This window comes from Sorghum bicolor, chromosome 10 (assembly GCF_000003195.3).
Source record: "Sorghum bicolor cultivar BTx623 chromosome 10, Sorghum_bicolor_NCBIv3, whole genome shotgun sequence".
NCBI lineage: Eukaryota > Viridiplantae > Streptophyta > Magnoliopsida > Poales > Poaceae > Sorghum > Sorghum bicolor.
In genome coordinates, this window is record NC_012879.2 from 15,544,617 (window position 1) to 15,616,705 (window position 72,089).

At 41.6% G+C, this 72,089-nt stretch overlaps 1 protein-coding gene and 1 long non-coding RNA gene across 33 annotated transcripts; one reads left to right on the forward strand and one right to left on the reverse strand.

The window, feature by feature from the left end:
• On the forward strand, positions 13,304–40,236 carry LOC8072832 (proteasome activator subunit 4). 2 transcript variants are annotated; one of them, XM_021449043.1, is made up of 35 exons: positions 13,304–13,768; positions 15,503–15,605; positions 15,701–15,813; positions 15,901–16,023; positions 20,201–20,302; positions 20,394–20,559; positions 21,809–21,925; positions 24,188–24,255; positions 24,340–24,441; positions 24,531–24,747; positions 24,891–25,118; positions 25,201–25,328; positions 25,428–25,545; positions 25,642–25,857; positions 25,940–26,089; positions 26,201–26,277; positions 26,388–26,605; positions 26,808–27,021; positions 27,381–27,460; positions 27,530–27,647; positions 27,726–27,896; positions 28,135–28,303; positions 28,387–28,430; positions 28,617–28,659; positions 28,767–28,912; positions 34,423–34,517; positions 34,655–35,553; positions 37,564–37,845; positions 37,939–38,034; positions 38,266–38,444; positions 38,955–39,036; positions 39,213–39,334; positions 39,442–39,528; positions 39,697–39,850; positions 39,939–40,236. In XM_021449043.1, exons 1-35 carry the CDS (start codon positions 13,608–13,610, stop codon positions 39,978–39,980), a joined length of 5,430 nt encoding a protein of 1,809 aa, XP_021304718.1. In that variant the 5' UTR covers positions 13,304–13,607; the 3' UTR covers positions 39,981–40,236. The 2 variants fall into 2 exon arrangements, with proteins under 2 accessions (XP_021304718.1, XP_002436925.2); XM_002436880.2 differs by having other exon boundaries at positions 26,805–27,021; positions 39,939–40,159.
• LOC110430880 lies at positions 36,491–53,109 on the reverse strand. Of its 31 annotated transcripts, none has more exons than XR_002448312.1 (8): positions 52,816–53,109; positions 52,607–52,733; positions 45,937–52,383; positions 45,404–45,489; positions 45,259–45,295; positions 45,090–45,159; positions 43,200–45,002; positions 36,495–36,822 (listed from the first exon to the last, which is right to left on the reverse strand). It is a non-coding gene; the product is annotated as an uncharacterized LOC110430880 (long non-coding RNA). The 31 variants fall into 31 exon arrangements; XR_002448309.1 differs by having other exon boundaries at positions 45,259–45,304; XR_002448294.1 differs by lacking the exon at positions 36,495–36,822 and adding exons at positions 40,378–40,920; positions 42,152–42,421; positions 42,502–42,670 and having other exon boundaries at positions 45,090–45,489.

The following is a 72,089-nucleotide window of genomic DNA, read 5'->3' on the forward strand; positions in this document are numbered from 1 at the left end:
GGATTCTTTTCTTTGTTTATTTGATAATTAAATTTGATACTTAAGGACCGTCAACAATGGCCTGGTAATGTAGCTACATGCAAGAAGGTTAATCCTGAGACTGAGCATACAGTGTATAAAAATATTGAAGACTGGAATGAGAGGAAAAAGAAGCAGAAATAGGAGTATGTGGAAGGGCACCCATATGGGCCAGAACCTGGAGAAGAAGATGTTGTTGAAGTCTCCAATACCAATATAGCTGCATCAAACAAAGGGAAAAAAAGACCTGCTGCAACTCCTAGTCTTGGCAAGTACTTCAAGCCTAGAACTGGACCAGGGGATCAACCAACAATTAGGAGTGTTCTTCAAGGAGAAGCGGTCAAAGAGAAGACAAATATGTGTGTGGCAAGATGGTTTTTTGATGCTTCTATTCCATTTAATGCAACCAATTCTGTTTTTTATCAATCAATGTTTAATGTCGTGGCTACATTTGGTTCTAGATACAAGGCACCAAGTATGAGGCAGTTGTGTGGTCCTTATCTTGCAAAATGTGTTGAAGAGACTAGAAAGTTTGTGGATGAATTCCGCAAAATTTGGAGGGAAACGGGTTGCACTATTATGGCTGATGGATGGACTGACAGAAAGAGAAGGACCCTCATCAACTTCTTGGTTTACTGTCCCAAAGGTATTGTCTTTCTTAAGTCAATTGATGCCACTGATAGTTCCAAAACTGGAGATTTTTTGTTCAGATTGTTCAAAGATGTAGTTAATCATGTTGGGCCTCAAAATGTAGTTTATTTTATCATTGATAATGCATCAAACATGGTTGCTGCTGGTAGAATGTTACAAGATGAGTTCCCATCTATTTATTGGTCCCCTTGTGCTGCCCATTGTGTGAATTTGATATTGTCAGACTTTGGTAAGGAGGATTTAGTAAAGAGTACTGTAGCTCATGCATCAACTATTACAAAGTATGTCTACAACCATTGCTACCCATTGTATCTAATGAGAAAGTTCACTAAAGGTCATGAGATTCTCCGCCCAGCTCAAACTCGTTTTGCTACTAATTTTATTGCATTGCAAAGCATATATAAGCACAAGAATGTGTTGCAAGCAATGGTTGTCTCCACTGAGTGGATAAATTATTCATACTATAAGGAACCACAAGCCAAAAAGTTCACCAAAGCTGTGCTAGATCAAAAATTTTGGAAAGATTGTGCTGTTGTTTGTCAATTATCAGAACCAATAGTTCGAGTGCTGAGAATAGTGGACAGCGATGAGTGCCCTGGGCTACCTATTTGGAGCATTCCATTCTGCAAGAGAGGAAATCATGAAAAGATTTTAGAGAAAAAAAGAGTTAGTAAAGTGTTTCTTGCAATTCATGGATGCACGGTGGGATAAGCACTTCGATAAAAATCTACATGCTGCTGGATTTTGGTTCAATCCTAATAACCAGTACGATCCTGATCTTATGGCCAAGTACAACTTCACCACTTCTGGAGTTCTTGATGTCATAGAGAAATATGCTGGCAAAGATATTGCCCTTAGAAGTGCTTTGACAAAAGAAATGAAAATTTTCAGAAATGGAGAAGGTGATTTTGGGCGTGCAACTGCTAAAAATGATCGCCATCTCATGCTTGCTGGTAAGTCAGCTATTGTAGCTCATTTCACTCACGCTTATTTTTGTTTCTTCACACATTTCAGCAGTAGTAAATTTTATTTTTTTTCACATAGATGAGTGGTGGCAAATTTATGGCTGTAGTGCACCAAATTTACAGAAGCTTGCTCTACGTGTGTTGAGCCAAACTTGTAGTACATTTGGATGTGAGAGGAGCTGGAGCTATTTTGAACATTTGCACTCTAAGAAAAGAAATAGGTTAGAGCATCAAAGGCTAAATGATATTGTGTATGTGCATTGTAATCTAAGACTGCAACAAAGGTAACCTTTCTCTTGTTCCTTACCCTCATTATCATTTTTGTTAACTGTTTGCATTTGCATAAATAATACATATTTGTGAATTCAAAAATTAGGTCCAAGTCGTCTACTAGAAATTATGACCCAATAATGTTTGAAGAGATTGGAAATGGAAATGAAGTTTGGATTTTAGAAGACAATCCACCTTGCCTTAACTCTGAAGAGCTAGAAGCGTTTCGCACTAAATTGGATGAGCTGACTATACATGAACCTGATGGTAATGCCTCTTCTATCTTCTCTCTCATGAGTTCTGAAATCATTTCAGCATATATATAAGTTTTTACTCATATACCATCACATCTAAATTGATAAACGAAATTTCAGATTTCGAGCTTAACTTGGATATGCTGGAGACTGATGCCCTTGATGAAAGTGATGAGATTATGGAGGACCATAGGCATGAAGATGCATATGATTATGGTGGAATTGCAATTGAAGTTGGAGGAGCAGATGCAGAACCTCAAGTTGATTACGATCCATTAATTTTTTATTGAGTGTCATGCTTCATGTGTTTCTATCTTATTATCACGCACTTGTTATTTGAATTTGTGAACTTGTGGCTGTGGGCTATAGCCTATGAAGGTGATTGCAAGACTATGTCTATGTCTGATGTGTGACGGTGTGAGACAGTGAGATCTTATGTCCAGTGTATGTTGGCATGTTGCTATGAATTTTATATTTAGTGTATGTTGCTATGAAGTATAAACTATTAAATTATCTTGTTCTATCTGTGATCTGTCAATTATATATAAATATATATAATTATATATCATATGTATATGCACCGGTTCAAACTATTTGTGGCCGGTTCGATTAATCGGTTCAATTAAATTGAACCGGCGGTTTAATTAGTTTTTAATGGTTGGACCAATGAACCATTGAACCGACGGCCTCGCCGGTTCGATCTTCGATCCGATTCGAAAAACTTTGGCTACAGCCACCTTACTGATTTTATTTCTTTGCCTTGAGTGCTAGATCTTTGACTTTCATGCCCTCTAACTGGCTTACAACTCACCAAGCTTTCTTCTTTTATTTGCCTCTTCTCTTTGCATGTCAAAGGTCAAAAATCTTCTAAGCACACCATTTGGAGTGAAGTGCTCAAATTTCTTGTCTCTAATTAGAATTACTACAGTCTCATTTCTTGGTGAGTAAGCTTCTAGCATAATCTTCACCACCTTGTGATCATCAAGCTTGTCACCACCACAGTCTCTAATCTTCCCAACTAGCACCATCAACCTATCAAACATTTCTTGTGGCCCTTCTTCATCAATTATCACAAACCTATTTAGCTTGGCCATCAACAAGTCAATCTTTGCTCTTCTCGCTTTGTCAACCCCTTCATGTGCAAGGTGCAAAGTGTTCCAAATCTATTTTGCAACATCAACATTTATCACACGGTTGTACTCATTTCCATCCAAGGCACTAAGAAGAATATTTATAGCTCAACCATTGAGATGGACAGTTGCTAGCTCATCATTGGTTGGACAGTCTCTGTCATCGGGTTGCTGAAATCCACTACACACAATCTCACAAAGACCATGATGAAGAGCAATAAGGTAGGCCCTCATCAAATGCTTCCACTTGGCAAAGTTAGTCCCATCAAAATGAGGTAACTTCCCATTGGGCACGTTGATGTAGGACTTCTTATCATGGTTAGTCAAATAAGAATAATATTGATGGTAGATAAGTGTCAATTTTAACCATTAATGAAACATGAAAAAGGACCTAAACAAAATTACCACTTAGATATAGGGGGTTTACTGACATAATTCCACGAGTTTTGGTGAATGCCTCTTTCTACAGGGTGTCTGCTAAAAAGAACTAAGAAAGGCCCACATATCAGGTTTACATAGAGGAAAAGGGGCTACACAAAACTCTTATGGATTCTAGAAGGTACGAGAAGACTCTAGAAACAAACGGGAGGTGAATCTAGCCCAAAAGCTGGGTAGCTGCCCAAGGATGGTGGCGGGCGCCCCATCTAGGTAACCAATCAAGCTCTATCTCATGGATCATGCCTCCACTGGTTTCATCTGATGGTTGTGGTCCTTCCTAGAGGGCTATATAAGTAGGGCCCATGTCCCCTAGAGGAGGAATCCCTTGAAGCCCTAATTCATATTTCTAGTGAGGATCAACCGAGAGGGGTCCCTTGAATGGATCTTTCTCCTAAGGTACATACAAGAGATTAGCTTTGTAGTCTCTTTACGAGATTAGAGTTATTCTTCTAGATTGAGAGAGTTAGAGTGGAGGTAGAGTTGGAGGAAGCTCGGCCTGTTGGTGTCTCCTCTCCGACTTGTACCTAGGAGATCAAGTCTCCCTAACCCGAGGCTTGGTTCTAGGATTCTTTAGCAGTTTAGCTTCTAATACTAGTAAGCATGTTGTTATTGTTGTTCTATGGTTTGTGAGTTTACTTTATTCTCTTCCAGTTGAGGTAGCATAAGCATGGTGCTTAGGCTAGGAATACTCGTAGCTATCCCCTGTCTGGCCGGATTGGTGTGTAGTAGCGTGGGACGTGACAATCCTGTTGTTACCTTCAAAGCCTTCTCCCATCAAAAGGTTTGGTAGGACCTAAGCCATGGTTAAGCATCCTCTATGGTTTCTTTTTTCCAATGGTATGTCCCCATAGACCAATACTATCATAGCTTACCATAGGTTGGAACTAGACTGTCGTCTCTAATCGCTTATATCTTCGCTACCTTGTAATGCGGCTTAGGGGTTAAGTATAGATTTAGGTTAGTCGTCGCACGCTTTGTCCTTGTAGATAAAACAAATATGATACTCTAGAAATATCTCCCATGTGAAGTGCTCATTGATATCTGCACTTATGGATTATTTCTCTTTAATTCTTATATATGCGTAACTAATACCAACAAATAGTTAAAGGATACAACAGAGTATTTCTTTTTGCTGCTACTACCTTTGTCCTTGTTCTAGCTCTTCTTGTCCTTCTTTGAGACATTATATGAAGCATCAGCATCACCATCATCCGAGCTAGATGATAGTTCACTTGATGATGCATCATATGTCTTCTTTTTCCTCCTTCTTGGTCCTTACTTCCCTTCTCTTGGCTCGCTCTTCTCTTTTGCATCTTCTATCTTCTTTTCTCCTCTTCTTGGCCTCAACCTCGTCTGGTTTTGCCCTTGTCGAGGTTCCTCCGACTTTCATACTTCATGCGGCAAATCATATGCGAAGCAACCTTGCTCTAATACCACTTGTAGGATCTGTGATAGTCTAGGATAGCCTAGAGGGGATGAATAGGCCTGTCAACTTAAAACTTCAACTTTTATCAGTTTCACCAGGCAAGGGTGGCACTGCCGGCCTACCAGGGCGGCACTGTTGGCCTACTAGGGCGGCACTACCGGCCTACCATAGAGAGTAATAAAAATATATTCAAAAAGTACTTCAAGAAATTTAGATCAAATAAATTTCCTAGCTTCCTGCAAGTTAGTATTCACTAGAATAACTACCAACACCTACAGGAGTACCACCATGAGGTAGATCGGGCTCAAACCCTAAAAGCAACTCAACAATACAAGTAAGCAATATGTAAATCAGCACACAAGGATTTATTCATGGTTCAGTGGTCACCACAACAAGGCTGCGCTTACTCCATGTTGTTGAGGTGCCCATACTAGGACCGACTTGCCACAAAGGCTTGTTCTTCCCTCATTCTCCAACAAGAGTGTTATCTCTTGAGGAATGGGTGATTTTTTAGCTGCAAGATGAACTTACAAACTTCCCTTGGCTACCACACAAGTTGGTGAGCTCTATGGCAACGTCTAGCCAGCAAGGAGCAAGCTCCAAGAGTAACAAATCCTAGAGCCGCTGGTCAAACATAAAACAAATGCTCTTAGACTTTGGGGATCAATAGATCTGCTCTCCAATCAAAGTTTGTTGTCTTTTCTCTCAAGAAATGATGGTGGAAATCAAGGATTTGCTTGAGAGCTTGAGGAGCAACAATGGAGGGGGGAGAGAGGTGAGCACTGGTGTCCTGTAATGGTTAGGATGAAGGAAGACGAAGTGAATGGTTTAGGTGACCGTTACGGTCAAGTGAGAAGGGTATTTATACCCTGGTCTTCCAATGGTCATATTAAAGGTGGCACTGCCACCCTAGCTAGACCAGCTAGAAAAAAGAGTGAAGAATATGCTAGTTTGGCTAAGGGTTGAGGATGTAGATGACGATTTGAGCATCTAGTTCATCATTTGATCAACATACCTAGAGTCTCTATTAATAGTATGGCTTTTCCTATACTCAAATTCAAACAAAAACAAACTTAAACATCCAAGGAGCTTAGGAAAGCCTTCCTTACAGATTAGGGGCTTCCGACCTATTCAACATCCTTCTTTCATGATTCCCTGCTTGTCATCTCAGTAAATCTCATTAGTCCTCTAACTCGGTGGTCATCAACACCAAAACCCACAATAGGCTTGATTACACTTACAAGTAGTGATGAAGAGCAACAAATAGTTGAAGAAAATAATGACTTGGAAGACATTGACAAGGATGAAGAAAACCATGGATGATTCCTTAGAATTTGATTATGATAATTATTGAATCCTTATTTTTAATATGTACATTAGTATCTTAATGTTTAGCTTTCATGTCAAACTAGAAATATGTCTTCCCAATCTAAGATATGGTGCATCCTTGTTTAACTGATGATTTACTTCATTTATTTTACTTTTGTATCACCTAATTTAATCAGTGCCTACTCATTCTGTTTTATAAATATTTTATGCAACATACTTATTGCCATGTATGAAGCAGGATGAGTGGCCGCTTGAAGCATAGACCTGTGTCATCGTCAAGGTCAGTGTGTTTCACGTCAGCTGCTACAAGAGAAAATAATGGATTGTCTTTAGAAGTCAACAAGCTATTGAGAAAAAAAATACTCGATCAAAGACTGATAGCGGTGAAAGACTTCTAGAAAGAGAAAGACCCACGATCAAGGTTGTTGGAGAGTAAGTAACATTGTAGCATCTTTAATTTGCATAATTATATGTCCATATTATATCTATCACTTGTGTATTAACATAGACTATTGTCTCAGTGTTTTGTGTTCAAGTGTTCATTGTTTAGATTAATTTTTAGCGAGTACAGTTTGCCCATGATACAGAACAAAAGGTCATGTCATTAGTGCACTAGTTTGCTTGTAGATAGTTGGATCACCAACATATTTATTTAAAGAGCTTGCAAAGACTAAATAAGAATGTTGTATTTTTAACTGTTTACATTTCTAAAAGGTAGGAGTTTTTAGTACTGACTAGTTTCATGATGTTTCACTTTTGACATTTACTTATGTATTTTATATATTTTATCCCTATACGATGATGTTGTTTAATCTAATTGGCACTGGGAAGTGCATTCTTATCAAAGTTCTCGCAAACCCCCAACTGTAATTGACACTCTAGTTCTTGAGATGTATCCTAATTTTGTTGATACAATAAATAGGATGAAGCCAGTGCTAACATGGGAAGATTTCAAGAAGACTACCATAGCTAGGGTATCAACTAGTAAGAGAGTATTGGAAGAGTTCTGGGTATGTGTTACATGTACATAATAACTACAACTTACTAACTAGCTTTGCTATTGTTTAAAAGTTATCTCAACTGCAACTTACTATAAATAATATGATTGGATAGTGGCATTTCAAGTGTCTTCTAGAAGATAGAGCTGAGGCAGATGTTGTCTTGGAGTTAAAATTTAAAAACATGGTGCCTAAGATATTGAGTGAAGAGAAGCGGGCTATCACAAAGAAACTATATAAGGATGGTAACATGCCTCTAGAAGATGTAGATGAATATAGAAATCGTTGGCCAACAAAAGAAGCACTTATATCTGCTAAACCAAGAGACTTTACACCAATGAAGGTTGGGCTTTGCTATGTGAGCACTGGAGTACATCAAAATTTAGGAAGTCATCCTTAAAGGCAAAGCAAAATCGCCTAGCTAGAGATAATAACGTATACCATTGCAGTGGCTCAAGAAGTTTGCTAGCAACACGCTAATGGCTGGTAAGAACCCAAACCAGAAAGTTGTGACTTCATAAACTACTAATGTACAATGTTCAATACATATCAAAGCATACTTATACTTTAATTATAGGCACTAAAAACTGGTATTGACCCTGAAATTAGTGGCGCCTGGATGCATAATCATGAATTGAATCTAGGGACAAATGATGGTAGGTTGTGCAACCAGAATGCTGCTAATAAATGGGTAAGTGTTGGATTATTAAGCTAGTAGCTCTTGTAGTTGTTTTGTTACTTATCCTCAGCTTTTCAATGTTTTTTGGAAAAGGCACAATATGAGGAAGGAATGGAAAAAAAGTATGGCATGAATTAGAAAATTGAGCATCCTGGATTATATGCAAGTGTCATTTATGAGTGTGCAGGTAGAATGCCACATGGTAAGCTAGGAATTTGTGATGGAGCAATTAGTATTGCTGAGAAGGAAGAAATCAAGACAAGGAAAATAAGTGCAAAATCATATGTTTCTCCTAAAGAGAAGTGACTTGAAAGGGAAAATCTATAGTTACAAAAAATATAGCAACCTTGAACATGTTGTGTGGGTAATGATCATTGGAATAAATATATGCATAGGACAAATAAATTCCTTTGGCTAACCATGGAGTTTTAACAGGCACTTGTTGCTAAATAAGGAATAGACTTTGATGCATTAGCTCAGGAAACTACAACTAACTTGGTAAGTTTACCTGCTACCTCACATAACACAAATTCTTACAATGAACTCAAGCATCACTCTAGTTGATTCAGATTTAAATTTTATTTTTCCCACCTCAATTCATTACAAAACTAACCTTCAAAGTATAAACTAATATATGTATGACATGCAGTCTACATCTAAATCTAAGGTTGCATTCACTAGAGAGCACTAGAAAATTGTTCCTAATGCATCTGATCATGTAAGTATTAAGTGTGTTCCAGATGTGTTCATGCCATACCTTAAATTATTGCAAAATCTATCTTATATATATTTAAGATGGTTCATATGTATGCTAATAAAAATAATTTTATAACTTCTGCAGGATAACATTAGTGGAGAGGTAGTGGTGAGGAAAATATTGGTGGAGCATATTATAGTGGTGAGGAAAATGAAGATGACATCTATGATTATGATGATGAAGGATATCATTCCCAAGATGATGGCCAAAATTACGAAAACAATGGTGAATACTTTTTCGATGATGATGCTTCATGGTGATGGGAAGAGATTATATGCAACATATGCAATGTGGCACTTTTAAGTAGTTTTTCTTATGCCTTGTGAATAGCAGAGCAATATCTTAGTCAAGTATTTTAATTTGAACATTAATTTATGTAATGTCGAAGAATGTTCTTAGAAACTCTACCTTTCAATATTAAAGAGTTGGTTATAAAATGTCATGAATTGTGAATGTTCAACATTTGTAATTGATCTTCCTAGTTACATATATTAATTATTTATGGCTATAAAAAATATCCCAAGCAATATCGGATGATGGATTATAATAAAATACCTTCATCTCTATATTCCCGATGGTTTAATAGTTTTAGGCAATGGGAAACCAAACCTTCACATATAGATTCTACCAAGAGTATTTAATTCTTGACGGTTAATAAACACCGTTTCTAATATGTTTCCCGATCGGTTAAAAAACTCCCATGCAACAAATCCCTAACTGGATATGTTTCCCAATGGGTTAAAAAAATCTGCCAAGCAACAAACACCGACCGGATATGTTTCCTGATGGGTTTAAAAAACTGTCAAGCAACAAATCCCCAACCGGAAAACTCTCGACATGTTAGACCAAAGGCTGAATGGCCTGTTTACCAACTGATTTCCAAGTGTTAACCATCGGAAACATACAGTCGGCCATACAATGACTGACTACCGGTCGGTACAAGTGGAAATGTCCGACCATGGATGCTCGATGGGAGCTTCCCGATGGTATACACTCGGCAATTGTACTTCCCAACGGTACAGATTAATGGTTGATGTATTTTTAAAAGGGTTTTCTCTCAACTTTCAAACCATTACTTGTCTCTAGCAACTCATGCAATATTAGATCGCTCAAGTAGTAGTTAGATTACTGATATACAGATAAGTTTGCTCCTCTTTATAGTATAACTGTCTATCATAAACCTAGTCAAACACTTTTCTACCCAATCGTAGACCAGAAAAATAAAACACCCTACAAATATACATTTGCCTCGCACATTCCATTTTATCTCTTTCATCGGTGATGATACACAATCATCCAACCTCCATCTTCATTAGATGATGAACAATGATCATCCGTTAAGTAGCCAACCATGCTACCTTTGGTTATTGTCCATGGCATGAAGTTCTTCATCATCCACTGTCAAGCCACTTGATCATAAACTCGAATCATCATGTTGGCTTGACCTCTCTTGAACGATATGACCGACTTCACAGCTTCATGTCACCTTATTGGTTCATTAATCGCAGCTTCACTTGCTACTCACTATTGCCTCGGTCCATCGGTGCCAAGCTCTCTACTCACGCTTCATCCCTTTGATGGTCCATCACACCCAAGCCTCTAGCTTGTCCTTCACACTTGCAACCCGATCCATCCCTTCACACTTGCAACCCGCTCCGTCATAACCAAGTCATGCCTCTTAATCTTATCCACCTAGCCACATGACTCCATATTATGTCTTATGTAATGAGCTCCTTCGTCTCACTAGTTAAGCACTACCAACATGTCCAAGCCATCTCTCCACCAATAGCTTAACGTGTTGCTCACACTAGTGTATCTGTGGACTAAATACTTATGTATCTTAACATACACCACACTAGTCCACCCAAAGGTTGTCACTTGATTACTAAAAGCAAACTAGGACTTTCAGAAGTAGGTGCCAAGGTTGATAGTGATGTCATGGACTTAAGTTAATGGATACCGCATCCTAAGGCTCAAGAGCCTCATGCAAGATATGTCCTCTAGTAGGATTTTGCACTTCAATGTACCTAGCTGTGGATCCAAGATAAAAATCCACCTATGACGAACTTTTGTACTATTAATTCATTGAATTTATTTAGGCATGTGCATTGCCATCCCATCCAAGGCACATGTTCTCCTACGAGAAGGCGCCATTTATGAATCTAGGTGAGGAGGGAAATTCAGTTCATACCAAAGAGATTGATAAAAGGGAAATGAAGAGATAGTAGGAAGAGAACCTTATTCTTTTTTTGAAAAGATACACATTCAATTAGGGTGTGTATGGTTTGAGGTAGATGTGGGATGAGTTGAATCTATCCCAGTTTTATAGGTTGAGTTGAACTCATCTCATATATTGGTTGGGAATGTTGGATCCGTTCCAATTTTTAAATGAAAGGTTGATCGATGAATTTTTTGGTCTTTAAGTGACGTTATCAATTGAAATTAATCAATTTAACTGAATTTCTTTGTTATACTTATACTATGTCTATTTACCTATTTATTAAAACTATATATTTGCCATTAATCGATTTAGTTGACTTTAAATTATTTGACAACAAATTTGGTTAAAATTCCGTTCAAACCAAAATTATTCATAACTAATTTAGGCCTTGTTTAGTTCAATCCAAAAATCATTTTTTTAAAAATTATCCGTCACATCAAATCTTGCGGAACATGTATAAAGTATTAAATATAGTCGAAAATAAAAACTATTTGGATGGTAAATCGTGAGATGTTTTTTTGAGTCTATTAATCTATAATTGAACAATAATTACCAAATAAAAATGAAAATGCTACAGTAATAAGAACCAAAATTTTTGAGAACTAAACCAGGCCTTTTAACTTAGGCAACGTATCCTATGCAAACTGGGTATGCTGTGCAAACTTGTAAACTATCGATCTGGATCCCAGGATAGTCATCTGATGGCGGTAGAGAAAGATGGGATCTTTTTACAGAATAGCACCCGCCAGCCAACAACTAATTTTTGTTTTTTCCATCTACCCCCTCCCTCCGTCTGGAGAACGGACGCCGCCTGGGCTCCGTCACGCGCGATCGATCGAGGGGAAGGATCGCTAGGGCACGCGTCAAGGGGAAGGTCTCCGTCTGCCTGCCCCGCACGGCGCCGGCGGCGACACGGCCAGGGCCGGCGGGCGCATGCGCGTGCCGTCGCTGCGGAAGGTGAGGTCTGTGCGGCCAGCGAGAACAAGCACCGCCTGAGTAGAAGTACTTCACAAATCTGGTAAAGAAGCCACTCATGAATGGCGCTTGAAATATATTTACATCTGTACAATCTCAATTTGATTGTGCGTGATGGATGGATCTTGCTTCTTTGTACAATGACTCTAGTATGATTTATATATGATCTCCACTCCTAGAGAAACTATATATGAGTGTATGATTATTGTACGAAGGTCCAATTCACATGCCTCTGCTACCGGCTAATACAGTACAGGACGCCGGTGATGTGAGTTCGATTCGATCTGATAAAACAAGACGAAGGATCCCGCCCGACAGCCGGCGCCGTGACGATGAACGACTCCACCCCGCCGCACTCTGGTATGCTGTCCGGTCCTCGTAATCGGCCGCCGGCGGAGCACGAACTCGCTATCGGAGACGGAGAGACGCGGGGAGGCGATCACAGGCCCTCGCGCGATCGGAGACGGAGAGACGCGAGAAGACGGAACGGAACGGAGGGTTACAGAGGGAGGGGGATTTTGGAAAAAGTTTACGATTACCACAAGCTAGGTGGGAGTTAAAATGTAAAATTACCCCACCTCTATGTACAGCCATCGGATGACGATCCTAGGATCTAGATCGTCAGTTTACAAGTTTACACGGGATGTCTGGTTTGCATAGGATCCGTTGCCTTTAACTTAGGCCTTGTTTAGTTCCGAAAAATGAAAAGTTTTCGGTACTGTAGCACTTTCGTTTGTTTGTGACAAATATTATCCAATTATGGACTAACTATGATCAAAAGATTCGTCTCGTGATTTACAGCTAAACTGTGTAATTAGTTTTTGTTTTCGTCTATATTTAATATTTTATACATGTGCCATAAGATTCGATGTGACGGGGAATCTTTGAAAATTTTTTGGTTTTCAGGTGAACTGAACAAGACCTTAAATGTGTATATGGCATGCCGACGTCTATCTTCCACGGCCTGGACGGCTGGACCCGCAGCGGCACATGGCCTGAATCTGTTCGCGCACATGCATCATCCTCACATCCAAAGAATCAGAGAACCTCGTGATCCGTACGGCTCCAGGCCCAAGAGTAACCGTTTTGTCAGCCTCACACTCCCCACCCAGTCCACGGTGCACCGAGACCACCTCTCGCCCTCCCTTTCCCCCGGCCGGACCGGCACCCCTCCCCCCGCCCCATACCCGCGCCCGTGCGTCAGCGATAACAGCACCGGCGTGGTCGTGTGGAGCATCGGCCGCCCCAGCCCCAGTCTCCCTCCCTCTCTCGGGTCATCGTCGTCGTCTACACGGCGGCACCCCTCGTCTTGGAGGCGAAGAAAGAAAGCGGCCACCTATAAGTACCCCGCGCCGCCCAACTGCCCAAGCCTCCCCAACTAAACCCCCCAAAACCTACCACCGCCCATCCATTTTCGCCTTGGCTCGACCCGCGACTCAGAGGGCATCCACGGCGGCAGCGGCAGTGCGAGAGGGGGTCCGAGGGAGGATTGAAGGATGCACCTCTACAACGCGTGGCTGCCGCCACCGGTGGCGACCGCGGCGCGTGGGGAGGCAGCTGCGTTCGCGGGCGCTGTGCGGACCGCCGCCGACGCGTGGCTGCCCGGAGACCCCGACTCCGCCTACGCCACACTCAAGTGGATCTCCGTGTTCGACCTGTAATTTCTCCCTCGAACTCTCACCCCTTCCGCGGCTGCGGTTTGATTGCTTTGTGGTCTCGTTTATACTTCGGTGTGCTGGTTCGTGTGGGCGACGGCCTGCTGCTCGATTGGTGCTTCCTCGACTGCTGTTGCCTAACTTGAGTTAGCAATCCGGTTTATCGAGTAGCGGATTTCGCTTTTAGTCTTGTCAATGTCGGTCTGAGTCCTGGTTTTTGCTTGATGCGATCGCGATCGCGTTTGAGTAGGGGAATTTTGAGTTGCGGCAATCACTATCTGAACTTCCTATTTTCCGTGTTCTTTTGGTGTGCAATTTCAAATTTAGGTATTCTGCAAGCACTTTTTCGGTTTTGTACTCCAAGTCTCTGCTGAATTTTCTGAACTACGGATCACATTGAAAATTAGAACAGCAAATAAGTAATTCCAGAGCACTGCTTCTTTTGGGGTGCGATTTTGATCAGAATTAGAAATTCAGATTATTACAATTGTCAGAAGTATGTCTAACTGTCCTTAGATTTACTATACTGTCAGATGCGCAGCTGTATGTTTGATGTATACAATTGGATTTTGGCAAATTTTTTTCATAAAATGTTATACTGTCAAATGCACAACTGTGTGTTTGCTGAATGCAAATGCCATGCAATCGATTGTGCTTTTTTTTTTGAAATGCCACTCTGAATAATTTCATTAGTAAAATGCCATTACAAAAATGATCATATGCCTCTTTCGCTGTATTTTTGCTATTTCACCCAACTTTCCCGCTGACAAAACTTGAACTGATCACAACATCCTGGTTCCTTTTCCAATCCTACTGAATATGATTCAGCTCTATGGTTCTATTGCAAAAGCTGATATCTGTACCGAGTGACTCCAACTATAGCTGAAAATGGTCGCAATTCAGAATTAAGCCGAAACATGCTTAACATAGACCCAGAAGTCTATGGCATGTTATCCAAATAGGCAAATACTTGTACTTCTGATTTGGCTACCTCTTCTGCTATCTGCTTTTTGAGCAACTGAGCATAGACCTCCACTCCTAGTGAAAACAATGTTAGTGGCGATGCTTTAGAGTGCAAACACTTGTGCATTGTTCCTTGATTGAAATTGTATGATAGGGAGAGTGGCAGCAGCCCAATTCAAGTGACCTGGCAGCAGGCATATTTGTCAAGGCACTGCATACAGTCAGAAGTTGGCTGAATGGAGATGGAGTCAGTAGATGCATCATGCATGTCGCACACAGCATTGATTGCTTCTTCCTGTGGTATTGGTTGCTGGAATTAGAGAAGGTGCCTAAGGGCGTTGTGAATGTTCATCATTAAGAAAAACTGAAAAAAGAACATTGGATTTAAAGATGGAAATACACCCAAAATAGCACATTATGACTTTCCACCTTTTCAGTTGTGGTTTCTTGATCAGATTTGTTTACTACATTTTGCAACAATGCTTTGAGTGTGTTTGTTTTTGAAAAACTCTCTTGAATTTCTGATAATTGATTGGTTAATTTTTTTTAATGTACTGAGTATCTTACGCGAACCCCTCCTTGGGTTCTAACAAAAAGAACTCAGATTCACATGAGCGATTGATGGATCTGATTCAAAGGGATGCAGTCATTTCTAGACTATTTAGGGGATTGTTTGCAAACATTTACATATGTAGACTTAAAATACTTTGTAAATAATGTGGTTTCTTGAGTTTGGGGATTATTAATGTCGGTGTTCTTTTCAATGCATTTAGTTTTATTAAAGCGAAGAGTGACATTGCTCCTGAGGATGTACAGGCTCTTGTAAAGCTTGGACTGGAGATATTTCATGCATCACATAACAAGTTTGTTGTCCAGGTAATGCTCAGTAGTTAATGATTTGTACATGGATAGTTCAGATCTGTTTGGTCTTTGGTCATGTATTCTTTTCTTGGTAAATGGATGATAATCAGATTAAGTGGGGAGGTCTGCTCATCAGGCTTTTAAGAAAGCATGGGAAGAGGCTTTCACTTGATGTGCAATGGAGACCACTTTATGATACGTTGATAAGGACTCATTTCAAGAGGTAAAATGTGACACTATAGTAATATACCCATTTCTGACAATGAAGAAAGTGACAGAAATATCTAAGTGAATGTCATGTCGCTTTCAGAAACATGGGGCCTGAGGGCTGGAAAGTAAGGAAGCAACACTTTGAGACTGTCACCTCTTTAGTGCGTGCATCCAGGAATTTCTTTCCTGAGGGTGTGGCAGCTGAAATTTGGTCAGAATTCAGGTTTGGCATATTCAGCATGAGTCTTTACTTACATTCCATCTCATTCATGCTTTTCTAACTGCTTTGCTGGTTTATTATTTCTTTTAATAACCTGTGTTGTCCACCCTCCCTAAGCCCGTATAGTGTTTGCCTGTTGGGCCAGATAGAATCACAAATGATATGCTTCACATGTATTCATTTGACTTCTACTCCCTCCATCCCAAATTGTAAGTCATTCCAAGAATCTTGGAGAGTCAAACTTTTCTAAGTTTGACCAAATTTATATTATAAAATAATAATTGTTATGGTACTAACTAAGTATCATTAGATTCTTTCTTAATTATATTTTCATAGTATACTCACTTTACATTACAAATCTTAGTATTTTTCTCTATAATTTTGGTCAAACATGAAAATGCTTTGACTCTCCAAGATTCTTGGAATGACTTACAATTTGGGATGGAGGGAGTATTTGAGTAAGTAGCCAATACAAGCAAGGTTTGTGATAAGGTATCTAATTACCTGTTGTGCTATATGTAAATGCCTGTAGCAATCATCATTAAGTATTCTCATTGGTACTTAGCATTAGTGTCAAACCCCGTAAGTCCAAGTTTTCCCTTCTGCTGCTAGTCATATAATACTTCTGTCTCCAAAAGAATGCAATTCTGGATCTGGTCTAAGCCAGTCAAAACTTTTTTAAGTTTGACTTTGTTTATTGAAAATAGTATCATCAGTTATGATTCCAAATAGGTATACTATGAAAATATATTCCATGATGCATCTAATAATACCTACTTGATATCATAAATATTAGTGTGATTTTGTAAAAAAAAAACAGGTCAAGTTGAAGATGGTTTTACTTTAGCATTGTAGCTATAATTGAATTCTTTCTCGGACGGAGGGAGTATGAAATAAAAAGTATCCACCAGAAAGTATCCATCATAAAAGAATGTTATGCTCCTTTTGGTGTAGCTGCACAATAATTCCCTAGACAGAATGTAGATTTGCATTTGTATCTAAATTGTTGCGGGTCCTTCAACTTGCCTAGGCATGACACTTGTGTTCCTCTACTTCTCTACGTTAGGCAAGTTAACCATTTAATTAATTGACATGGATTTGATGAGTGATGATGTACCACATGTTTGTTTTCACATGTATTTTCGGCATATAGAAGCAATACACATGTGAATGAATATAAAAATCCCTCAATTTGTGGCACCTAGATCGCTATTTTATTCTTCATTGTAAGCATATCTAGTACAGTGCATGAGGAGCAGTTTGGCCATTTGGTAGTGTAAACTGTAAATGGTGAAAACAACTGAAATGCTACATATGGCTGTTGGTTGTTTGGTGATACAATTTGAACATCAGAGAAGGGAGGTGGATGTTTGGTACGGAGCATGTGGGAAGTGATTCTGTTGGGGATTGAATGAGGAGCAGTGGGGTGCAGTTTTTTAGCTCCCAGCTCGCAGTATAAATGGAGAAGCGAGTCTTCTCAGATCTCCGCGAGAATCTAGTTGTGTTTTACCTGTTTGGCTGTCTAAGAGTGGTTCTCACGGAGAATCTAGAGCAGGGAGCGCTCGCAAACAGCCCCTAAGGTACATGGAATAACATTATAGGTTTAGGTTTGCAATGAAACATAGCGACAGTGAAAAATGTGAAGATTGGACATACATGTCTTATGTGCTAATTCCACCTTTTCAATGTCTCTTTTCTTATCTTCTGGAGCATTTGTTCACTTAAACAAGGTGATAGACTAGCTTAATGTTGACAAATTTAGGGCTTCACTGGCAATTGTATGCAAGTTTAGGACCTTCTAGACTATCGTTCTAGACTATCGTTCAATTTTAGGAACTGTCATATCCATGCAAGTTTGTGGTACCCGCAGGATAATTTTCAAAATTATGGACTGTCAGGTGCTAACATGTGCCGAGCAGAAACTCAACCAACAAACTTGCACAGGTCTTGGTACCTCTAAAGCATTGTGCTCTTGGGGATTTTTTTCAAATTTAATCCTTTATTAAACATTATTTCAGTAATAACCGCAAAATAAAATTATATGCATCCCATAGCCCTTTTGGTCGCGCTAAATAACATGGCGCGACTGTGCCACGTTGGCGCGACAGCCCTGTACATGTGGCAGCGCTGGTTGACCGCAGCCATCGTGGCACCTTCTGGGCCCCACCCTGTTGCACCGCATGCTTTGGCGCGACGGGCCCGCCGCGCCAGCCGCCTTGACGCGACGGGCTGGTATAATTAGCCGGCCCCAACCCCTTTTCCTCAGTCTCTTCTTCTTCCTCTCTACCTGAACTCGTGAGGTATTTTGTTCCCTCCAAACTCTCTCATCTTTTTGTGTCCTTTAAATCTCTTAGATGTAATTTTGCTTTAGATTTTGGGTAGCATTGGTGTGATACAAAAGGTATTTCATCCTCAATCTTTGTGTTGCTCACAATTTGGTTTCATCGTCGACCTCATAGACAACACAAACTTCATCATCCTTCGATCCTTCAGATATACTGTCATACATACCATCTTCATCATGAAAAACTTGTTCATCGAAATCATCACCTAGGGCACCAACCTCACATGACCTATCAACTTCTCTAACAGGAACCAGCAACAACTCTTCTTCTTGGGTAAGCTTCTCAATGGGCTCCACATCAACTGTACTATCCTTAGGCACCACTAAAGGCAGTGACCCATTGTGCACCACAACTTCCAAGCACCTCACGCTGCTACTCTTAACAACATCTACGTAGTCCTTCCAATCATCCGCACATGACAAAGGCATCAACACATAGTGTGCTCGCTCCTTTCCACAATCAAATCCTCCATCCAAGCTTAATAGCCAATCAAACTTATCTCGACAATAGCTAACCAAATCAAGGAAGCTAGGAGGTCTACTAAAAAACTGAGGTTGCGAATGCATGCTTTCAAACTCTCCATTTGCTTTTACTATGCCACCATGAAACAATCACACTAACCGGTCCATCTACAAAATGCCAACCAACACCAACAACAACAACAAAATTAACAACTACTCATCTTTGAATCCAATTCATATTCTATCACTACTACAATATTACCATACCAATCTAAATCCTCCATGCATCAACTACTTACGTATATGCAACACATAGTTCACGCCAAATCCACGAGCACACTACATCCTCTAACTACTGTACGCATTAAATCATATCAACAAACGATTCAAACAATCACATTCTACATATTTTTTCCCTAGCCCTAAACATACCAACAATGGACAAAATGAAGCAAATCAAGGGAGGAGAAGGAACACCACCTTGGGCCTGCTCTAGAGGTCGCCGGAGGAGGTGGATCCCAGCGGTGGCGGTGCTGCTCACTGGCACGACCCAAGCAGGGGAGGCGCTCCGTGCCCAGGCACCTCCTAGCCGGAGGTGGCGCCACGCCCGCTCACTCCTTGCGTGGGGCCGGCGGGGTCGCGAGAGGGAGCAGGGGAGGTGGCCGCGGCTCCCTGGTGGACTCCCTGGCGGCAAAAACGGCGGCGGCGGCGCTCTACACGATGGACGGGCGAGGGAGGCAGCGGAGGCTCGGGGAAGAGAAGAAGAATGAAGGTGGGCCGGGCCGGCCGAAAATATTTGGCCCTGTCGTGCCAAAGCGGCTAGCGCGACAGGGTGGGACCCATTGAGTCGCCCACATCGGCCAAACCCTAATTTTGCACAGCCTGGCCTGTCGCGCCAACGCATGCGGCGCGATAGGGCAGGGCCCAGCGACAGCCATGCCGGCTGCGGTCAACCACCTCCGCCACGGTGGCCGGGCTGTCACGCCAACGCATGTGGCGCGACAAAGTGGCACAGTCGTGCCATGTGCTTTGGCGCGACCAAAAGGGCCATGGGATGCATTTAGTTTTATTTTGCGGTTATTACTAAAATATTGTTTAAAAAAGATTAAATTTATTAAAAAAGCCTGCTCTTGGTCCTCCCCACCACCACCCAACTACCCACCCACACAATCTCATATGAAAGATCATAAGTTCATAACAGCAAGTAGTTGTATTAATAATATCATTATTATTCTTTCCACATCATTATTATTGTTAACATTTGATCATTTGGAAAAATAGCACAGAAAATCAGAACAGATTATAATTGGAAATTGCTTGACAATATACTGCCAACGTTGAAGTACCTTACCTTTTACTGTACTGGAACTACAGGCCCTTGCTGGAAAATCCATGGCATAACTCAGCGTTTGAAGGTGTTGGATTTCTCAGGCTGTTTCTTCCAGCGAACTCGAGGAATCAGGATCACTTTACAGTGTAATCACATATTGGATGATAAGCTCCCTTCTCTCTTCTTTAGCTGAACATTGTCTTACTTTCTCTTTCAACTGATATTGCCCTGTTGCAGTGATTGGATTAAAAATTGTCTTGACATATGGGATTCTGTCACAAATTGTAACTTCTGGGACGTCCAATGGGCTTCCATCATAGCACGTTGTATAAAAAATTCCAGATCGGTGAACTGGGATGCTTTTCTGCCCTTGTTATTCACAAGATACTTGAACATGTTTGAGGTATGTAAGCACTTTCAGTTTTATACCTACATACTAGTAATTGGTAGTCATATTGGTTGCTTGATGAAAGTCAGAGGGGACAATAATTTGCATAAAACCTTACATGTCTTGCTACACAACTGTTTTCTTTTTTGATTGCTAAATTTTCTTAAGGATAGTATTATTTGTTTTATCCTATAAAAATGAAGCAGGTATTAGTTTGGTATTCTTAAAATTTGTTTGTTTTGTTTTCCATCCAAATTTTATGTCTCATGCACAGTGCTAAGGGTTTAGATAAAGGGTAGTGGAATTGCAATGGCAGGGCGTTTCTATTGTTGATAGTTGACACTAACTTGAATCAAAGCCCATACTATAAACTTATCAATTTAATGTTCAACAATCCAAGATGACATCAGAACAATGCGTGTTAATATCAATCATGATTTTGAAATCAAGATTATATCCCCTGAAAACGAGTGGATAGTTTCATATGAATTTTGGAGTCCTTTTAACATGAGGTCAAATCTCATAGAATAATTCCTTTGTGTATCAAAATGGTCATTCCTGCAATTTTCATGTGCTTTGCATTTTTGCAGCCAAAATCTGTGTTTTCGTCATACTGCATTTTTGGAATTTGTTTCAAAGAGGCCTTAAGAGGTTTTTTAAAAAAATGCTATAAGTTATTAAGGATATATTAGGACCATTCTCTATAAAACATGCTTTAAGAATCTTGAATGTTTCTGCTGCAGTGATTCTACTGGTTCATGTAGTGGACCACTATTTGTGAGAGAGAGCTAAAGATAACCACAATGTCCAATTGCATCTTTAAGCTAATATCAGCTCTATAGTTTGTTACATGAAACAATCGTGTTTTATAAAATGCTTTCTTGGAACTATCAAAGTTTCCAAAATATTTGTCACTGTTTCTGACTCTGTTCAACTAAATCATAATTCATAAAGGATATTTGCATGTGCATTTCTTGGTGAATGATCTATATTTAAACAAGAAAACTGCATGTTATTATGATATTCATTTGGTGTATTGAAATACAACTATTTGTTACTCCTTGTTCCAAATTATAAGTCGTTCCGGCTTTTCTAGGTACATTGTTTTTGCTATGGACCTAGATATAAGCTATGTCTAGATACATAATAGAAGTTATGTATCTAGAAAAGCCAGAACTTATAATTTGGAATGGAGTAACTGTGCAGAAAGTTGCTGTATTAATTTTTTGCCAATTTATCTACATATTTCTTTGGCTATTTCTAGGTTCCTATATCAAGTGGGAATGGTTCATACCCCTTTCCAGTGGAGGTTCCTGGGAACACAAGATTTTTATTTTCCAGTAAGACCAGAACATTTTCCAAGGCAATTGCGAAGTCTATTGTAAGTTATTGACATCCTTTCAGCTTTTATTTATTTTCAATCTGTCTGGCTTATGAAGGATACACCATCCATTCCAAATTATAAGTTGCTCTGGCTTTTCTAGGTACATAGCTTTTACTTCCTCCGTTCTAAATTATAAGACATTTTGGCTTTTCTAGATACATAGTTTATAGTAAAAGCAATGTATCTAGAAAAGCCAAAGCATCTTATAACTTATAATTTGGAATGGAGGGAGTACTTGTGTACTTTCGCCTCTGAATCTCTGATGCCTTGCTATGGGGTGAATATAAGTAATGACATTTAATTAGGATCACTTATTCAGTCAGTAGCCTGTAAAGATTTTGTATAATGTAGACTCTAATGATAAAACTTTTACTGTCATATATATTAATACTAGAAGGATACCCCGTGCGTTGCCGCAGGATTTTCTTAAAATTAAATCTGTTATATACATAGCATTGCTATATAGTATTATGTGTACATATGAATTTGAGTTGCATGTTATTTTATTGTATTATGCTGCTAGTGGTGGTTAGGATAATCATTCATGGACTGATCTGGTGACAGGAAAGGACACAGTGAGAAGAAAATAAATGATACCAAAAATTTGAAAGCAAGATGTACATAGGAATCTAAATTACCAATCTGATTAAGGTAGTGATAGCAAACTACTCCATGTATTACCTGCTAGCCGGACGTCACTTCCTGGAAGGTTGGTGAATCATCAATAATGTACGCTTGGTGCAGCGCCTTCAAGTTTCCAGGGTGGTTGCATAGAGGCAAAACAAAAGCATGCGTTGTTGTGGAAGACAATTCATATATAAAGGGATGAAGATGAAACCCCTATAGGTGGAGAAGCTAGGTGGACAGAGGGTAACAGGCAGAATGACTGTTTAGTTCTTGACGCTTCGGTCCATTTTAGGTGCATTTACGGACACATTTAGGCCCAAGGAGATCAGAGGTCAGTGGGGTTGCTGCAGTAAATAAAAGCGAGAAGGCAGAGGGATGCTTTGCAGAAACCATGGCGTGAAGGACAGCTGAAACTGTGCTTCCATGTACTGCGAGTCATGCATTGGCTCTGCATGCTTGGGCTGTTAGTGGAGTTGTGGGACCCTCTGGATGACGTGGCTTCACAAAATCGCAGAGAAATCTCTAGTGGGGTTTAGCTTTATAAGAGTATACAATAAGGATGTGACTAAAACCTGACACCTATCTGTTTAAGTTAATCACAAGTGCCTGTCTAGGTACATTAAACTTGAGTGGCATCATCTTCATTCCTCCTTGGATCCCATCGACCACCACCTACCGCCCAATGCCCCAGTGCCCTTATGGCTTCCAGTGCCTACCCCATGATGCGGCACTACCCAAGGCCGGCGGTGAGGTGCCTCCCTGCTGTGCCACCCACAACCCTCACCACTACCACTCGATCCCGCTGTACCCGTACCACTCTGGCAAGATTCCTGCACCCTGACACAGCTGACACCACTGCAGCCGGTGGTGCAGTGCCACCTTTGCCTCCAGGGACGAAGCCAGAAAAAAATTTAGGGGGGGCTGAACAAAAGTTCTACATTAACTTAGCTCTACTATTACCCCTCATAAATATGGATTAATGATGAAATTCACAAAATATATCTAAAAAGTAAAGTTCTCAGCCCACCCTACCTTATAAATTTGTGTCTAAAATTAGAATGAGAGCACTAGAAATTCCACTGGGCCAGCAGCGGTAGGGGGGGCTGGAGCCCCCCTAGCCCCACTGCTGGCTTCGTCACTGTTTGCCTCTCACCTGCCTCCAAGCTGGCCTGCTTCCAGCTTCTACAATAGCAGGGAGAGGAGCCCACCTAGAACACAAACCCCCTGGCCCTAAAGGGTCAGTCATGGCTTCTACGGTGGTGAACTTGGTGAGGAAGACACAGTCTGGAACTTTTGTGTGTGAGCATGTGGAAGGGGATAGGACTGGTGTTGTTTGTGCTGCTTGTGAAGAATAGCCTCACAGTGAGAGAGATAATAAAGTGATGCATGTCTGGTTCAAGCTTGCTGGCTTAGGATCATTGGATTTTAATACGGAGGCAACAAGGAAGGGTTTTTTGATAAGGTTAAATGGAGACCTCTAGTTTTTACCTTCACAGAAACATGCTTTGCAAATCAAACATGGAGATGATATTTTTATGTTACTTTATATTTATATAGATGTTACACCTTGCTGTACTTGTTCAACTAAAAGCAAGAAAGGGTCACACCCATTTTTATTTCTACCTTTTGCAGGTATACCTTTTGAAGCCTAAAAGTTTAGCATTTGAGTATTTTGAGAAGCTCATTAATTTTTTGGAACAGTATGCCTTCTGACCATTGGTCTTCTTTGAGCTTGCTGCAGAGGCCTTTTTATTTGTTCTAACCTGAGGAATTTTGGTTTTTAGGTTCTATCATCCGTCAAATGGGGGTCGTTGGACCTACTCATTGGAACGTTTCCTGCGGTATCTTGTTGATTACTTTGAGAAACGCCTTCAATATGAACAATTGTAAGGGATCAATCTTCACTTGCATGTGCAGCTTGAAAAAAAATCATCTTATTGACTGCAGCTCATCTGTTTCAACATAAACACTGTAGTGGTACGACAGTTGAGGACCATGATCAATCTTATCTCGGAAAGGAAGAACGGTCTGTTTTTGTCAAAGTTATCTTGAAATTACTGGATCGTGGTCAGTACAGCAAGGATAGTTCTCTTGCTGAAACAGTTTCCGTTGCAACTTCGATCCTGTCTTATGTTGAACCAACCCTCGTGCTTCCATTTGTTGCAAAAAACTTCCAACTAGCCTTAGAGACAGTAAGTTTAACTAGAAATATGCACTGACCTTCATTTTGTATAGATATTTTGTGGTCAATGTGAGCCTTGCAATCTGTTTAGTTTTCATTAGCATACTTAATATATTCAGAAACAAGCTAATCATTTGAATGGTTTTCTAACAGACTACAGCTACCCATCAGTTAAAGAATGCTGTCACATCTGTTGCATTTTCTGGACGTGCTCTTCTTCTATGTTCTTTATGCTCATCTCAGTCTGATGATAGCAGTGTTGTTGATTCATTCAGTGATCTTGTTGTCGCTTCCCTTTCAAATGCATTGCTTGGCATGGATGCCAATGATCCACCTAAAACTATTGCTACAATGCAGTTAATTGGTTCTATATTTTCAAATGTAAGTTTTTTCTTTACATTATCTTCTGCAATTCTGTTTTCCGGTAAAGAGTACTTTGCTAACTCTCCTAAGGTGTATATAGCTAGCTGCAGTTGGTGTTAGTGATGACGTGCCTACATTCCTCCAATCTAGTACTCTCTCGAACTGGCTAGATGAATTCTTTTCCCGGCTGTTTTCTGTGCTCCAGAATCTGGAATCAACTAGTCCCATGTAAGCAATGATCGCTAGAGTCTCACATCTGAGATTTTTTCTCCTACTTTTTCAAATACTTATCAGAACATTGTAATGACATCCCATTTGGATATGCAGTAATGAGGGTTACCAAAGCTCATTCATGTCAGGCACTTTTCTTGTTGAGGACAGCCCATATTATTTTTGCATGCTTGAAATTCTTCTAGGGAAGTTATCAAAACCCTTATTTAATGAGGTATTTACATTCTTGTTAATATGTGGCACTCTTCCTTGTCCCTGGACTTGAATTTCCCACCACAAATGTGTTTCATTTTTTTTTTGCAATTAACAGTCCCTGAAGAGAATTGCCAAGTTCGTTAATGCAAATATCCTCCCTGGTGCTACTTCAGAAGTTGGGCTTCTTTGTTGTGCCTGTGTTCATTCATATCCTGAGGAGGCTTCAGTCTACCTTGTAAAACCAATCTTAGAGACTATCATGTCATCCTTTGAGGGGACTCCAAGCACTGGTTATGTAGGAAGGGTAGTTGCAGACAAAACATCTACAAAGGTTTGCTCAGATGTAAAACGTCTATTACAGTATTACTTGAGCTATTCCATACTTACAACCACTTGCATCTAATGACATGCAGGCTGCACTTTCTCCTGCCCTGGAAACAGCACTAGATTACTATCTGAGGGTTTTGGCCATATCCATCAGTTATGCAGGTCCCGTGTTACTCAACTATAAGGAAGAACTAAATCACATAATAACATCTGCATTCCAGGCCCCTTCATGGAAGGTAATACTTTTCATTTATCTTTTCATACATTCGAACAGCTAGTATCCCCATGTCCCCATCATATATTATACTATGTTAGATGACAAATTTCCTTTTCCCTTGGAATGTTAGGTTAATGGAGCTGGGGATCATCTCCTTCGCTCTCTGCTTGGAAATCTGGTTTCTTATTACCCAATTGATCAGTACAAGTATGTTTACGTCATGTACACTTTTTTTCTCAAACACATACACTTGATGTTTCTTTATTTTATCTATAACATGTTTACCCACCGACCAATATATTATTCTGTTTGTATAGGCCATTCACTTGTCAGCCTATTGGAAGTATTATTGAACCATGGGGATGTTCGAAAGCTCATCAGGATAGGGAGGCTGAAATGCTTAATTTCCCTCCAAAGTGGCATGATCCCAGTCATGATGAACTCTCTTTTGCAAATGAATTACTACATTTTCATTTTCAGTCAGCTTTAGAAGATCTTTTGAATATTTGTCAGACAAAAGTTCATTCTGAGACAGGTAGATATGCTAGTTCTGTCCATGGAAACAACCTTGCCATCTATTTTTTGATTAGTCACCTGTAATGTGATATGTGCAAAAGAAAAAAAAGACAGTACATGCCTATTCAAGTACATTGAAGTCCATGTATTATCTTTTTGTGCATTTGTGCCCTATTTTCTGTGTTTGCCTATTTGATTTTTTTTTGTTTTTCTTTTAGCAGGAGATGAGAAGGAGCACCTAAAAATAACCCTATTACGCATTCACTCTGCATTGCATGGTGTAATGTCTTGCTTGCCAGAAATTCGCCCATCATATAAAGATGGGAGGTCCCTGGAAGTGGAGTCCGCATTCTTCATAGCAGGATCTGCTGGTAGCACTGTTGGAAGCTCAGAAATGCGTGAAAAGGCTGCAGAATTTGTGCACATAGCTTGCAGGTGAACTATTGTTCTTAATTAGGGATGAAAACGGATCGGATACGGACGAATATCACCTATATCATATTTGTTTTCATATTTCTGGTCGGATTTGGATTTGAATACGGATAATGTCAACCATGTCGGATAAGAAAAGATTGGATGTCGACATCATAAATATACGATTTAAGTATTGGGATACGAATACGGTATTAGATATTAAATATTCGAACTCAGATATAGACAGATCTGAACCCGTCTAAATGAATTCGGTCTCAAATACGGTCGGAAAATATCTGTACCGTTTTCATCCCTATTCTTAATACATACAGTTTCACTTAACATTTACTATATGGTCTCACCAATTGCTCTGTCAACAGGTACTTATTAAAGGAAAGAACTGATGACAGTATTCTTCTAGCACTTGTTGTGCGTGTGATTGATGCTTTAGTAAACTACGGTATGTTAACTAGGCTCAAAGACTCAAGCTGAGTAATTTTTGCTGTTTATGTGACAGTTTGCTGTGTAGGCAGCTTGGAATATCAAGAATGGTCAAGCCATGTTCAAGCTTGGAAACTAGAATCTGCTTCCATAATTGAGCCTCCATGCAACTTCATTGTTCCATTTCATGCTCAAGGAAAAAAGAGGTATGCACATCTGCATTTGTGGGTTCTGATTCTGCTATATGGGCTGTTGTTGAACTTTCTCTACTTTGTTTCCATTAGACCTAGATGGGCACTTGTTGACAAAGCAAACTTGCATAGTACATGGAGGTGTTCACAATCATCATATCACAGATACAGAATGAATGCAGATGTTTCACCATCTGCCCTCATGATTAATTTGATGAATGATCTCTTAGATCTCTCACTACACAACTATGAAACTGTTCGATCGTAAGTTATCTCTCTCTCTATCTCTTGGTTATAATTGAAAATTGTGTTTAAAATTTAGTATAGATTTTACTTGCAGTGTTGCCATCAACATTTAAACACTTACAAACTATGTGTTTGCTGATCAGCATACCTTTTTTTGAGAAGATGAGTGTACCTGAATTCCCTTATATTTTGCCTGCATAAAGCATTCCCTTATAACATCACCATATTATTTCTGTTTCTGTACATTCTTATGCAGGTATGCTGGAAGATCGCTTACAAGATTGTTGAAGCGCTGGCCTTCTCTAATCGCTCACTGTGTTCTCACACTTACGGGAAATTTGCGTGACCCAAAAGCTCCTGAACATGTGGTTCTTGGTTCTTGCAGCATTCTGATCTCACAGACTGTTTTAAGACACTTAACCATGGTATGTCTATTTCACAATTTACATGCTTTAGGTCTAAGCTAAATCAATAATGTGGATAGTATTAACATAATTGTTCCATATAGGATTCTGTTTCCCTCTCTTCCTTTATCATGGGAATTCTGGAAAGGTATACTCTAGAATTCTACTACGCATAATTTCTTCATTTTTACTATTCAGCATGTTTTATTTTATTGCGCATCTCACTTCCAGTAATAAGAATAATTAGAACTTGATAAATGTGGAATAGAAAAGTATGCTACTTGTTCTTTTTGAAATGGGGCTATGTCACTAACTCCATTCCTTTCTTCTGTAGCTCTCATCATGAATCATTGAAGTGTCAGAAAGCTATTACTGAGGTGCCGTTTAATAGAAAACTCAATCTCTAAAAGAAAAGGAGATAAAATAAATAAAATCCTAAATTAAGGAGTGCCACTGAAGTTTTTTTTTAATATGATCTTTACAGCTCTTTGTAATGTATAATATACGTTTCTCTGGAATATCAAGGAGTTTCTTTAAAAATCCTGAAAACCAAGCTGACAAGCCAGGATTTCTCAGTTTAATTTCTCAAATTAATGCTTTGGGCTATGAGACTAATGGACTACATTGGAGGTAAGAAATTTGTATATTCTGACAAACTGAGACATTGCAATTACATTTTTTTGCTATCTGAAAATTTAAGTTTTTTCATCCCATTTATATATGCTGAACCAGTTTTTCTATTTCAGTTTTCTACCGTTTGCTTCCTTTCAGATTCCGTACTGAGCTCTCTTTTCAGTATATATGTCAAGGGCCTCAAACCCTAGGATAGCATGACCCCGACTACGTAGCTCGTAGTCGCGATCCGTCTTCTCCGGCGAGGTTTACCCCTCCGCCGCAGGCTTAGTTGAGAGAGAGATAGGTTTAGAGATAATACTTTGCTTGATTCTCCAAGTTCAGCAAACCGAATACAAATAGCCTTCTGGCTCAATCGAAAAGGAAATAACTAATCACTCCTTGATTGTAGGACCTTAACAAACTAATCAAATCCTATCTTTCTATCTTCCTAGCCACTGCCAGCCAAAACCTGGCCCGCACGGTCACCGCAGCCAGCCGAACTGGCCTAGTTCGCGTTCGCGTGCTCTACGGCACGACGCGCGTCACGGCTGCGCCGGCGTCGGACGTAGCCCTAGCCCCACATGACATCTCTCCCCTTGGAGATCCAGCTCGTCCTCGAGCTGAAATTCTAGGTAGGTGGCGCGGAACTCGTCAAGGTCTTCCTATGAAGCAACTGATGCCGACTCGCCACGCCAGTGTACGAGGACTTGGTAGACACCTCGAGCCAAGCGCGTTTGGGTGACACGCTCTGGAGCAGGGATGACGGCGCTATGCTTGATATCCGACAGGGGCGGTGGAGATGATGGCGGTGTCCCGATGAACTTCTTGAGCATGCTGACGTGGAACACGTCGTGGAGGCGAGCTTGCGATGGAAGCGCCAGGCGCACCGCCACGGCGTTGACGAGCTCGATGACGCGATATGGACCGACAAAGCGAGCTTTTAGCTTGCCCGATGTAGCTTGGGGCAATGACAACGCAGCACGCTGGTGCAAACGAAGTAGAACCCAATCACCGATGGCATAAGACACGTGTCGATGATGCTTGTCATAGTGGCGTTTCTGGACCGCCTGGGCCTGCTCCAAGCGATGGCGGACGTCGGCCAAAAAGGCGTCACAGTCCTCCATGTCCCGGGCAACAGCAGCAACGCGCGTCTCGCCAGGTTCGTACGAATGAATGGACGGCGGGTCGCAGCCGTACACCACGCGGAACGGTCTCTCGGAGCGATGTCTGGTAGGCGGTGCTGTAGACATACTCCGCCCAGGGTAGCCACTTGAGCCACTGTCGAGGGCGATCGCCGGTGAAGCAGCGCAAGTACATGACGATGACGCGGTTCGCTGCCTCCACCTGCCTGTCCGACTAGGGATGGAACGCAGATGTCATATGCAGCTTCGTCCCCAGCAGCCGCATGAGCTCGCGCCAAAACGTGGAGGTGAACACTGGGTCGCGACCGGAGACGATGGACTGCGGCACGCCGTGTAGTCGAACGATGTCGGTGAAGAAGGCTTGCGTGACAGTTTCGACGGTGTATGGGTGGCCGAGGGCGATGAAGTGACAGTATTTGCTGAAGCTGTCGACGACGGAGAGGATGACCGACTTCCCATTGACCCGGGGAAGGGCTTCGATGAAGTCGAGCCCAATGTCTGCCCACACCATCGTGGGAACAGGCAAAGGCATGAGCAGCCCCGCTGGGTTGAGGTGCTCGGACTTGTAACGTTGGCACGTGCCGCACGCCCGTATGAACTCCTGCACAACACGACGCATGTTGGGAAAATGAAAATCTCGGCGAAGACGGTGGAGGGTGCGCTGGACGCCCTCATGGCCGTCGTTGTGGACCGCCGCGACGATCTCCTGGAGCAACGGCGAAGTCGGTGGAATGTAAAGGCGCCCGTCAAACAACACCATGTCATCCGCCACCGCCCATGGCGTGGTGCGTGCGTCGGACCGAACGCCGTCGTGGATGGTGACCAGGGCCGGATCGGTCGCCTGCGCGTGACAAAGCCGTCTGATGAAGTCGAAGTGTGGTGCAGACATGGCACAGAGGGTGCCCATGCTGTCCTCAACATCATGACAGGACAGGGCATCGATGACGGTGTTCATGGCTCCAGACTTGTATTCGACAGCGAAAGCGAAGCCGAGTAGCTTGCCGACCCAATGGTGTTCACTAGTAGCGAGGCGCTGGTCGAGCAAGAGCTTGAGACTGTGGTGGTCCGTCTTGACGAGAAAACGTCAGCCCCACAGGTAAGGTCTCTAGTGCCGCACCATGAGCACAAGACCCATGAGCTCCCGCTCATATGCCGCCAGGGAGCGATGCCGGGGCGCAACGGGCCGGCTGAAGAAGGCGACCGGGTGGGCCTCTTGAAGCAGCACGGCGCCAAAGCCGTATGTGGACGCGTCGCATTCCACGACGAAGGTCTTGGTGAAGTCGGGCAACGTTAGGACCGGCGCCGAAGTCAGTGCCCCCTTTAGGGCGTCGAATGCAGCCTCCGCTGCCGGGTTCCACAGGAACCCCTCCTTGAGAAGCGCCGTGAGGGGCGCTGCTATGGCACCGTAGTTGTGGACGAACTTCCTGTAGTAGCCGCCAGGCCGAGGAAGCCGCGCACCGCCCGTGCGGACCGAGGTCGAGGCCAGTTGTGGATGGCCTGAACCTTGGCGGGATCCATGGCGATGCCGGCCGCGGAGATGATGTGGCCAAGGTAGGCCACGGAGTCCACCCCGACGGAGCACTTAGAGCGCTTCACGAACAGACGGTGCTGGTGGAGGAGCTCGAATATGATGCAGAGGTGCCGGAGATGGTCTGCCCAAGTGGTGCTGTAGATTAAAATGTCATCAAAAAAGACCAGTGCAAACCGCCGGAGGTAGGTGCGGAGGATGTCATTCATCAGCGCCTGGAACGTCGCCGGAGCATTGCAAAGCCTGAACGACATCACCAGGAACTCGTAGAGCCCGTCGTGGGTGCGGAACGCCGTCTTGTGCATGTCCTCCAGGCGCATCCGGACTTGATGGTACCCTGAGCGCAAATCCAGCTTGGTGAAGAAGTGGGCGTCGTGGAGCTCGTCGAGAAGTTCGTCGACGACGGGTATCGGGAACGCGTCCTTGAGGGTGTTGAGGACGCGGTACTCGACGTACCGCCACGAACCGTCGGCCTTCTTGAGAGGATCGGGGAGGAGAAGGGCGAGTCGCTGCGGCGGACGACACCCTGCTTAATCATCGCGGCGCACTGACGTTCTAGTTTGTCCTTGTGCGCCGCCGGGTAGCGGTACATGCGGACGGCAACGGGAGCGAACCCAGGCTTGAGGACGATGGCGTGGTCGCGGGAGCGCTGCGGAGGGAGGCCCCTCGACTCGGAGAAGAGGTCCTTGTACGTGGCCAGGAGCTCGTCCAGGAGCGTCCCACTAGCTGCAGCGAGGGTGTGCAGCTGCGCAGGCGAAGACGAGGGCACGCCCGACCACACGAGGGCGCGTCCCCGGTGCTGGAACGCCATCGAACGGGCGGCGAAGTCCCAGACGATGGGTCCCAGCGTGCCGAGCCAGCGTGTCCCGAGGACCATGACATAACCTACGAGGGGCATCACAAAAAGATCGGTGTGGAACGTCGTGTCGGCTATGGAGAACGGTGCGTGTCGGTTGACCCTTGGGCAGGCCACGCGCTTGCCATTGGCGACTGTCGCCGTCATGCTCGGCCAGGCCTGGATAGGCAACCCGGAGCGCTACGCCACATCCTCGCCGATGAAGCTGTGGGTCGAGCCGTTGTCGAGCAGAGCGAGTAGCGAGGCACCCCCGATGGTCACTTGGAGCTGGATCGTGTCGGCGATGCGCGCCGACTACGGCATGCAAGGAGAACACCGGGGACTCAGTGTCCCCATAGTCCTCGCTCTCGACCGTATCGTCTGGGGCTGCGTCGTCGTCATCTGGGATGGAGTCCAGCAGGAAGAGGCGCTTGCACACCTTGTTGTGGCCGCAACTGTACCGCTCGTCACAATTGAAACACAGCCCGAGGCGGCGGCGCTCCTTCTGTTCGGCCTGATTGAGCCGACGTACTGGTCGTCCTTCGATCGACGCCGTGGGGGCAGGGAGCTTGGGCGCCGGTAGCTTGGGAAGGGCCGGGCACGGTGCCGGGGTAGGGAGCACCCCTCGGGCCGGTGGCTTAGCCGGTTGCGCAGTGTACTATTCCATGAGCTCAAACTGTCGCACGAGGCTCATGGCGGACGCCAGGGTTTGCGGGTTCTGCATCTGCACCTGCAGACTGAGCGGCGGAAGGAGCCCCCAGTGGAGAGTTGGACCCTCTGGGTTTCGTCGAGACGACCGGCGCGAGGAAGCAGCGCCTGGAAGCGATTTTGGTAGTCTTCTACTGTCCCCGTGCGGTGGCAACATGAAAGCTCGAAGAGGGGGGCCGACCGAAGCGGAGGTTGAGGAGGTCCTTGAAGCGCGCCCATGTCGGCGTGCCCTCATCCTCTTGGACTTGCATGTACCAGAGCTGCGCCACCTCTTCGAGATTGTACGAGGCCATCCAGACGCGTTCCTCCGGCATGATCCGCTGCTGCAGAAAGGACTCGCACTTGTTGATGAAGGCGAGCGGGTCGCCCTTGCCGTCATAGCGCGAAAACTCCGGGCGCCAGTGTTTAGGCGGCCGGTCTTGGGGGTGTTCGCCGGAGTTAGGCCGCGGCCCGACCGGAGGAGCTGGTGGCGGTGATGTCGGCGATGGCCTTAGCATTGGCCGTGATGGACGCCTGCATGAGCGCCACGTTCTTGGTGATCGAGGGCGGCCTTGAGATCGTCGTTGTCACCGATGTTGCCGGGATGCGAGGCAACAGACGAGGCAGGGAATGGTGGTGGGCAGGAAGGTCTGGCGATGGTTGGTGGGTTGGGAGGTGGCGCGGCGGCGGCGGAAGACGAGGATCGACTAGACCGTGATACCAGGTTGTCAAGGGCCTCAAGCCCTAGGATAGCACGACCTCGACTACGTAGCTCGTAGTCGCGATCCGTCTTCTCCGGCGAGGTTTACCCCTCTGCCACAGGCTTAGTTGAGAGAGAGAGATAGGTTTGGAGATAATACTTTGCTTGATTCTCCAAGTTTAGCAAACCGAATACAAATAGCCTTCTGGCTCAATCGAAAAGGAAATAACTAATCACTCCTTGATTGTAGGATCTTAACAAACTAATCAAATCCTATCTTTCTATCTTCCTAGCCACTGCCAGCCAAAACCTGGCCCGCACAGTCACCGCAGCCAGCCGAACCGGCCTGGTTCGCGCGCTCCGCAGCACGATGCGCGTCACGGCTGCGCCGGCGTCAGATGTAGCCCTGGCCCCACATGACAATATAGTTTGGTTATTGACTAATTGATCATATCCCAATTCCTCCTCTATGGTCCATGCCAATCTCAGACAGGTTGTATTATTTAGTAATAAATTTATATATGCTGAACCAGTTTTTCTATTTCACCTTTCTACTGTTCTCTTCCTTTCAGATTCTGTTTTGAGCTCTCTTTTCAGTTTATGTACTTAAAACTCACAGCCGTGTAATTTCAGGTACAATTTGATGGCCAACAGAGTACTCTTATTGCTAATTTTGGCATCCAGAAGTGAATCTGGCATATATTCGCAAATGCTTGCAAAAATTGCTGGTATGGACTTCATGCCTTCCTCTTTGTAGCTTTTTGTTAATACCATCTATCATGCCTTAATATTCATGTTTTTAAAAGCCATCTTTGACAGCTTTTTTTAACGAGCTTCAATGTTCAAAATAAATGCTTTATGTTAGGTCATTTCTTAAGAAATTTAAAGAGTCAACTGCCCCACTCGAGAATGCTTGCTATATCTGCTTTGAACACATTATTGCAAGGATCACCTCATAAGGCGTCTGCACAAGATTCAAAGCAATCAGTAGATCACCCTGAAGATTGCAATATTTCATCAACAGAAGAGATTTTGAATGAGATAATCCGAGAGGAAGGGTTCATGAATGAGACGCTGAACAGTTTATCTCATGTCCATATTATTTCTGATAATGATGGTTCGTCAAAAGCGAGTTATGGGGCGTCATCTTTTCAAAGTGGATCTGACAAAGCAATAACTTACTTCTATTTTGATTTCTCTGCCTCATGGCCACGTACTCCTAGTTGGATTTCTTTAGTGAGTGGTCACACATTCTATTCCAGTTTTGCTAGGATATTCAAAAGGCTTATACAGCAATGTGGAATGCCAGTAATCTCTTCTCTTCAGACTACACTAGAAGAGTTTTTAGTTTCGAAAGAGAGATCAAGGCAATGTGTAGCTGCTGAAGCAATGGCTGGGATGCTGCACTCTGATATCATTGGGAATCTGGAGTGTGAGAACAACTGGTTGATGGTTCAGATGCATAAGATTATGTTAGCACCATCTGTGGAGTCATCTCCTGAATGGGCAGCTTGCATTCGATATGCTGTTACAGGAAAAGAAAGAGCTGGAACTCGTGCTCCTGTTCTCAGGCAAAAAGTATTAGAATGCTTATGTAGTCCTCTTCCTCATTCCATGGCAACTAGTGTACTTGCGAAGAGATATTCTTTTCTGTCTGTCGCTCTAATAGAAATTTCTCCACCAAAAATGTCCCCAGCAGAGAAGCAATACCATGTTAAAATTCTTGATGAACTACTTGACAGCATGAACCATTCATCTGCTCAGGTAAACTAAATGACTCCACAATTGTGTGTGTTAATTGCCATTCCTTTTATTTCAATATTCTTATTTCAAGAATATTTTCTCTTAAACAAGAGCTGTGTATCTTTGTATGTATTAAAGAAGAGAGAAAGGGGTAGAAACCCCAAAGTTCACACATAATGCAGTCTCCCTAAAGCAATGCAGTCACATCTGAAGAGCATTTCCTAGAAATTATCTAGAAAAGGTGCTCTCATTTTTTTTCACTGACTATATAATATTGTCATCACAGTTTAGTTCCCACCTCTAGGTTCTGATGCTTGACTGTGTAGATGATCTGTTGGATTCATAGCTATAAACTGGATCAAGCTCATGCCATCCTTGCTTATTACCTATAAACTGAATCTGGCTTATATTACATGTAAGCATATGCTATTTCTGGTGGGCGATTGTTAATACTTGTTACTTGTGTCGGTACTCTGATGCAGGTTACCGCAGGTACATCTGTACATGACAACACTCCTTTACATTTCAAATTGATAAATCAGTTTCAACTATATTTGATAAGTACAACAACTATTCTTCCCATGGATTAAAGAAGATGATTAACTACAGCACTCAAATCTGGAACCAAAAAAAAAAAACCTTTTAGCTGGTTACAGAAAATTATTCCAATGTCTCCCCATCTCCTTTCTATTGAATAATGAGACAGAAGAACTTCAGTGCTTGAGGCAGCCTGTAGAGTGCTTTGTGCAGCCGTAGCACCTTCTTCTCTAGCAACGATGAACCAGGTGCTGCGCTGCCGCATGGACACCTCATGTAGATCCCTATTGAATAAACGAATCTTATGTCCATGTGATGGATGGGCCACCCATCCTGAGCATCCAATGCTAGCAGCAGCCGCACCGATTCAATGTGGGTCACGCAGTCGATGACGTGCTGCTGGATGAAGCCACGAGCCACCAATCTTATCTTTTGCTTGACCACCCTTTGCCCGCCTGAGCATGAACATAGCTGAACTCCACTGCCTCTGATAGACTGCAAGCCTTGAGCTTCACCTTCATGTAGAGGCTCCAGCCCTCATGGTTGGTGCGCGTCAGCTGTGAGTAGGTGTTGCTGCTGACTTCCTTCACCATGCACTGGTCATCGTCTGCACTGGTGGATTGAAGGGGAACGAGCGGTAGTGTCTCACCTCACCACGAAGAGTAGATGCCACATCAGAGGGCATTGTATACCTGCCAGCCTTCCTTATCTACTGTACCTAGATCATCAACCAACTTTTGCTGTCCATCTGGCCTATCAATCAAAAGAGCAAGGAATTGACATATGTCAACAGCAATACTAATACTAGTGATGGTGAACACATGGATTACTTATCTATCATCATGTGCATAGTTGTTCTACAAGTTCCTAAAAACAAAAGGTACATGTTCCCTGAACATAGTGTCAATTAATGATCTAATAGTACTTTCAGGTTGTGTCAATTAATGATCTAATAGCATTTTCAGTTGTCTGGTCATTTCTTGAGTAAAATCAAATTAGGTCAAAGCATCAATACATCTAAAAAAAACTCGACCCACGGGGGTAAGATAGCCCCTGGGAATTTTGCTAAGAAGACCTCATGCATGTCGAGAAAACCCCCAAACCCTTGCCCCACCCATACACAGCGACACTGCAGCCCATGTGAGAACAACCACCACAACCTTGGTCAGACCTTAGACCTCGGTTTTGGCGTGGGGCAGATGAGGGGATTTTTTTTTTAACCCTAGCCTTAATTTCGCTCCCGCAGGGAGTCGAACCTAGGACCGAGTGCTACTACAGCCATCTAAGTCATCTAACCAACCCATCTAGAGGCCTGTTCGCCATCAACATGTCTAAGCTTAGAACTTGTTTATAGTTCAAGTACCATTCATACATTTAGGAAGCTTTTGAAAGGTAGGAATGTTAAATGGAACCTATGTCTGCAAGGAAATAGTTACTGTCTCTGCAACAATATTATTTCTGATTCTTTTTTGCCTTTTTACGTTTTGAGTTCAGGTAAGAGAAGCAATTGGTATTGCCATGTGTGTTACAACCTCAAATATGAGACTTTCTGGGTCATTTGGCACTGGATGTTCACCGCAAGACCTTTGTGGGGATGTAAGCATGTTCGAACAAACAGGAAATGAATATTGGTCTGGACGTTTGACAGATGGAGCTAATGAATTAGCTGTAAGTATACAAAACAGTACTCAATCTAAGCAACTGGAGTCAACATCAGATTTGGCTGAAGATAGCATGGATGATAGAGAGCAGGCTGATGCCAAAAGGATGGAAACGGTGCTTATTTTATGCCTTTCTCCAATTTTTAAGGTGCCATTTCCATATGCTTCATTTCTGGCTTACATATTCCCCTTTTCTGTTCCTTCCCAGATTTTTCATTTTATGATCGCATCTTTGAAGTCTGGGAGATCTTCTGTTCTATTGGACATTATTATTGGCCTCGTGTACCCAATTCTCTCACTACAGGTAAACCAATTTGGTAATTTGCAGTGAAAGAGTAATTTTGTGGTCAAAGGGTTTTTTTTTTTCATGTCATCTTCAATTTATTGTTTTTTCTTTGTTACTAACCTTAGAGATTTGAGAAGAGTTGTCCCTTAGGGATGATAGTAATATATATAGAGGACTCTTCATGGGTCATATCTCATATGGGCCGACAATGAAAAATGTTGAAGGTGAGGAAATTTCTCGTCTTTGCAGGAAACATCAAATAAAGATTTATCATTGCTTGCTAAGTCAGCTTTCGAGTTGCTGAAATGGAGGATTCTACATCGGCCTTTTCTTGAAACTGCTATTAGGTCTATTCTTTCTTCAGTTAGTGACCCTAACTGGCGGACCAGATCTGCACTGTTATCGTATCTCAGGACCTTTACGTACAGGTTTGATAAGTCACTTCCTTTCCAATGTAACTATATTTGTGACAATGGTTTTGGTCGACAATTCATGTTTCTTTCCTTGATGCTTAGTATGAAAGGGTTGTAGCTTAATAGAATTGTGAATGCCAAGATTTTAGTCCTTGCTACAAAGCACACACTATTTTTCATTCATTTATTATATAGCAAGTGCCATGACTTGTGAGTTGTTACTGTTACTTGTAGTCCCAATAAGGCCAACATTTTTTTATACAACCTTTTACCATTACCTCCATAACAAAAAAAAAATAGTGCTGGAGTTTACAGACCATAAGACAATAGCAATAGAGCTACATGAAGAAAGTGATGAACTTCAGAGATGCAAGACCAATAGAAACATAGCTTGTACTTAACAGATTTGTAGTATTTCTATGAACTTAAGCAATATCACTTTAGTATTATCTGTCTGTTTTTTTTTTCAGCGGTTAGAGCTAATGGAAAATGAATCCACTATATTACCTTTGTCATTTGTCACAGGCACACATTCATACTTTCTGGCTCAGAGAAATCACAAATCTGGCAAACAATAGAAAATTTACTTGTGGACAACCAAGTTGAGGCAAGTATATGTTCATTTGACCCTATACAGTGACATTTGTTTTCCAATTCTGTGTCTTACTCAAAATGTGTAATATCAATGCACTATCATGAAAATGTGTACTACCAGTGTATGTTAGTGCTGTGCAGTGTAGGTTCCTTTTGTCAATGGTTTGAACTTTGGTCTTATACATTCAGGTTAGGGAGCATGCTGCTGGTGTTCTTGCAAGCTTAATGAAGGGTATAGATGAAGATCTATCAAAGGATTTCCGTGAACGGTCATATGCACAAGCTCAGCGTCTTTTTGTTGCACGGAGAAGGTAAACTTTCTCCTGATTCTGATGTTGTCATGGACTGATGTCACCTTTTCTCTTCTCGTTGATTTGTTTGTCAGACAGTCAGCTAATACCTCTGTTATTGGTTACAGAAATTTGAAGTCCTCTGTTGCTACCATCCATGGTGCAGTCCTTGCTTTGACAGCTTCAGTCCTTTCTGTTCCATACGACATGCCTAGGTACCCGTTGTATTTTTCTATGCACATGGTGGATGTAGATGCATCTCTTTGTACAAGCTTCTTGTATGCGTGGTTGATACTGTAGGCTTTTGCACTAGAGTCACCACATAATTTTGAGTTCAACTTCAATTCTCTTGACTGGGCATGTGGCTTTGTGGTCTGTTGCAGCTGGCTTCCTTCTCATGTCACGCTACTTGCTCGCTTCATCCGGGAGCCTTCTCCCATTAGATCAACCGTCACGAAAGCTGTTGCAGAGTTTAAGCGCACCCATGCTGACACATGGAGCATCCAGAAGGACGCATTTACTGAAGACGAACTGGAGGCAAGCTTGAAATCTTCTCCTTCACTCTCCCTTTACTACTTCTCTACAGCTTACGCCCTTTGTAATGGTTCCGCTCTTTGACATGCAGGTTCTTCGTGATACATCTTCCTCCTCATCGTACTTTGCTTAGATTAAAATTTCAAAGGTCATAGGATATTCTCTGGTGCCGGTGATGTGTATACGAAATTTGTTACTGTTGAATTGCCAGTGTTGCTCATATAGTATAACCTATACATAGTTGTTTTATTTCTTCAACAGATGCCTTGGTACAAGATGAAGCTACGCATATATACATTTGTGATGTGTCTACTGTGTACCATCTGGACATAGCCGAAGCGTTATGGCATATGGGTTCTTGCGTGGGCAAAAAAAATATTGTTAAAATCCGAATCTTTTGCCCAGTTCATAACGGCACGGCATGCCATGCACCTACTGGTTTCAGAAACGACGTGAGTAGAACTGTACGATCCCGCCTAGTTTAACTGCATAATGGATCTCTGGCAACTCCAATAGCAGAGTCAACGTGCTACCTTAGATCACCATAGCCTCATCATCGACAACGCATGTGGAGGAGGAACACCTGGCGCCCATCTGGAGCCTACCTCGCCTGGGGCAACACCAGGGTCGTTAGACCGCGGCAAGCCAGGACATGGGGTGGTGTTTACCACTGCCTCATCCCACCAACCTGTTGCAGGTGCAGGTGCAAATTCTAAGCACTTTCATCAATTGCCTAAGTGTATGAATGTAGACATCATAAACGTTTACACTGTATGGCTGTCAATCCTGCTCTACCAAATTGAGTTCCCCAGATTCGATGGATCTAACCCAAAGATGTGGATCACAAACTGTGAAACTTTCTTTGCTATCTATGATACTGAGCCTCATAAGTGGGTTCGTTTTGCCACTATGCATCTGTCTAGCTCTGCTGCCTTATGGTTTCAGACAATGCAAGCTCAAAATCCTAGCTATGTCATCGTCCTCTTTTGTTCAAGCCGTGTCCACCAAATTTGATAGAGATGAGCATAACCACCTTCTTAGACACTTCTTCCATATCCAGCAAATGTCCTCTTCTGTCACAGAATACTTAGAACAGTTTAGTGATATAGTTCACCAGTTACATGCTCATGATCCATCTTTTTCACCTACTGTAATTACCAATCGATTCATTGATTGTCTTAAAAAGGAAATTCGTGCTTCTGTCATGATGCACAGACCACCAACTTTGGATACTGCTAGCTCTTTGGCTCTTTTGCAGGAGGAGGCCACTCAAGACACAGTTATGGAAAGATCTAAATATAACAAGAAAGCTGGCTTTGAATCTAGGAAATCCTGGTCTACTTCTGTTACTAGCCCAACAAGATCTTTTGATGATAAGAAAGTCTCCTGAACACCCTAAACCCAAGACAGGAGAAGAGAAAGTGTCTGCACTTAAGTCTTATTGTAGAGCAAAAGGTTTATGCTTCAAGTGTGGTGAGAAATGGAGTCCTCAACATAAGTGCCCACCGACAGTATCTCTCAATGCTATGGAACAGTTGTGGCAGTGTGTCATTGACAGGGATGAAAACGGTACGGATATTTTTCGACCATATTCGAGACTGAATTCGTTTAGAGGGGTTCAAATCTGTCCGTATTCGAGTCTTAATATTCAACATCCGATTCCGTATCCGTATTCGAATACTTAAATCGTATATTTATAATGTCAACATCTAATCCTATTTTATCCGACATGGTTGACATTATCCGTATTCGAATCTGAATTCGACCAGAAATATGAAAACAAATATGATATCAGTGATATCCTATATCCGATCCGTTTTCATCCCTAGTCATTGATGGTGTTGAGTTGGACATAGAATACTGATGATTCTGATTCAGGTGATGAGTTAATGGCTATTTCTGTACAAGCATTGCATGGTAGAGAAGGTTCTAGGACAGTTAGGCTGAGGGGTCATCTCTAGGGCAAAGATGTCTTTATGTTGGTGGATTCTGGCAGCTCCCACAGCTTTATTAGTCAAGATATGACATCCTTAGTGCAGAACTGGCAACCTTTGTCTCAGTCTGTTCATGTTACAGTAGCTAATGGCGCAACATTGCTTTGAACACATTAGTTGCCACATCAATTATGGGGATGCCAAGGTTATTCCTTCAACACTACATTCAAAATCATTCAACTACAGGGCTATGACATTATCTTGGCTATGGACTGGTTGACTGCACATAGCCCAATGAAAATTCACTAGGGTTCTAGATGGATCAAATTCTTGCATCACCAAGAGAAAATCAAATTGCAAGGTATTCTACCTCAAGCTGCAATGGGACCTCCTATTTCACCTCTTCAGTTACAAGCTCTGAACAAGATAGACTCCATCCTGTTTGTAGTTCAACTCAATGCAGTAGTTGTTCCAGTTGACAACCACTCCTCATTACCAGCTGATTTACAAAACCTTCTACAGCAGTTTGAACATGTTTTTGCTCCACCTTCCGATATGCCTCCTTCCAGGATTGGTGACCACAAGATTCCATTACTTGAAGGGGCATAACCATTCTGTCTCAGGCCATATCGTTACAACCCTGCACAGAAAACTGAGATTGAAACTCAAATCAAGGAGATGCTGGCTAAAGGTTGGATACAACCCAGTACTAGTCCTTACTCTTCACTTGTCTTGTTGGTGCGCAAGAAAACTGGAGATTGGCGCCTCTGTGTTGATTTCAGACGTTTGAATGCTCTCACTACGAAGAACAAGTACCCTCTACCCATAATTGAAGAATTGTTGGAAGAACTGCAGGGTGCCAATTGGTTTACTACACTAGACCTGTGCTCTGGTTTTCATCAGATCAAAATGGCAGAGGGAGAGGAGTATAAGACTGCATTTAAAAGCCATAATGGCCATTATGAATATAATGTAATGCCTTATGGTGTCATAGGAGGGCCAGCCACATTTCAGACAGTTATGAATGTTATTTTGGAACCTTTACTTCATAAGTGTGTAGTAGTATTCATTGATGATATACTTATTTACAGCAAAACATGGCCTGAACATCTAGATTCTAGAGTATATCAAAGCTGTGCTGTCTATTCTACAAGACAACAAATTTCATGTCAAATTGTCCAAATGTGCCTTTGCTAAGTCACAAATATCTTATCTGGGACATATAGGGTGTGTTTGGTTTCCTGGCTTAGCTGAAGCCTGGCTAGAATTGGAGCTTGGCTAGGCTAGGCCTGTCCCCAACAAATCAACATATGTGTGTTTGGTTGAACTGCTATACTGGCCTGGTTTTCATAGGAGTTTGTTTGGTTGCTTGTTTTGCTATGCATAAAATCACCACATCTTCAGCCTGGTATGGTTACCTTCTTTGAAGCATTTTATCGAACACGTACGGGGTGGTGCTGCTCTGCCATTGCTGCTTCCTGTTGCACAATCAAGGAAGAAAGTAGCTTGAGAATGAAGATGCTTCAAGCAAGGAAGGAAGTAGCTTGAGGATGAAGATGCTTCGTGATGCATCTCAGGTGGCCGTCGGACGAGCAATACCCGTACATCGTGGTCATCTTGTCAAACGGTTCCGCCACCGTGCAGCAGCCCCGCCCTGCCCGTGGCTTCGGCGTGGCTTGGGCGGTGGCTTTACCCTGCCGCAGCTTGGTCGTCATCAAACTCCAACGAGCGTCCAGGCACTCGCTCCGGCAACCACGGCACCGGCGGCTGGCCTTGTCCCAACGGAGGCACCGGCGGTGGGCACGACCCCGGCCCTGACAACGGAGCACATACGTAGATGTGAGCTCCCTCCCTCCCTTCGGCGGATACAATCCCTGTGGTTGAGCTCTTGCGCCGGCGTCCATGGAGGGGGCGAGCTCGCGAGGGAGGGCCGCCGAAGATGGCACACTCACACAGCGAGAGCAAAGAGAGTGGACAAGAGCAGCTGTGGACAAGAGCAGCTCGCGAGGGAGAGCCGAAGATGGCACACTCACACAGCGAGGAGGTGACGGGAATGTCATCCTGAGCTGGCCGAAGCCTGGCTCCAGAAAAACGACTCCCACCCGCGTTCTTTCAAAGCCTGGCTAACAAGCCTGGTTTGGCCCCGTGGAGCCTGGCTAACAGATGTGTACAGACAACCAAACGTGTGTGTCTTGGCCCTATGAAGCTTGGCTGGGTTAGAGCCAGGCAACCAAACAGTCCCATAGTTAGTGCTCAGGGAGTGGCTACTGATCCAACCAAAGTTGAAATCATCCAGCAATGGCCTACTCCTACTAATCTGAAGGATCTAAGGAGTTTCTTGGGTATGGTTGGCTATTACAGACGCTTTGTCTCTCAATTTGGACTCATCTCCAAACCTTTAACCACACTCCTTAAGAAAGGAACCCTATTCATTTGGACATCTGAAACTGAAGCTTCGTTCCAAGCTCTCAAAAAGGCACTCAGTTCAGCTCCAGTTTTGGCACTACCAGATTTCACCAAACCATTTATTATAGAAACAGATGCCTCAGCAAAGGGCATTGGTGTTGTGCTTCAACAGCAGGGTCATCCTATTGCTTATGTCAGTAAAGCTTTAGGACCTAGAGCACAAGGTCTATCTACTTATGAAAAAGAATGTCTAGCCATTCTCAAGGCTGTTGACCATTGGTATTATTATTTACAGTCTGCATCTTTTGTTGTTCTTATTGATCAAAAAAGTCTCACAAATTTAGATGATCAAAGACTGTCTACACCATGGCAACACAAGGCATTAACCAAACTTTTGGGTTTAAACTACAAAATAGTATACAAGAAAGGAGCTGACAACAAAGTGGCAGATGCACTTTCGAGAACAACACCTACATCATCATATGATATCTCTGCCCTTTCTATGATAGTATAGTGCTCGTGCTTTGCTACGGTTTTATCTAAAGATATACTTAATAAAAACAACTATTTTCAACAAAATAACGATGTATTTTTCATAGTTTATAGTCTCAGACAATTGCATATGATAATTAATATAATCCAAAATACACTTATGAATAAGAGAAAAGGAACAATAAAGCCATGTCTCATATATTTATACTACAAATAAGTTCCTAATTGCTTAAGTAGATCTCGAAGCTCTTTAATGTTTGCACGTTCATTTTGATTACTCTGAGAATGTCCACCGAGCATTCCGTCCTCAGTGAACGTCCACTCTATGAATGACAGATAGTAAGTTAACTTATTAATTTGCTATGCACTCTACAAAATTTATATAGAGGATATATAGTTTATATGCTTACAGGGTGGACTGACAATTTTTCCCCGTCTCACTCTTTTAAATAACTATATACAAGGAAGCCTGACACTTTCCTGTAGAAGAGCAAGTGTTTATTTGTGGTAGCTAAATAACATTACTATTTGATGAGAAAGATCAAATTAGTTTTTGTACTTTAAAACAGAGTTTCTAACCTCTATCTAGCACTACAGTCAGATTCCAAAATGTAATCTGAAACATCTTTGGATAAATAGAGTTCAATCCAATAGCAAAAACATACGTCTATGAATTAGAAATCGTCCAATAACAATCCAAGAGGACAGGGTAAGCTTTCCATACCAAGCTCTTGAGCTTTTTGAACCTTTTCAATCATGTCTTGAGAATGAAGCTTTGTCCTTAATAAAAGCATCAAGCAAGAGGGCAATCTGCAGCAAAATAGGAAAAACAATTACCACATCAAAACTAAAACATTTTATTTACTGAGAAATTTCAAGAATGCCTGTGGATGCCATACCAAAGGCAAGGTATCACTATCATGTAATAATAAGTCATGATCACATCCATGTCGGTTTCTTAGTATCTATTTTGTTTTGATGAACTCTTTCTCAAAGAGATGGCCTAGGGACCAGGAGTATCTATTACTTTAACATATTGTCTTAGCTTTACTTAGATATCAAATATCTACATAGCATTAACGAAATCAATGAAGTCATATCTGTTGACTCACTGACGGCTAAGACAAAATTTATATATATACACTGACTTATGTTAATGAACGGCTACACTCTTCCTCTGATTCTGAATCTGACAGTGAAGAGCGCCTTGTCACTGCTGATGAAACTTGATGATGACAACCTTGCAGTGAAGACTACCTTAATTTGCTCAGCAGTAGAACAGCCTCCAATTGATTCAGGAAGAAAAGCTACCTCAAGTTCGACCTCTCCTCCACAACATCAGTTCCAAGAACTTGTCCACGAGCTCATGAATGCCCACAATCTGTTTGCATCCATGAAGTTTCTCTGAACCCTGAGATCCAGTGAAGTCGGGCAGGCAAAACTTGATCTCCAACCACAAGCAGAAAACAACATTATTCAGTTATACATACAAGCATATACATATGAAACTGCCAACAAAACCCGTGGATGAACCAAACCAGATAAAAGGTAAAATATGTCTAGTGCAAGGCCGATTTTTTTTCATTATTTTTGCACTTCATAATTGTAGAAAAGAAAATTCCAAGATGCCATTTAAAAAGTTATCCAATCACACACACTACCACAAACTTATACAGGCCTGAAGGAGCCAACTCTCATGTACACAAGCAATTGCACCTTTTACACAGAATTTGCTAACTAACATACCAAAGAAAAAAATATTATCTGCAGGTGTTTGAAAAAAATCAGATAGCTAGCACCAGTTTCTACCGAGGAATAATGCAATGGTACTGATTTTGAAAATAGAAACAAACATTACTTTACAGCTCGCACGGTGCTAATTCTATTTTTAGAGATGCATGCTATACAGTTTGCTTGATCAAGAAGTGACGATAGTACAAAGCAGAACTCTGATTTTCTATGTTCATTAGGATGCTGAAGCCTGAACCTAGGGAGTAGTCTTAAACTCTTAAGCCTCTATGCTCTATGATGACAACGTACCAATATTCTCATGCCCAGGCGCCCATAGAAAAGGAATGCAAATTTATAATGCCACTCCATTGCCAAATATAGCTCCTGATCTATTGAACGGAATCCAGGGTACAAGGGCTATGCTTGGTTAAAAGATTAAAGTATCAATGTATGACCAGTATGTGTGACTAAAGTTGTAGAATGTTTGAACAGAGACAATACAAGGACCTTTGTGATAACCACGTGCTTATGGCACTTGCTTATGATGATTATTTGTCCAGTTAAAAGTGCAAAGAAATTTCATTCCTAAAACTGATGTCAACTATTTTAATTTGTTCATCTAATGTAACTAAATAAAAGAACCAAAATGATACTATTGTGCCCTACCTATTCCATCCCAAACAGAGCATAAAGGAACACAGAACTGTTTGCAACCATAGTCACAAAAAAAACTGTTTGCAACCATCCAAAACACCAAGTTTATGTGTAGGTGAAAACAAAGTCCCATTCAGGCTTTCCGTTGATGCTACAACATTTTAGAAAAGATCAAAGATTAATAAGTAATAAAATAATTGGAGGAAATCCCTTACGGAATCTACTATCCAGTACTAACATTTTTCTTCCATATGAAAAAAGGCTTGTTTAGTTCCCAAAATATTTTGCAAAATTTTTCATGTAACACCCTAAATTTTGTTCTTTTTGAAATAGAGTTAAAATAATTTAATTATATATTTTTGTGCTCATAAAAATATAGGAAAAATAATATTTTTCATTAAATTAAAATTTATCATAAGGTTAAGCAACATTATTGTGCATACATACTGGTGCATAAGATTTTATGTAATGTTTGCTTGTTGCTCCTTTGTGTCTTGAGAGTGAGCAAAGTTTTTTTTAAAATTGCGTTTAGTAGAATGATCTTCTTTGTCTTTATCTTTATCTACAACCAAATTCCTTATTTCTCAGCTCAAGTTTTTATTAGGAGCTTTCTAAAATCTTTTCTTTGTCACCCAAATCACTTCTTTTAGTTTCTCATCCATCAAGCAATCCCTACAAACTTTTCGGGAATTTTTCTAGCTTCTGTTCTCACTTTTCTGTGAGCATAATCTAATTTTTAGATGCTCCAAGCAATCTTATCATGGGCTCCAAAATACTTCATTTGAGTTTCTCATGTTCTATAATGTCTCTGAGAATTTTCTCCAAATTTTCGGAGCTTTCGGAATATTTTTCACGGCTTAAATAATAATTCTAGACTTTTATAGAATTATTTTATCCATGAAAATTAATTAATTTCGAAAATAATAAATCTCTTATTCTTTTCCCACGCTGAAGGTCCATGTCTTTATTTATAAATGGGCTTATTTAGGCTGAAGGTGAAGGTGTAACATCAATTAGTATCATATCGCTAGTTGATGTGGAAGTGTTCTCTCTATATTTGTACCAGCTCTTTAGACAAATATACCAAAACTACCATAAGGGGAGTCCCTAGTTTGGAAATCGTAAATTAACATAACATCTTCAACGTCACAGTCGCACCGTGCTCATCCAGCACGTTAGGAACAAGACCACATGAAGCTCCCGCTGACACTTTCGTCTCCACGTACAGTGGCGGAGGGAAGGGGGGGCTGAGGGGGGCCTGGCACCCCCCAACCTTCCCATAACTCCCTTAATACATCCCATAAATTAGATGCTGAATTGTCTAATTAACTAGTTATTAATAATATTATCTATACTAAGATTTTTATTCTTATTTCATATTAATCTCTAATAGTTTTTTATACAAATAAAATCTAGATCTTTCTAATATTTTCTTCATATCTTTTATTTTTATTATTGTCTATCAAACATTAGTTTGTCCCGTACTACATACTCTAATTAGCTAGTTAATTAAAAATCAGTGTTTTTCTTGTTTAATCCTTCTGAATTGATCCCCAACAATAGAATCTATATTATTTAGCATTAGTCTTCCTATTATCTTTCTTATCTCCTAAGTTTTTATCATTATTTGTCTAAACTCTAAACGGTTATTTAGCTCGTGTACTCAACTTTTAAACACTAACAGTGGTATGGTGTTTCTGTTTAACCTTCTATTTTTGACCATTTTACCCGTTTAAGTGATCATCTTGGCTGAGGCTAAACGATATGCAACTGATTGTTTGTCATCCAATGTTAGGATCTAGTGCTAATTAATTTTGCCCCTGTTTAACTACTTGTTTTATTGTGGTTCTTTTCCTGGCCAAAGAAATAGATTGATTAGGTGAAGGTTAGAGGCCTGAGACTAATTAATTTATCTTTATTTTTTTAGTTTTTCTTCTTGTTTTTATCGTGACGCAAACGTTTATTTTGCTGCTATGTACACCTTTGTCATGTAATATTTTGATATACATAACTGTTCTTGGTTTGCACGGCCCCCCCTATGTTTAAATTCTAGCTCCGCCCCTGTCCAGGTAGAACCCGGCCACACGCCGCTGCCGTTCGTACTAGCTGAAACATGGTGAGCACTTACACGAACCTTCTCACCATTCATGTTCTATGTATGTTATACAATCCAATCTTCTGTTTCTAGCTGTTGTTTGTTTCATGGCGAACTTACTCTGTCTATCTGCTATGTCTAGAGACTACAAGGTTATGTCAACCAACCTATTCCACTACTTTTTGCAGCCGAGCAACTAGCTATCACACGCCGCCAATCTCTCTGCTCTGTATGTGACAGGAGGCCATCACCCAGCAAGCACAATTCCGTGATGCATGCTTACGTGCAAATCTGTAGCATCTCTCCACCATTGATATGTGAGTTTACTAGCTATCTACAGATCATACATTCTACCGCCGGGTTTGCCTCCTTACAATCTATGACTAGAGCAGATCGTTATTGAATCAATTTTCAGTCCACCTATTCATGGTATTTTTTAGCTATATATTTATCCAAGTGTTGGACGTGATTTTTTCTACTCGTACGTGACCTTTAATTCTCCTCTAGTTCATCATTCGGACTCACGTACATGTTGACGTAATCTACGTGTCATTATCAACGTTCATGATGCTACATGTTTTTCTATATCGTAGAATTACTAAATTGACTAATATGCATGCCACCAGTTTTACAATTAAAAGAAATCTAAGTAAGAATCAATTTTTCATAAATAAATATTAGTTTGACTAGTTTTAACAAATTTGTTTCTAATTATAACTTTGTTAGTTTCAACGCACTACATATGTTGGACCCTTATTATAAATTATATTATAAATGTTTATTTTTAAGTTGAATTTTGAAATTAACTAACTTTAATTAATCTGAAGTAATACTATTTACATAGTTTTACTTAATTAAAATAAATCAAGCTCGTAGTTGTTTCTTATAATATATAAAACTCTCGATAGCATGTATTAATTTATGCTTTCAAATAAAATATTAATATAATTAGTTGTTTATAAAAATATGTTTCTAAATTCTAAGTTGCTTAGTTTAAACACGTTGCATATGTGATAAACTCAAATAGTCGCATTCACATATACTTTTTCTTTTGCAAAGATAAAGTTTAACTTGATTAAATTATATGACATTATTTATAAATACAATATGAGTATTTAGCCTAGCTTTTGAATTAAGTTAATCTAGTCTAAATAACATTTTACATAGTTTTGCTCAATTAAAATAATAAATGAAGGCTTAAAGTTTTCTCTCTCTTATAAAGACAATCTTTCGGTCGTTGTTTTTTTTTTCACCGTAGCTCTGATTAGCATGTTTTTTACATCTATGTGCTCGTAACGATGCGTAGATTAGTTTTCAAACCTTTTTATTGATTGGTGTGCTATTTTAATTTATTTATATTGTTTGCTTTGTGTATGATTGCGTAGATGCTAGTGTGGTGCTTTATGATCATGTCCAGTTGGTAAGATATACGTGTGATTCAGAAGCAGATCTTTGAAGGTTTGGACTTGAAGAAGGATCTAAGTTTAAGGCAAGTATAGCATGGGATCATCCTTGCTTTCCTAACAACTATAATCACACATAATTCATATTGCATGTGTCTCCTTGTTAAGGATATCCTAGTATTGGTCTTATACCTTGTCACCTATGGTTTTGCATTGGGTAGCTTATGCTAGTGCTCTACTAAACTATGATCTTGTAATTTGATTAATAGAATATGCAATAAACGTTAAAAGATGACTTTTTAGCAACTTTGGTAAAGCGGGCTAGAGCATTGAGCTATTTTATGGTGCTCTAGTTTCTCTCCATAAGGTTTTATCTGTATATGATCATCTGGGACATATAATACAACTATGAGGCTACATGGCTCTAGCTTTAGCTCAGAATGAGGACCTTTTCTAGCTTGTTAGAGGTTACCCGTGTGGCGCAAATGGGGGATAGCAGACCATGGATTTCCTGCGCGGTAGAATCACACTGACTGACCAATGAAACCAAGCGGCCCTAACTTGTTAGACGAACCTTTGAAAGGCTTCATAGTGAACCCTGCCGACCTCCCTAGGAAGGGAGTTAAGAGACTCGCGACCTCGGGTGAAATGGTAAATCACGACTCACAGTGAAAGTGTACAACCTCTGCAGAGTGTAAAACTGATATATTAGCCGTGCTCACGGTCACGAGCAGCCTTGGAACCAATACATAATAAATGATCACTAATGACAATTTATTAATGTTATTGTTGTTAATGTATTGTTTATGCTATTCTTTATTCACTTTACTTGATCATGAGTTTACTTTGGGACTTGACAACTTGATGCTACTCCTATGCTAAAATTGTGACAACTAAAAGCTACATGTAGTTAAACTCGTGTCTAGCCTTTGAGTCTCATGAACCCCATGTTACACTTGTTAAGTACGAGATGTACTTATGCTTGTTTATTTTCTTTATTTGGATAAAAATCTCGGATGGATACCAAATTACTAGTTTGGAGAAGAGTTTAGGCTTATGCTCAACCAGTCAGTTCTTCCTGTGGATTTGGAGCTTTCGCCTGAAGAACGGAGTGTCTTTCCGCTGTTTGCTATCTAAGGTTATATCTTTTATGTTAAGTTTGTTATATATTAAGCATTGTCTATTGATATTACCCTTATTTGTAACTATATATGAGATTTGACTTTCTGTGCTCATATATGGTGTGTATGTGATTTTGTGCTTAAAACCGGGTGCTACATTTCACATCCCCATCATATCGAATCTTGCGGCACATGCATGAAGCACTAAATATAGATAAAAGAAATAACTAATTACACAGTTTACCTGTAATTTACGAAACGAATCTTTTGAGCCTAGTTAGTCCCTGATTGGATAATATTTTTCAAATACAAACGAAAATGCTACTATTCCTATTTTGCAAAAAATTTCGGAAGTAAACAAGGCCGCTAAATTGTTGCATAAAACACTTCATTGCAAAATATCATGTGAGTATCTTCTCTATTAGTTGGCACCTATCATGTGAGTACAAAAGGTCAATTGAGAAAAGAGATTATTAGCATAAACTGTTGGCATCTATCATGTGAGTACAAAATATAAAGCAAAACTGTCTAGCTCTAGTGCTCTATTGGGTACTGCTCTTACTCAGCAGCATTGTCCTTTTATTTTGCATTTTGAACACAAGGCTTACCTTCTATATTGGAAGAAACGTTTCTTCTCACTACCTCTTAGTTACAGCTAGAGGAGTCTTCTTCACCATTGGCTGAGGTGTTGATACCCAGTCTATGCAAAAAATGGATGCAACAGGCATCATATTAAGCTATTAACAAATCAAACATAGCCCAAATCAATAAGTCCTCCCAAAAAATCATCGGCACATAATATACCAGTCCAAGAAGCCCGCACACAGCTTCTAGAAAACATTTGCAGGTGAAGCCATCAGGGTAAAGAAATTCACGCCTGGTACCAGCAAATACAGCCAAAGAAAAAACGGAAATCAAAATACCTTGATATTGCAACAGCATTGTTGTGCAGGCAGTCGTGTCCATCTATTCCGCTGCCCAGCTTCTTCCTTGCTAGCCACCACTCGGCCACTGCCTTGGCCTGCAGGAGTGCCACCACCAAGCGAAATCCTGGATTGGAGATTGGGTCAAGTGATATGTCCCACATACTGAGTGGGAAAGAGAAGAGGTGAATATGGACGCATGGACGAACTTGAAGATGACATGCGGCTGCTGACGCGCAAGACAAGGATGGCTTTGCCGTTGCCCTGCTCCATGTGGTGGCTGTACGCCATTGCTGCCGTGATCCGTTGGTCGATGGCCTTGATGCCGCTGCCCCGGAAGGCGGCACCACGCCCTCCACCTGGGCTGAAACCGCTCCCACATATGGTTGGTGAGGATTCTCCCTGCTTCTCGTCCGCCACTCACCCAACGTGTGCGACTTCCAGCCACCTATCCCGCATCGCACGCATGGTTCCAGTCACAAATCTGACCACACAGCCGATGGATTTGGCCACGCAGGTAGTGGATTTGGCTAGAGGCCGGATATTTTTAATATATCCATTATCTAAAAAAAAGTAGTGGATTTGGCCACACAGGTAGAAGATATAGCCACGTTGTCTTCCCCGGCGGCCTCGCCTAGCCCTTCCATGAGAATCGCGTGAAGGAGGCACCCCTCCGTGAAGAGCGCCGCCCGCAACGCGTTGGCGGGCACGGACCACTTCCTTGAGGAGGTTGTGGAGGTGCGGCGGTTTCTCGAGGCTAGCGGCTGGAGAGGCACTGGATGGTGACCTGGCGCACCCTCGCACAGACGCCAGAGGGGGATGGGGCGAGCCGGCGAGGGACGGCCGGTGGCCTGGCGGCGTTGTGCGTACCGCTAGCCCCATGGCCGAGCGTCATCGCCTTGCGCCCGCCGCCACCTGCGCTCCAGCGTGGCAGCTATCCGACGGCCCGGCGTCCCAACCGTCTGGCGGCCTAGCGTGGCATCCCGGCGTCCTGGCATGGCGCAGCGCGGCGGCCCTCTAGCGGTGGCCCTCTGGCTCCCCTTGCAGTCATGCGTGAGACAGCCTCGGGAAGTCGTCATGCGTGAGACGGCTCGGGAAGTCTCATGGTCGTGCGTGAGACAGCGTTGGGGGAGGATAGTGGGATGAACGAGCTGAGTGATGAGTTTGATGAGCCTTTATGACTGTTGGATGTAATTGAGTTAGAGAAATGAGAAATTAGAATTAATCTTATCCCTTAATTTCAAAAGATAGAGCTTCCCGGATGTAATTTTCTGGATGTAACTAGTGTAGGGTATGATTGTAGTAGTAGTTTGTGGGGTGCATTTAGCTAGGTTCAGAACTTGTGGATTATATAGTAGTGCATATTATACCTTTGTGGTTACAGAAATCCAATCTTCCTACCACAAAGATCCTGCATCATTGCAACTCTTAGCAGAACTTGCAGTAACCTCTACTAAAGGCTGTTACACCCAACAAGATGGTTTGATCAGATACAAAAATAGAATTTGGGTGGGTGCTAAGAGAGTGATACAACACAAAATTCTTTCATCTCTACATTCCACTGCCATTGGTGGACATTCTGGATCTGAGGTTACTTATAAGAGGATCAAACATCTCTTTGCTTGGCCATTTTTGAAGCAGACAGTTAAAGACTTAGTGACACAGTGTCAAACATGTTAGCAAGCAAAAACTGACAGAGCAGCTTATCCAGGGCTTCTAGCACCCTTGCCAATACCAGAAGGAGCATGGCTCACAGTGACCCTTGATTTTATTGAAGGCCTTCCAAAATCATTTGGTAACAATTGTATATTGGTGGTTGTGGACAAATACTCCAAGTATGCACACTTCCTTCCTTTATCCCACCCTTTTATAGCATTTCAAGTTGCTCTTACCTACATGAACAATGTCTTCAAGTTACATGGTCTGCTAACAGCCATGGTGTCTGATAGGGACAAAGTCTTTACTAGCCACATTTGGAAAGAATTGTTCAAACTTTTTAATATTGACTTACAAATGGGTAGTGCTTATCACCCACAAACACACGGTCAAACAGAGACGGTTAACCAATACCTAGAAACTTATCTCCAATGCTTTGTTCATGCCTATCCAAGCAAGTGGTCTAGTTGGTTGTCTCTAGCTGAATACTGGTATAATACATCATATCACTCTAAACTTGGTCACGGTCCTTTTATGGTTTTATATGGTCATAAACCATGACATTTTGACATAGATATCTCTCGGTCATGTCAAAATGAAGAACTGAGTGATTGGCTTCAAGACCGTGAATTGATGCAGAATCTGGTGAGACAACATCTAACAAGGGCTCAGAACAAAATGAAATCCCAGGCTAACAAACATCGTTCACATCAGGCATTCCTTGTTGGTGATTCAGTATATCTGAAAGCTCAACCGTATGTGCAGACATCTTTAGCTCCACGATCTTCAAACAAGCTTTCTTTCAGATATTTTGGTCCTTTTGAGATTGTGGACAAAATTGTTGTGGTGGCTGAAAAATATTACCCCTAATTTGCCATGCAAAGTTTACTTTATGACAGTAATTTTATTTTCTGCATGGTAAAATTTTCTCACCTTGGGCCCACATTTACCATTGGATTTACTTGATTCTCTTTGCATTGCCACCATCCAATGTTGCATTAATCAGATTTTTTTGAAACGAGAGGATGACAATTCAGCTTGAGAATGCAACAAAGTAGAATACTATAAGCACCTTGAGTGGGACCCACAAGTGGGGCGGGCCAGCCCCACATCCTAGGCCGGCCGGCCTGCCTCCTACTCCCCTATAAATTTCCATCTCCCGCTGCCTTCTCCTCTCACACCGCAACTCTCCTACCTTCTTTTCCTAGTGAGCTTCAATTCCGAGCTGCTGCTAGCCCAAAATCTTTAGAAGAAAAGAGAGTTTTAAAGAGAGAAGAAAAGAGTTGTTGAAATCTTAAAAGTCCCGAGGAGACTAGGCCTAAAGACTAGAGAGAAGTACTATAAAATCTGTTTTAGAAACCCTCTAGCAAGCTAACCCTCAGACGACTAACCCGACAGCTAACCCCTGACCGCCTATTCTAACCCATATTTGCAGTACCTCTTTGTGTTTTTTCTAGTCCTTGTGTGACAGGATGTCGTTCTTCAGTTTCAGGCGTATGACCAGAAGCTGTTCTAGGAGGGCTAGTTCCGACATGGATACAGATACTCCTGCTTCATCATCAAGAGCTTCACCAGCCCATCCTACCATTGAGGACACCATCAACGAGCTCATGGTGGAGAAGGATGTCCGGCTGCGTGGCCAAACGGAGAAGGACAAGCCCCAGAATATCAAGGACAGGGAATACAAGTTGACGACAGTTTTCCATCCTCAACTCCTACGAGATACAGGTATGGACATCGAGTTCAATGAAATTTTTGCTGCAATAGGTTGGAAAAATTTTGTCCCAATTAATGACCCAGGCGTTAAGCTACTCACAATGGAATTTTTGTGCACTTTGCAATTTCTTGAGGCTGGGGCTGGAGTAAGTTTTCACTTGTTTAATAGGCAATTTACATGCACTTGGAGGAGACTTAGTGATTTACTAGGGTTTGATTCAGACTGCGTTCTTGACTTAAATGTTGCTCTTCCCGATTTTTGAAAAGAGCAGTTTTGGAAGGAAATTGCTGATAAGGACACCTGTTTTAGACCCAAGAATAATGAACTCCAATTACCTACCCTCTGTTTTATTCACAGATTTATATCCTCAACTCTTTTTTCGCGGCCAGAAACTCAAACTATTAGGGAAGATGAGTTGAAAATACTCTATGCAATCATGAATAAGCAAAAGGTCTCTCCTATTATGGCTATGATGTATCAGTGGTTAGAGGTCTTTGGGCCCGTTAAAGGGTACATTGAGTGTACATCCTTGGTCTTCCGCATAGATGCTAGATTAGGGTTAACCATTGTTTTAAATAGCGAGCTAAGGCTAAGGTGCTTAGCGTTTTATCAACCGTTATTACCGGAGCTATATTAGACTATAGCGACAAAATTGTGCATGAACGCAAATAGCGGCACTCTACCTCAAAAGCTAAATTGGGCTATAGTGACAACTATAGGGAGCTATTTAAAACCATGGGGTTAACAAATAACTATGTTATTTCTTATATCTCTGATCCTCGCCCTACAATAAACTTTGATTTCTTTAGGCAGGCTCAGATTCTAAAGAAACCAACAATATTATTTATATGAGATATCACGGTATAATTACTGAGATCCTACTTCCTAACTGGGAGCTCAAAATCTATACCGCTAGAAACTATCTTGTTGGTTTGCAGCCCTTACCCCTAAGCAGGAGGAGTACATCTGCCCGACATGTGAATGCACCGTCCATGGACTACTATGGACAAGATCCAGCACCAGAAGGGCCGGCATACACTATATACACTGGTCAACTGGGTGCATCAAGACAATATCACCAATGGACACCCGTACCATCACACCACTCTGGAGGATCTTCTCAAGATTTTAAGGAGAGGCACAAAAGATCAAGATCACGAGATTCTCAGCCCGGACGATCTGTGGATCGTCCAGGACCATTGCACAGACATCAAGACCCACCAAGACACTCTGTCTCAGGTATAGAGGGACAATTGGCTCATCTGAATCTTCTGATGGATACTATCTCCGAAGAGCAAGCCAACATTAGCCAAGCACTTGCTGAACATCAGCAGTGGAATGGCCAATTTATTGAAACTTTGAACAACATACAACAGAACCAACAACATACAACAGAACCAGACTACAGATGGATAGAACTAGGAAGCCTTCTACGCCATTCCTCAGTTCTATCCATAGAGGTCGCCTCCTCAGTAACACTCTTGGGAAAGAGTTCTCAAGGTTTCTTCATCAACAACTTGTTCAACACCAGCAACAACAAGCTTGGGGGAGGAGCCCCCAAGTTCTTTCTTCTCCCTAACTTGAGATAGGGGATCTCAAGTTCTTGTTGCATCATCTTCCGGGAGGTAACCTGAGAGCCAGGTATACCGTAAAACCCTCGTAGTTATATTATTATTATTATAGTTTATTTAATATCCATTTAGATAAATAATAATAATAATAATAATAATAATAATAATAATAATAATAATAATAATAATAATAATAATAATAATAATATTATTATTATTATTATTATTATTAACCAAATAAAAAGATTGTGTTCTCTTTGTTATTAGAAAAGATCAAAACCTAAAAAGAAACTTGAAAGTGGAACCCATGATGAATAGTTGCTCCGCTTAAATTCCTTTTAAAGTGCCTAGTATTCAGTCTTGAATTCTCCTAAGTTTTGGATCTAACTGTTCTAATTTAAGAATTTACTCTAATCTAAAACTTGTGAGCAATTACTTGATCTAAGTCCAAGTAATTGGTGGATATGATATAGAAAGTCTGAGCTACTATCATCTTATTCCAAGAGATACTTGAAATCTGGAGATTTATATTTTAAAAACTTAAAACTATCACATGATGAGTTCTTGTACGATGAAAGCTTTAATTCCTGCCATAGCCATATATACATATTTGTTAGAACTAGGTTAATGCCCGTACATTGTTACGGGTTTTAAAATCCACATACTCTTTGTTTCTTCATTGTTTTTTTTGTCTATATTCTTACTTTTTCATTTCTTTTCAATTTTCGTTTTTTGATTTTATTTTATTTCCTGTCCTTTCCTTATTCTTTTCTTGTTTTAATTTTACCTTTTATTTTCTTTTTCTTTTGGTTTTAGTTTTATTGTTCTTCTTTGCTTCTATTTGTTTTTCTTTTTTCTTTTCAGGTTTTCTATGTTTCTTCATTCTTATTTTATATTTTAATTCCTTTTAATCTTCTTTTTATCCTTATTTAAATTATTCATTTATTTTATTTGCTCTATGCATTTTTTATCATTTGTTAATCATGTTTGTTTTTATATTTTTCTTCTTAGTAATTTTATTTTTTATTTTTATTTTCTATATATATGCGATGTTTATGTAGTATATATTTAGTGTTCTATGTTATGTTATGGCATGTTTACGTAGTATACATGTGATGTTCTATGATGTTTCTTATGGTGTTCACTTAGTATACATATAATCTATAATAGATGTGATGTTCTATAATATATTTAATGATGTTCTATGATGTATTTAGTGATGTTAATGTTCTATAAATATATTTACGATATTTGAAAAGTAACCCTTTGACATTATTAGAAATTTTTCTCCATTTTGTGTTTTTATTTTTTTTATGCTTTTTACTCTAGATTTTATTATTATTATTATCTATGTCACGTATTTATGTATTTTTATGTATATTGTAATATCAGTTTCATAAACCTAAAACCAAAATACTATTCTTCTAAATCGATAACATTTTCTTACAAAGACAGAATATTGTCTGTTGAACCTAGAATATTGTCTCTACTTAATAAAAGAAAATATTTTATCTTTATAAGATAAATATTCATTAATAAAATTTTATCTAAATATATCTATGTGTGATCTTGTTTTGAAGGATTTGTTATAAGAAATTTAATGGTGCAATCAAAATTTAATTTATATCTTTGGTTTATGAGTTATGACTTTTTTTAATTCGCTAAAACAATTTTGCATGCATAGGTGAGTGGGGCCTCAGTTGATGGGATAGCGTGTCATCATGCAGTAAAAAAGACCACCAAAAGGATGAGAGTTGTGGACGGGTGCTCTCTATAATTTTTAGTTGTAGAGATAAATATTCATTAATAAAATTTTATCTAAATATATCCGTGTGTGATCTTGTTTTAAAGGATTTGTTACAAGAAATTTAATGGTGCAATCAAAATTTAATTTATATATTCGGTTTAAGAGTTCTGGCTTTTTTTAATTCGCTAAAACAATTTTGTATGCATGGGCGAGTGGGGCTTGGGTTGATGGGATAGCCTATCATGACACAGTAAAAGGGGAGTCGTGGCTTCACCATGGATATGGTAGATAGGTCCTCTCCATAATTTTTAGTTGTAGAGATGGAAAAAGTAGCTCATAAGCTACTTGTTTTGCGTTGAGTTTAGTCAACCCGTGTTAGACCCTTGTTGAGAGGCTCGTCATGCTCCCAAGATCAAGAAGATTACACTTTACACCCCTTGCTACTTCTATCCTAAAAGTACACACCACCATATTCACCTATTTAGATCCACTCAAAAATGTTCTTCTCCAACACTAGGAGTGAACACCAAAAATATTTGCCCATAGGTTTTTCCTTGATTGCTAGCCAAACACCAAAAATAGTGCTCTAATTTATTGTTTATCCTCTCGAAGAGTTTTTCATTAGAAATTGGGCTATTATGTTCTTGTTTAAAAAATGAGAAAAAAAGAGGAGAAATAAAGAAAGAATAAGAAAGCCCCAGTTTCTCAAAAATTTCAAATCGAGAGAGGTACTTTTGTAAATGAGCACTGTAGAATTACTCTTTCACCCTTCCTCTCCGCAAATATTCTCTACCATAAATATTTATTTGAAACCACACATGCATATCTTGATCTAAGGGTATGGTCTCCCCTCCGATGATCCCGGTTTGACTAGGCAAATGCAAGGTAAGTATGTTGTATCCTTGAATTACCTTCAGCTCCACATAAGCCTTAGTTATAGGGAGAGAAGAGGGAAGGTACAATGATCATCACCTTAGGAAGAAATCCACAAATAAGAGACTTGAAAGAATCATACAAAGGAATCTCTGAGCTTTATTTCAAAAACTTTGCAAAACTCTAGAAAGAAGGTTGATCAAAGAATTCTAAATAGTGCTTGACTATATTGTTCTATCTTTCAATTACTCGAGACCCAAGTAGCAGCAACAAGCTCTATAGTTGAAGTAAACATGGGTAAGTTTGAAGATTGGACAGTTTATTCATTGTTTGGTAGAGTAATTCCTTTTTGAATATTTGTGTACCTTTAAGGTGTGAAAGCATTGTAGCAACTCCTGGTACATCACAGTAATTTGCTAAGGGACTAGCAAAAGGCAAGCTTGGGGAGCTTGTTGACAGTTCTTAACGTCAACATTAGACTGTCCATTAATGCACAACATAATGGCAAAAGAGTTATTAATGCATATTTATAGGGATTATTGTAATAAGTTCCACGAGTTGTGTTGCTCTCATCTATTTTGCAGATTATTGAAACTCCATCATATAAAAGTACCATAAATGATGAAACAAAGCACACCTTTGTAAAGAGCTCATTGAGATGATCAAAACAAAAATATCACTTGCTATATTTGGAGTCCAAACAAGAGTGTCCCTGATGGATACGACCAAGAATTCTCTAGAATACTGTGCAAGAATCATCAAACAAGAGTTTTATGGACTAACATGACAATTTCCACAGCTTTGGTGATTTGTGAGTTTTCAGGGATAAAAATAGAATAATCCAAGAAAGAGTAGGAGCACTAGACCAAATCACATCAGAATTCTATAAGAATTGACGGGGAGGTTCTAGAGGACACTAGAAGACATAGAAATAAAACAAGAGCTTGGTGGCAGACAGGTGGGGCCAGCTGGCCCCACCAGCTAGGCCAGCCGGCCTGCCCCTAGGTCTCCTGATGCCATGCTTCTTCAGGACTCTTCCACTGCCTCCAAGGATGCATCTTCACCAAGCTATATAAGGAAGGGTAGACCCCCTTGAGGCTTGAATCAATCATCAATGATCAGTGGATCTCTCATTCAGAAGGCCAAAGAGAAAAGCAAGGGTTTCCAATTAGAAGATTAGATCTCCACTTCAAGTTTAGGGTTAGATCTAGTTAGATACAAGTAGAGTTGAACGTGGCTTAGGATTCCAGATCGACGTCAGGAGATTTGGTAATATTTATCATTATATCTTGTAACTATGAATTTGTGCTACTTCAATATCATTATGTTCTTGTTTATTTTGTTCTTAGCTTATTCTAGTTTTATGTTTGATATAGTCTTGATTGATAATAAGTTTAGACATATGTTCGTAGATGTTGACATCTTTTTTTGGACACCTATCTTTGGACACGTATTTGGGAGTTAATGACATGTAGATCGGCAGGCGAATAAAGTGGTGACTAGTTGATAGAGGAGTTACCAATGAGGGTTGATACCGATGATGAAACAACAAAATGTGGCCAAGTCCAGGAGCAGTGATGGATCTGTGCCGATGATTGATGTTGATAGTTGCCGATGGCTACGAGAGGTGATTTGCCGATGGACACAAAAGGAGGCGTAGGAATTGTCGATCAGATGGTGATGGTGTGCCGATCAGTTGTGGTAGATAGATTAATGTTTTCCATAGTTGTTAGAGTTTGCTTTGCATATGGATTCTGTTCAATTTGGAATTCGAGTCCTAGTCGTGTCTGATTGTAACCCTTTTGGGCAGGGTATAAATATAAGAAACTGTAGCAATGTAAGATATACACGATCAATCAAACACAAGTTTTACATCTATTCCAGCATCTACTTTTTCGACGACTTCGTCAACTCACATATTTTCTTTTTACTTACGAGTTCTTAGGAATTCATCGAGTCAATCTCGACGAGTTCTTGAGTTCCGCGTGAATACCTCTTGGCTGTGACATCCGGGCGCATCTGTAACACCCTAGGTGTTAAGCATGCACTTAGTCTTATCAAAGTCATGCATAAGCATCCTCATAAGCATCATGAGCATGTCATTCTTTTCAAGTATGATTTTATGTGCATCGTTTCATAAGTTCTAAATATATTAAAAATGTGATGCTTGCTTCAAAAATTGTGAAATATTCAAACTAGGTTGATTTAGGTGTAAGAAGAATTTAAAATATTTTTGTGCAATTTTTGGAGCCATGGAAATTGAGAAATGGAATTTATACAAAATATCCAAAATAAATTTATTTAAAAACCTAGAACTAAGCTTTAATTTGTAATTCAAATTCTATTTAGAATTTGGTCTTACTTATTAAAGCAAAGTTGTAGAGTTTTTAGTTTGGAACAACTTTGCCTTTGGGGGAAAGTGGGGAAAATGATTTGAAAATGGCCAAAATGAATTTATAAGAGAATTTGAGAAAAGAAATTCAAAAAAAAATAGGAAAGGGAAAAGGGGGGCGCTAGCAGGCCGCGGCCTCGCTTCTGGCCCGCTGGCCGAAGCCGGCCTGGCCCGCCCACGCCTTCCCCTTCCCCCTCCCCGCGCTCGCGCCCGCGTCCGCGCGCGCGGACGGCCTCGCCGTGCCGCCGTGGCGCGCCGGCAGAGCCTGGCCGCCGCGTGGCGAGCATGCGGCAGCGAGGACGCGTCCCGGTCGGCCACCAGAAGAGCTCGGCTGCGCCCGCCTCCGCCCCCGCTCCCATTCGCGCCCCTCGGCCCTTGCTCTCTCGCTCTCTCGCCCTCGCTCTGCACGCGCAGAGCGCCGCCGTCGCCATTGGAGCCCGAGCTCCGCCTCGGCCGTTCCTCCCCCGTGCGTGCGCCATTCTGCGATTAGTTCTCCCCCGAGCTCCGCCCTCGCTCCGCCGTTGCGGAACACCCGTCCGAGCGCTCGGTAAGGCACGGTGAGCCCCCGCTCGCTCTCGTTCTCTTCTCCGGCGAGAGCTCCGCCGCTGCGCACGTGATCCGCGCGTCCCCATGCCTTCCGGTGCTGCGTAGTTGGCGCATTATGCTCGCCTTGGCACCGCGATGCTCACGAGCCACTCCAGCCACGCTCTACTGGGCCAGCGTCCCGTGCCGACGGTGAGCAGCGCCGCCGCCCCGCCATGGCCGGTGGCGAGCCTGCTCCGGTATGTTTTAGGCCACGCAAATGGGTGCGCTAGGACCGCCGTGAGCCGTAGAGCGTGTAGAGCCGCTTGATTCGCCGAAAGGGGGTCGCCGACGGTGAGCTCCGGCTCGGAGCTCCTCCCCTCTGCGTCCTGACCAGTGGGCCCGGCTGGCAGGCGGGTCCGCTCGTCAGCGACCGCGGGTGCACTGCACCGGGTGCACCTAGCCGGTTTCGGGGTGGATGACAGGTGGGGTCATCTGACTCGCGTGTCCCGCCTGTCAGTGACTCCGAGGGTTTGAATCCGGGTGCGCTTAGCGTTTTAGGTTGTTTTCCGTTTTAAAAGTTTTTCCAGAAAATGAGTTATGTATTCAAAAATCCATATCTTGAGGAATATAGCTCCAAAAATTGTGAAATAAATTTTGGTGTGTTCCCTATTTCCAGATCTATAGCCTAGTATGTTTGCATGTCATGTTTGAGTAACTTTTCCGTGTGAATATATTTAATCCATGTTTTTGCTAAACTTGGAAAATGCATAGTAAATAAAATAGGGTTCAGAAAAATGTGAAACTAGATTTGCTGGCTCTGCATGTGTGTTTACTCACTGGGAAAATATTGTTACATATTATTTGGTGTATAAATGAATTTATGATAATTTAAATGCTTGCATGGCAGTGATTTATGATTTTTAATAATTATTTGGGTCATGCAATAAATCTGGAAAATTTTGTGGGTATTTCTTATGATATTAGACAAATGGTAAAAATATGAAATCTGTTGTTTGACATTTATATCACAGTGGAGTAATTATGCTTACCTTATTAATTAATCTTGTGATTTTTGTGGCTCAAAATAAGTATCCAAAAATTATGAAAAATTTACAGTAGACTTTATGCTTAGCTAGTAGTCTCCTGTAATTTTTGTGGAATTTATTGATGAACAGAATTGCATGTGATTTTTAATGGGCCTAGAAATGAATAAAGAAAATTATGAATGGTTGTATATATAGGTTGAATGGAATAAGTTGGGTTTGGTGTATCTTTGAAGCATCATGTGGGTTGCTGGTTACATTGAAAAATAATTGTAGAAGAGAATGCAATAGATGTTTGATTCAATTGTTATTCTTGGATGATGTTGACTACCTTGTAATAAGCATGACCAAGTACATCACCTATGCATCATGTCATGACTCCTTTAGTACCTTCTCATACAAGCATCCACTCAGACACCTCGCACTCCACTCATAAGCACACATGCATCATACAGGCTCGCAGGAGAACAAGGTGGGACCCGAGGAGCCAGAGGAGATTCAGGAGCAGGAACCTCCGGAAGCACAGGAACCCGGAGAGGAACTGCAGGAGTGTCCAGATCACCGACCCAGCACCTTTGAGAAAGGCAAGCCCCGGAGCATTCTAAGTCTCCCTATCCTCGCTAACTTATATGAAGTACTATACTTGTGCTACTGTATTGCATATTAAGTGATAGGAGTTGCCTAATACCGTTGCTGCATGTGTACTCCTTGTTATCCCTACTCGTTTATCTACCTTGTCCTATGTAGATAGGCGCGGAGTCTATGCTTAGCTTGCTTAGCTGGTAGAAGTCGGGTGATTTCCTGTCACCTGCGAGATATAGGTGGATACCTGCTTAAAGATATAGGTGGATACCTGCTTGATTAAGCAGTGGTTGTTTGGGGAAAGGAATAACCAAGTGTGAAATGAATTTGGAGACCGGGCAGGGTCTTATGGTGGGTTGACCATAGTGCCCCTGCCTGTGTCTCTTAAGGACCGATCGTTGATGGCCCTCTTGTCATGTTGAACGCATGCCTCACACTTAGCTGGAAGGATAAGTCGTTCCGACCGCGAAGCCTGAACACTATCCGGGCTAGGAATGAGCCGCCATGCGCTGTATTGGTGATGGTTGAGGAGAACGACGAGGGCGCGGCGCGCAACCTTGGTATACCTTGGATACCTCAGTCGCCGGAACGGTCCTCGGGTACTGGCGGTGCCTGCCGAACCCGCGAATTGGTCCTGGATAGTGTAATACGGTGATCTGTAGCTCACTTGATCAGTGAGTGTGGTTTGTGTGGGGAATACCTCGCCAGCTGGTTAGAAATCGATTCGAATCGCCATCGCTCCTGGATAGTGAGCACTTGACATGAGCCCTGTCCTCGTAGTAAGGACTATGGAACACTTGGGTCATAATGATGAATGGTTTTAAGAGATGCTATGATGAGGTACTATCATAGTCTTATACTTGCTTGTAATAGTGCAGGTGCAAATCTAGATGATAGGTAATGATACTTTCAACTTGAGCAAATTAAAAGAAGAAAGACTTATGTAGGTTATGATAGCGAAATACTGCGGTTTTGCAAAATGGTTGTCAGCTACCCCACTATATAGCCTTCATGATCCTTGATGAGTCTTTATTTTAAGTTTATGACGGGTAAGTCTAGCTGAGTACCTTCTCGTACTCAGGGTTCTACTCCCATGTTGTTTTGCAGATGGTCAATTGTACTATGGTTATTGCATCCTCTGTCTGTACCCAGCCATGGGTGATGACTAGACCAAGGGCGATGGTCACTCCGTCTCTTCTTTTGCTTTTGTGGGAATGACCAAACTATGGCACTGTATCAGACTAAGCGTGTGTGTTGTATTTTCGAACTATGAAGCTTCCGCTACTTGAAGAACTTGGTTTGTAATAACTTTAAGCACTCCGATGTATTTTTATAAATGTTGTAATCTGGACGTATTTGTGAATGGCGACCGCTAAGCTTATTACGATCTTGGCTGTTGTACGATGTGTGGTTTGAAATCCTTCGAGATTTCACGGACTACCGGGATTATATGGGCTTAAGCCTGATGGTTTGATTATGCAAATGGTCGCTGTTGGGCTTAATCTCTTATAATTTGGTCGGTTCTGTTACAGCATCGCTGTTGTCGGGACCAAAGTATTCGAGTTATCAACTTTGTCGATTGTAAGGTCAAATCGGCTGGCACGCCTTAACGTTTGAATCGGGTATTAGCCCTTTGTGTTTGCAGATCTACTTTTGCACCAACACATCTTTTGGCATGCCTGGTGGGACAGAGATTCAATATCAAGATCAACATGTCGAACACCGATTTCAACTTGGAAAACGTTATCCCCGTGACGGAGGCCAATCTCAGAGATGAACAGAAGCAAGCTATGGCAAAAGCTATGGAGGACTACAAGCAGTTATGCTTGAAATCCTTCAGTATCAACAGGAGCGGCGAGGTGATCCAAAAGGAAGCATTATCGATGCCTCGACAAATTACTTTTGAAGCCAATCCTGGTAAACTGCAAGAGATGGTTGATAGTGCTGTCAATCATGCTCTGATCAATCAATCTGGTGTGTTGTGCAATACAGTTTTCAATGTTGTGGCTAGAACTTTCAAAGAAGGACAAGTACCACCATCTTATGTGGGCCCTGCCTATCATCAGCGAGGGTCATCATCGGTTACGGCTCCATCGGCTACTACAGCTGTTGCGGATACGGAAGTTACTTCTCCTCCAAGCACATTAGGGATGACTAATGTGCAATCTACACCGATGACGACTAATCCATCAACATCAGAGGGACAGGTTAAACTCGCTACAAATTTATTCGCATTGGCAATGTCAGGGTCTGTGTTTAAAGGCTCTCAAGTTCCTCCTAATTGGTGGGGATATGGTATGCCCCCAGAATTTATGGAAAATAGCGCAGGGACGTCTCAAGTGGCTGATATGACAGGCAAGGCTCCTATGGCATCAGCACCCCTAGTGTCACCGATGACTCAGAATCCCCAGTATTCTACAACTACTACTGCAAGACCTTTTACTGGGAATTCTCAAATACCAACGTTCCAGATGCCTAACGCATCGGCAGATCCAATGCCGACGCAGCAAAGGTTTATGACACAGCCAGGGTATGTCAATTCAATGATGATGCCCAATTATCAACCATCGGCAGGACCTACGCTGATGAATGTTAAACATGGATGGATAGGGCAGTTTGTCTGTCCATAGATGCCTCAGCAGAATCACCAGGCTGTGGGATTTCAACAGGGACCAATACAACTTGGTTTTCAGAATCAAGGGTTGATCAACCAGCCGATGAATCTTGGTCAGCAAATTGGTGGTCAATAGGCAATGGCTAATCCTTTGTTCCCTGGAGATCGCGCACCACAGAGACAGGTGGAAGCTTATCAGCAGGTACCAGATCCACAACCAGCTCATCGGCAAGACGCCGATGCCTATTGGGCCGATAAGATAGCTGAGGTGATGAGAGATCAATTTGGGATAAAACCCAAAGTCAATACTTACTCTTATCGGACACCGTACCCTCCTGCGTATGACTTGATCCCGCTTCCAAATCGGTACAAGGTGCCAGATTTCACTAAGTTCTCTGGACAAGATGAAACGTCAACCATGGAGCATGTCAACAGGTTCATCATCCAGTGTGGGGAAGCTGCTAATAGAGATTAGTTAAGGGTTCGCTTATTCTCGTCATCTTTATCTGGATCGGCCTTTACCTGGTTTATTTCATTACCTCCAAACTCAATGATCACCTGGGCCGATCTAGAAAAACAATTCCATAAATACTTCTTTTCTGGAGTCCACGAGAAGAAGATTACCGATTTGGTCAGGCTGATACAATGCAATGATGAATCGGTTGAAAGCTTGGTGCAAAGGTTGCGAGATGTCAAGAATAAATGTTATAGTCTGGTTCTAGATGATCGGCAACTAGCTAATTTGGCTTTCCAGGGATTGTTGCCACATATCAGAGACAAGTATGCTTCTCAGGAGTTCGAAAGTCTGAGTCATTTAGTACAGAGGATCTCTGACCAAGATGTCAAAACTTTTGAACCTAAGAGAACATGGAATAAAAAGGTGTCATTTGTCGATGAGGCAACAAGCTCAGATTTTGATGAAGAACCAGTCATCGGCTTGGCAGAGTGGGTAAAGAATAAGAAGCCGATGTCTTGCCCTTTTGGACATAAAGAACAAGAGAAGTTTGCATTTGATATTACCAAAGCCGATAGGATATTTGACCTTTTGCTTTAGGAGGGGCAAATTAAGTTGTCATCCAACCATATGATTCCATCGGTAGAGGAGTTGAAGAAGATCAAGTATTGCAAGTGGCATAATGCAACATCTCACAGCACCAATGAATGCAAAGTGTTTAGGCAACAACTGCAATCAGCTATAGATTCTAGGAGAATTAAGTTTGATAGCTCCAAAGCTCAAAAGTCAATGAAGATTGACTAACATCCTTTCCCTACAAATATATTGGATGCTAAGGGAAAGACCAAGGTCTTAACATCAGAAGCAGCTGAAAGAAGTGCATCGGTAGATCCTCAGCATCAGATTACTGCCGATGACGCCAAAGGTAAGGGCTTGATCCAGGAAGGAACCAGCTCAGGAAGGACTCCTCGATGTGGCATTGTAATCACTCATAGAAGGCATCGGGAGACCTGGCAGCAGTGTGAAGATCGATATCGGCCCCAACAGGAGGATCGTCGTCGAGAAGAAGAAAGACGCCAACAAGAGTGGAATTGGCATAAAGATTATTGGAATTGCCCATTCTTCATCCACTGCTGGGAGCAAAATATCAAGCTACCAACTGTTAGAGACTGCCCTGAGTGTAATGGCTACAATCGATATGATAAACCGAATCGGTAGTATCATGACAATGATCGGCATTTTGGTGGGCCGATTAGAGGAAGGGCGTCAGTTCATGATCGACTGGGGGGCAGGCTCAGTGTGCATGACAGGCTTGGTGAGCGTGTCGGTTATTTTCCCAGGAACCAAGAAGAGCTTGAGGAAATGGCAGATGCACGAGTTCCCGATGAGTTCATATTCTGTAGGGATGCTAATACTTATCAGGTGGAATCAAGAGAAAATCGTCGTCAATCGGTAAGGCAACCACAACTTCCTCCGTGGTGTCCAGAAGGGTTGACAAGGACACAGAAGAGGAGGTTGCGGCGGGAGCGACAGGAAGAGCTGAGTAGAGGAGAGAATCCTGCTAAGTCCGGAGATCGGCAGCAGTCAGATCCTAAGGGAAAAGGCCCATCGGCAGATGTTAATATGGTGTTTATGTTGCCGATGGAATCCTTCAGTGATGATGAGGGGATAGATTTTCCCGATCAGATAGCTCAATTGGCTTTGGATCCAATGACGGCTATTTTTGAAAAGCCCACCGATAATGAAAGACAGCATCTTAAAGCTTTATTTGTCAAAGGCAGGGTTGATGGGCAGCCGATGACCAAGATACTTGTTGATGGTGGAGCTACTATTAATATCATGCCATATGCAGTCTATCGGAAGCTTGGCAAAGGAGATCAAGATTTGACCAAGACCGATATGATGTTAAAAGATTTTGAAGGAAATGTGTCTCCAGTCAAGGGAGCTATATGTGTCGAGTTGACCATCGACAGCAAAACCTTGCCGACAACTTTCTTCGTCATCAGTGGAAAGGGTGCTTATAATTTGCTGTTGGGTCGAGATTGGATTCATGCAAATTGTTGCATCCCATCTACAATGCACCAATGCTTGGTTCAGTGGGTAGGTGACAAGATTGAAATTGTCCCAGGAGATTCTTCATATGTCATTGCATCTGCAGAGGCAGATACTTACGAAAGGACTAGATGCATTTCAGGGGAGATTTTGGAGAAGGATTTTCTCAAAGTTGCTGATTATGAGATTCCACCGATCCAAGCAGTCGGTTCTGATGAGGAGTTTTAATGGATAGGTTCACCGATGATGGAAAATTAGGCCAGGGGTTTACATCGGCCGATGATTTAGTAGAAGTAGATATAGGTAATGGTGATAGGTCAAGGCCTATTTTTATTAGTGCTAAGTTAGATTCTAGGTGTAAGCAGTAGTTAACTGATTTGTTAAAGGAATATAAAGATTGCTTTGCTTGGGATTATACCGAGATGCCTGGTTTAGACCGATCTATTGTTGAACATCGGTTACCTATCAAATCTGGATTTCGGCCGCATCAGCAGCCAGCTCGCCGATGCAATCCTAATATTCTTCCTGATATTAAGGCCGAAATAACTAAACTTATTGAAGCTAAATTTATTCGGCAATGTCTGTATGCCGAGTGGATTTCCAATGTCGTGTCGGTTTATCAGAAGAATGGGAAGCTCCGTGTCTGCATTGATTTCAGGAATCTTAACAAAGCTACACCAATGGATGGTTACCCAATGCTGGTTGCCGATTTGTTGGTTGATGCTGCAATTGGACATCGGATCATTAGCTTTATGGATGGCAATGCAGGATATAATCAAATATTCATGGCCGAAGAAGATATTCCAAAGACCGCATTTAGATGTCCTGGTCATGTTGGGTTGTTCGAATGGATAGTCATAACCTTTGGCTTGAAAAATGCTGGTGCTACTTATCAGAGGGCTATGAATTTTATCTTTCATGAGTTCATCGGCAAGTTGGTGGAAATCTATATTGATGATGTGGTGGTTAAGTCTGGAGATTTCACAAAACATCTTGCCGATCTACGAAAGGTGTTGGAGTGCGCAAGGAAACATGGTTTAAAGATTAATCCTAATAAGTGTGCATTTGGTGTATCGGCAGGACAATTTCTTGGTTTCATGGTGCATCAGAGAGGAATTGAAATTAGTAGGAGATCTATTGATGCTATCAACAAAATAGTTGCTCCCACCAACAAGACTGAACTCCAGTCTCTGATCGGCAAAATAAATTTTATCAGGCGATTCATATCTAACTTGTAAGGTTCGTGCTTTTAGTCCTTTACTTAAGTTGAAAGCCGATCAAGAGTTTGTGTGGGGAAGAGAACAACAGTTAGCATTGGACGAAATCAAGAATTATTTGACAAATCCTCCAGTTCTGATTCCGCCTCAGCAAGGAAAACCTTTCAAATTGTATTTGTCTACCGATGGAATGGTCATCGGTTCGGCTCTAATTCAAGAATTTGAAGGGAAGGAACGTGTGATTTATTATTTAAGCAGAAGACTGGTTGATGCTGAGACAAGGTATTCGGTAATTGAAAAATTATGTTTATGCTTATACTTTTCATGTACCAAGTTGAGACACTATTTGCTATCGGCCGAATGCACTGTTATATGCAAAGATGATGTAGTCCGGTACATGCTATCTATGCCGATTATGAGTGGTAGAATCGGCAAATGGATTTTGGCACTGTCAGAATTTGATTTGCGCTATGAATCGGCTAAGGCAGTCAAAGGGCAGATTATGGCCGATTTTGTGACTCAGCATTGCGGTGTGGTAGAAACTTTGGAGATCGTTCCTTGGACGCTCTTCTTTGATGGATCTACGTGTGACCGAGGGGCAGGAATCGGCATAGTATTAATTTCTCCTCAGGGGAGGAAGTACGAGTTCTCTTTGTCAATTGTTGCCACGTCAAAAAATAATCAAGCTGAGTACCAAGCTCTGATCAAAGGGTTGGAATTGCTAAAAGAGGTTCATGTCGATGCTGTTGAAATCTTCAGTGATTCTATGCTTGTTATATATCAATTGGCTGGAATTTATGAATGTCGAAGTGAAGTCTTGATAATTTATTATGAGAAGAGCATACAACTGTTGAGGGAATTCTAGGATTTCTGATTGGAGCATGTTCCTCGGTTACATAATGAAGAGGCTAATCGGTTGGCTCATCACGCCTCGGGATATCAACCTATCTTAAATATGTTATTGGGAATTAGTGCCGATGATTGGAGAAAAAAATCATTGATTACTTGAAAGATCCATCTAAAAGGGTTGAGAGGCGTGT

Bases quoted from the DNA above. Each gene is read 5' to 3' on its own strand.
- LOC8072832 (XM_002436880.2), top strand. From the start codon at position 13,608: ATGCACCTCTACAACGCGTGGCTGCCGCCACCGGTGGCGACCGCGGCG. The intron at 26,278-26,387 runs GTATGTTTACGT...CTGTTTGTATAG, and splicing joins TACCCAATTGATCAGTACAA to GCCATTCACTTGTCAGCCTA. The intron at 27,897-28,134 runs GTAAGTTATCTC...ATTCTTATGCAG, and splicing joins AACTATGAAACTGTTCGATC to GTATGCTGGAAGATCGCTTA.